The sequence below is a fragment of the Euphorbia lathyris genome, chromosome 7, assembly GCF_963576675.1.
Source record: "Euphorbia lathyris chromosome 7, ddEupLath1.1, whole genome shotgun sequence".
Taxonomy (NCBI): domain Eukaryota; kingdom Viridiplantae; phylum Streptophyta; class Magnoliopsida; order Malpighiales; family Euphorbiaceae; genus Euphorbia; species Euphorbia lathyris.
Window position 1 is genome coordinate 42,411,820 of NC_088916.1, and position 72,089 is coordinate 42,483,908.

Sequence of the window (72,089 nt, forward strand, 5' to 3'; positions counted from 1 at the left end):
GGACAATGAGAGTTCTTGGATCATTTGCCCAAGTATCAAAAGAAAAATACAAGAGAGAAAATTCTGAAAGCACTCAAATACAAAAAGATCTTACACCAACTTTTCTATTCTCTGTGTAAATGCTAGATTGATTGTTTTGTAATCATCTAAGGTGTTCTTTAGTTGAAAAAATAACAAGTGTGTGATCAATAGGAATATTGAGAGTGTTGAGCTGAGTACTTGGTTGTAAGTATTCAGTGGTAGAAAAATCTAAGTGCTGGGTTGTAGTACTTAGTAGGAGCTGAGTAGACGAATAGAGGACGTACTCTTGCATACTCACTGCCTTGTAAAGGGTGTGTGCTCTACCTTGAAAGAGCTTAGTATTGGATTGAAAATCCCAGGAGGAACTGGGGACTGGACGTAGGCAGAGAGGTCGAACCAGGATAAGTCGTGCTAAGTAACTTCTAAACTCTCTCTCTCTCTCTCTCAATATATATATATATGTGCATGTGTTGCTTGTTGTATTTACTCAGCTTATAAATTGTTAAAACTGAAACTGAGTAAATCTGAGTGCTAAGTTGGAAGCTGACCTTTCAAGTGTCAATTCCCAACTCTCAAGTCAAGCAGTCTTAGTCAGCATAGAACTAAAACTGTCTGGCTAATCAAACACCCGTGCTGACCAACACGCTGAGTTATCAAACTCTTAAAATAACATTAAGTCAGCATAATTAAAAGCAAAAAAGTTACATTAGTTCCTAACCCCCCCCCTTGGAACTAATTACTAGGGACCAACAAGTGGTATCAGAGCCTAAGCTCACTACTCAAAGATCTAACAATCTTGAGCTGATCCCGAAAAATGGGTGAGAATAGCACTCGTTTCCTCCCAGGAAACCAAACAACACAGATACTCCCTGAGGGATTAACAATCACTAGACCTCCCCTATTCTTTGGATCTAATTATACATTCTGGAAGAATAGGATGAAGAACTTTATTCAAGCCACAAACATGAGTGCATGGCTTGTAATAGTTCAAGGTCCACATATACCTTATAAAACTGTTGATAATGAGAAAGTTATCAAGAGTGAAACTGAGTGGACATAGGATGACCTCAGAAAATTACAAAATAATGCTTCGGCTATCAATATGCTTCACTGTGCTCTAGATGCTGCAGAATACAATAAGATTTCAGGTTGTGAGTCAGCACAGGAGATCTGGAAAAAGCTGGAAGTAACTTATGAAGGCACCAGCAAGGTCAAGGAATCCAAAGTGAACCAACACATGCGATTGTATGAGCTGTTCGAGATGACTAACAATGAGGACATCTCAGCAATGAATGCCAGGTTCACCAACATAATAAATGAGCTTAAAAGACTCGGTAAGAATTTCACTGAAGAAGAACAAGTGAAGAAGATCTTACGAAGTCTTCCCAAAAGCTGGCAAGCCAAGAAGACAGCTGTAGAGGAAGCTCAGGACCTGACCACGTACAAATATGATGAGCTGATCGGTTCCTTGCTGACCCATGAAATCTCCATGAAAAACTTTGAAGCTAAAGAAAAATCTGAGGATAAGAAACAGAAATCACTAGTGATGAAAGCTGACTCCACAGAAGGTGAGTCAACTGATGATGAGGAAATGGCCATGTTTACTAGAAAAATAAAAAAGCTGTTCAGAAGAAATGAAAGAAATAGTAAGCGGCCATACAAGAGAGGAGACAAATATAAAGCTGAGTCCAGTGACACCAGACACAAAAAGGACAGCTCCAAGCCTGTCACATGTTATGAATGCCATCAAACTGGGCATATTAAGTCAAGCTGTCCTAATCTGAAGAAAGATAAGAATGGAAGCAAAAAGGCAATGGTGGCCACGTGGAGTGACAGTGATGAGTCAACATCATCTGAAGCTGAGCAAAATGAAACAGCCAACATATGTTTCATGCAGATGATGGAGCTGACCAATCTCAATCTGAGCAAGCCGACCTCTCTGAAGATTCTGAGCAGGAGGAAAACAACAATGAGGTAACATCCTTACTTTTGCTTAGAAACAAAATGGTAAATGCCCTGAGTGACTTATATACACTAACTAAGAAGTGTAACAAAAGGATTAAGGCACTCAGCAGGCGCTGTGATGAGATTGAGGAGGTCAAGCTGAGTGACCTCCGATATCTCCTCCAGGACAACTCAGATTTACATACGAACATGCAAATCTTACATAAGTTTGTCACGGAGGTTCAAACTGAGTCAAAGAAACTTAGAAAGGATGTCACAACTTTACAGAACCAAATAAAAGGTTCAACTAAGAATAAACCCCATGCTGAGTACTCAGGTACTGGTCAGCATAAACAGTTTACTCAATGTAGCTGTTGTGGGAAGAAAGGACACACAAAAGCTGTGTGCTGGCATAACAAACAGACTGTCCAATGTGACTTCTGTGGTAAGAAAGGTCATACTACCAAGGTATGCTGGCATGCTCAGCACAACAATGCTGACCACACTCAATATCACCCTCAAAGGGTAACTATGTGTGGCTTTTGTGGTAAAAGTGGCCATACTACAAAAGTATGTCGTCACAAGTTAAAATATGACTTTGCACCTGTTTACACTAACAAGAAAGGACCCAAAAAGAATTGGGTACCTAAAAACGAATAGTTTAAAATGCAGGTCAGCTTGACATGCGTGGAGAAATCAAAACTCTGGTATATAGACAGTGCATGCTCAAGACACATGACAGGTGATAAAACTCAGTTCATCACATTAGAGCTTAAACGAGGAGGTAGTGTAAGCTTTGGAGACAACAAGAAGGGCAAGATAGTTGGCTCAGGAACTATCGGAGGTAACCCTAAAATTGAGTCAGTCTCCTTAGTTAAAGGTCTCAAATATAATCTTCTAAGCGTAGCTCAGCTTTGCAAGAGTGGAAGGAAGGTTATATTTGATGATACTAAGTGTCAGATACTCGAGGGAAAAACAAATGATTTGATTTTAACAGCCCCTCGTGTAGAAAATGTTTACATGTTGAGTTTGGAAAAACAATTTTCAAAAAGTACATGCTTAGTGTCAAAAGAGGACAACTCCTGGCTATGGCATAGGAGACTTGGGCATGTCAGCATGGACCTCCTTGCCAAACTAGCTAGAAAGCAATTAGTTGAGGGATTACCCAAATTAAAGTATGAAAAAGATCAACTTTGTAATGCTTGTCAGCAAGGTAAACAAATTAAAAAGTCATTTCATAGCAAAAAGGTTGTCTCAACCAAAAGACCATTGGAATTACTACATTTGGATCTTTTCGGACCTATCCAGCCACTCAGCTTGGGAGGTAAGAAATTTTCCTTAGTTATTGTAGATGATTTCTCGAGGTATACTTGGGTCATCTTGCTGAGTAGCAAAGATGAGACATTTGAGATGTTTACCACATTAGTCAAAAGGCTTGAAAATGACAAAGACCTAAGAGTAGCTCACATTAGAAGTGATAATGGTGGAGAATTCAAAAACCAATTGTTTGATGAATTCTGTGAAACTAATGGTATTGACCACAATTTCTCTGCCCCTAGAACTCCTCAACAGAATGGAGTTGTTGAAAGGAAGAATAGGACAATAGTAGAAATTGATAGGACAATGCTGAGTGAAAATAGGCTTCCAAAGTATTTTTGGGGAGAAGCTGTCAATACAGCATGTTATATATTGAATAGGGCATTGGTAAGACCTATATTAAAGAAAACCCCTTATGAACTTTGGAAAGGACGAAAGCCCAATATTGGATACTTTCGTGCCTTTGGGTGTAAATGCTTTATACTCAACACTAAGGATAATCTGGCAAAGTTTGATGCCAAAGCTGACGAAGCGATCTTTTTGGGATACTCAACAAACAGTAAAGCATATAGAATTTATAATAAAACGACTCAGGTAGTAGAAGAGTCAGTCCATGTAGATTTCGATGAAACTGACCCTGCAGGAAGAACAACTCAACACACAGAGGAAGAACCCAACTCAGCTCCTGCTGACCAGAATGGACATGCTGAGTCACCAGTACAAGAACTGACCAAAGGTAAAATCGAAACTGAAATTACCTTTGCTGACCAATCTGTCCCTGCAGAGATTGTAGAAACACATGTTCCAAACAACTTAACATTACCCAAGGAGATAAAAATTCCAAGAGGACATTCAGAAGAGTCCATCCTTGATGATGCAAACAACAAAGTAATGACTAGAGATCAGCTTAGGAAGTTTCTTAGCAACGTCGCTTTCGTATCAGTCCATGAACCAAAGAACTTTGCTGATGCTGAGCATGATGAGTATTGGATCAACGCTATGCAAGAAGAGCTTGACCAATTCACAAGAAATGAGGTATGGGATTTAGTACCTAAACCTAGGAATCAGAAATCCATAGGAACTAAGTGGGTTTTTAGAAACAAACTAGATGAGCATGGAAATGTAATCAGGAACAAAGCTCGACTTGTAGCCCAAGGCTATAGGCAGCAAGAGGGCATTGATTATGGTGAAACCTTTGCACCAGTTGCTAGGCTAGAAGCTATACGTATATTGTGTGCATATGCTAGTTTCATGAACTTTAAATTGTATCAAATGGATGTTAAAAGTGCATTTCTTAATGGTTTTATAAACGAAGAGGTATATGTTAATCAACCTCTTGGTTTTGAAGATCCAAAGTTTCCAAACCACGTTTATAAACTCAAGAAGGCCTTATATGGCCTGAAGCAAGCTCCAAGAGCTTGGTATGAAAGGTTGACCAACTTCCTGCTGACCAGGAATTATGTCAGAGGAAAAGCTGACACAACCTTGTTTATTAAGAAAAAGGGTAAACATACCCTACTTGCACAAATCTATGTAGATGATATAATATTTGGTGCTACTGACGAATCTTTGTGTCAAGAGTTTAGCAAACATATGCAGACTGAGTTCGAAATGTCTATAATGGGAGAACTCATCTTCTTCCTTGGACTTCAGATCAAGCAAGGTAAGAACGACATCTTCATTAGTCAGTCCAAGTACACCAAGGAGATGTTAAAGAAATTTGATATGGAAGATTGTAAGCCCCCTATGGGTACTGATACTGTCCTATGCAAAGATGAGAAAAGTAAATCAATAGATAGTAAACTCTATCGAGGTATGATAGGCTCCTTACTTTATCTCACTGCTAGTAGACCTGATATACAGTACTCAGTATGTTATTGTGCAAGATATCAAGCTGACCCAAGGGAATCTCACTTAATTGCTGTAAAAAGAATTTTTAGATATTTGTAGAGCTCAGTTGATGCAGGTTTGTGGTATCCAGCCTCAAATGACTCCACACTCATAGGATACACTGATGCTGACTATGGATAGGATAAGCTAGAACGTAAGAGTACTTCAGGAGGATGCCATTTCCTTGGAAGCTGTCTAGTATCCTGGTTCAGCAAGAAGCAGTCATCAGTTGCTCTGTCTACAACTGAAGCTGAGTACGTTGCTGCTGGAAGCTTCGTAGCTCAAGTCCTATAGATAAAGCAACAGCTTGAGGATTATGGAGTAAGAGCTGAGACAATAGAGATCAAATGTGACAACAAAAGTGCCATTGATCTATCCAAGAATCCTATTCAACACAGCAGGATGAAGCATGTCAGCATAAGGCATCACTTCATCAGAGATCACGTACTGAAGGGTGAGATCAAGCTGACTTATGTACCAACAAATGAACAGCTTGCAGATATCTTCACCAAGCCTTTGGCTCGTGAACAATTTAACATACTAAGGGAAGCTATCGGTATGTCTAATCCTCTTCAATAATTCTAAGTATTTGAATAAATGTTGAGTGATTGTCATGCTGACTGATATCAGTCTAGTAACTACTGCACAATGAGCTTAATAGTCTATGCTGAGTAGATACAAATGCTGAGTAAATATTCTGTGCTGAGTAGATAGACATATTGAGTAATCACCTTATGCTGAGTAAATGTACATGTTGTGTGATGAACGTATGTTGAGTTACTAGAGATAGGAAATCCATCTACGTAGAATTAAATACTCAGTATCATAAACGACTCATATTCTGGCAAACTGAGTAAATGCCCACTTGCACCGATAAACAATGACACGTGTAACAAATCATACCTAGGAAAACGCAAGTAATAATGAATACCCATACGCCGAACCTGTCATAGATGGCAGAATCTTTGTCGATTAAAGTCCCAAGATGAAAACGGCTAGTTCATTAATGACTCAAAACTCTATAAGTAGTGGAAGGATTCCCACTCATTACTCTTTACGCTTACGATCTTCTGAAATCTAATTCTCCTCTCTCCCTAAATCTTAAAAACCTTCCTCGGTAACAATGGCTTCCGGCAAGAACGAAATCCCTAACCTCACCACTCAGCCTGGCCAAACCTCTGGCAAACCCACTCAAGCTGACCCCGCTGGTTCTTCGAGGCAAATCGAAAGGAGTATGATCAAGGTCCATAAAAAGGTCAATAACTTAGAAGTATTGAAATGTAGATGGTTCTCTCCAGGTTTTGTCACTTCAGAGAAACCGTTCTGCGACTGGATCGAGAAGAACAAATGGACCGGTCTCTTCTCACTCGCCGGAAAAACGTACCCCAGGCTGGTTAGAGAATTTTACTCTAACATGCTCGTTGATAAGGATGATGCTGACTACTTGGAGACTATAGTCAAAGGTCAGAAAATCACCATAACCCCTGCCTATCTAGCTACTTTGCTTGATTTACCAGACGAAGGAATAGAATTTAGGACAACAAAAGAGAAAGTACCAAAGGAAAAACTTGACAAAATCAAGGGGTTCTGCAAACCCAAAGATCATAAAGGGGAAATACCCAGCACGTGTATGGGGCAAGACCTGAAGATGGCTCACTACATGCTGACCAACTTCATCTTCCCCAAACTCAACTCAGCCTCATCTGCCTCCAATTTTGAACAGTGCTTCATATGGCACATGTTGACCTACACTCCACTCAACATGCCCGTCTTTCTGGTTGGGGATCTTCGACGCAGTGGAAAGAAGCTCAGGCTGGGTTCTCTGATCACTAAGATCATTGAGGACAAACAGATTGAGACAATCAATGAAATTGACACTTTGGGAAGTGAGATCACAGCAGCTCTGCTGGTTGGACTGTTGTACAATCAACCGTTGAAGGGATATGAAGAAGTTGTTGATGATGAAGCTGAGATAGAAATTGAGCCTGAAAATGAGCCTGAGAAAGCAGTGGAGGCTCCTGCTGAGTCCCTTAAGGACAAGAAGAAGAGAAAAGCGCTGGCAACATGCGCGAAAGATATTGACTCAGTGCCCAGGAAGAAGCGGGCTATGAGCAGAGCTAAGAATGTTGATACCGACCAAGCTAAGGAGAAAGCTGAGTCGGCAGAGAAGAGAAAGAGGCTAGAAGAGCCCGAGGATGAAGAAGAGGGAACTCTAGAATCCCCCTTGATGAAAAGGAAGAAGGTTAATTCCTTAAAGACAGTTGAAGCTGATCCCCTAGATTGGGTTGTATCGTCCAAAGGTCATGGAACTGACCTAGCAAAGGAAGCTGAGAAAGAAGCTGAGCAACAAGCTGAGAAAACAAATGTTGAAGTAGAAAGGGAAGCTGACAAAGAAACTCATGTTGAGGAAAATGTCCATACTGAGCAGGAAGAACATGCTGATGTTGAGCAACCTTAGGATGATGTTGAGCAAAGAGTTGAGGAAGAAGAAAACGTTACTGTTGAGGAGCAGCATGAGCATCCAACCATGGTAGAGGAGACAGTTGATACTGATGAGGAAAACATTGATGCTGACCCTTCTCCTCCCAAGGAACAAAGGTTCAAGCGGCTTAAGAAGAAAGCCCATAAAACTTAAGTTATTGATCTTCTTGCAGATTCTCCTCTTCCAAAACAATTCACTGGCATGTCTGAGCTATAGTTCGCATATTTTGCAAACGACCCTAAGTCTCCTTCAAAGGAAAAACAAGCCTCTGTTACTCAGGATGAGGAACAAGCCAAAACCCTTGAAGATCCAAATCCAACTGTTCAAGAAGGAACAAATACTGCTTCAACTTCACCCACTCAGGATGAGCAGGTCAACATGACTAACCAAACTCCACCTCCAACTCAGCATGTTGACAACTCAGCTCCTGAAGGTAATCTGCATCAAAGTCCAGTCACCAATCAAGGTGATCAATCTGGCAAAGAGCAAACTCCTCCACCATCAAGCTCAATTCCAGCCTCTGAGACAAATGCTGGCAAGTTCCAATACTTGAATGCTACTGAGTCAGGAAGACGCATCATTGCCTCTGCTCAGTCCTTGCTTCAAGATTTGAACACCTCTTAAGCTGATGCTACTAGATCGTCTCATGCTGAGTCCTCGCACCTATCTGGCATCACTCAGCTTCTCAATGAACTGATAGGACTCGAGGATCTGGTAAGTATTATAACAACTGTTCAAACTCAGCAACCAAACCAAGATCAGATAGCAAAGCTGACTGAACTAGTTCTCTCCATGGTAAACCATCTGAACTCAATTGAAGGCAAAATCCAACAACCATCAGAAGTTAATCCAAGGTATGCCACTTCCACTGAACTTCAAGGCCATTTTGCTAAGTTAACTACAGAACTGACCAAATCAAGTGCACCTGGCAATGCTGAGTTTGCCACCTTTGTTGAACTTCAAGAATGCTTTACCAAGCTTAATGCTGAGCTGACCAGTACGCGTGACTTAGTATCTTCCTCTTCTCAGTGTACAATTGACCAACTGAGTGAAGCAGTCATCCTACTCAACATCAACAAAGCACAGATGGATGTTGATCCAGTCTCCAACAGTGAACTCTTGAGCTTTTCCCAAGCAATAATGAAGGCAATGCGCATCAACAATGCCCAGCGCATATTTTATGACTCTGCCTTGCTCAAGATGTACCACCAATCTTTTGGCCAGCTCACCAGCTCACTCACCTGGCTTAGCAAATCTCATGAATGCCTGCTCAGCATGATTAGCAGTTCTCTTCGGGTTCCTCGCCATGTCCAAGATGACAGTGTTCCTATAATTGATGGCTTGCGAGAAAGTACTAAGAGGCTCCAGCGTTACTCAACTCACCTCTCCTCTCACGCTCGCACTGACACATTCATTTATAAACCCGATGATGGCAAAACGGGGGAGAACAGCCAAGAGGGAACTCAGAGACAAGGAGGAACTCAGCTTGTAGGTAATGCCTCAGGAAGTAAAGACAGAGGCAAAGGAATAGCTCACGCTGACCACCAAGCTCAAAAGAAGAAGAACTAGATATAGTCTAGTAAATGTTTAGAACTTAGCATAGAAACTTTCAAATATGTGTTTACTTTATTTTTTTATTTAATCTATGCCAAGTACTATTTTCTAAATATAGTCGATAAAATTGAACAAACAAATTAAGAAGTAAAACATACTCAGTATACATTAACACTAAAATACTTAGGTAATAAACTGAGTAACAACATACTTCTAATATTTTTGAAAGCTGACTTAAATTCAAAAAGTTCAGATCTGGAAAAATCCAACATTAAACTAAGTCAGTATACACAAATGTCTTAAAGATAATTCAATTAAATCTTGGAAGGTTTAGAATTAAGTTAAGACAATAAGTGCAACCCTTACGGGGGAGTCATTTCAAAAATATATCAATCATGGGGTAACTTATAACTGAGTTCCATAATTATGTATTTTGCCAACATCAAAATGTGGAAGTTTGTTGAAACACCTTTCCACAAGATTTTGATTTGACAAAATCATCCATGATTAAGAGGCAATTAAATTTAAATGCTTTGATTTAATTGTACTAATGTGTTTGTTCAATATTGAGTGCAAAAATATATATATAAAGTAAGACAGGTCAAACGTCAGCATAAGCCAAAAGCTGAGTGGAACGGAACTCAACATGAAAGGATAGAAGCTGAGTGAAGTAGAACTCAGCATCAGAAGCTTCTTTCAAAATTGCCAGAATGAAGCTGACTAAATTAGAAGACTCCTTCAGAATTGAATAAACAAGAACGGAGCTGACTAAGAAGGAACTCAGCATAGAAGTTGAACATTCGAAGATAACGGATGAAGCTGAGTAACAGTCAGGACAGCATGAAAGATCCGTTCACTAAAGGACAAAGTCTGCCAATCTTCTGCACCAATAATTGAAGCCTGGAAAGCACACAGAAGACTAATTCCAAGAATCATGGGTCTGTGGATTATTGGTAAAAGACAACTGGCACAAAAAGACAAGTCTGATGCAAGAAGACAAAACCTGACGCCTGAAGAAAATAGAAGAGGTGAATGGCGGAACAGTTTGAAGCTGACCAGAAGCTGTCTCCTAAAAGAGCCGTTTTGGACATAACGGCTAAACCAATTCAAAATGATCCAATCTTCAGAAATTCATCTATAAAAGGACAATGAGAGTTCTTGGATCATTTGCCCAAGTATCAAAAGAAAAATACAAGAGAGAAAATTCTGAAAGCACTCAAATACAAAAAGATCTTACACCAACTTTTCTATTCTCTGTGTAAATGCTAGATTGATTGTTTTGTAATCATCTAAGGTGTTCTTTAGTTGAAAAAAGAACAAGTGTGTGATCAATAGGAATATTGAGAGTGTTGAGCTGAGTACTTGGTTGTAAGTATTCAGTGGTAGAAAAATCTAAGTGCTGGGTTGTAGTACTTAGTAGGAGCTGAGTAGACGAATAGAGGACGTACTCTTGCATACTCACTGCCTTGTAAAGGCTTTGTGCTCTACCTTGAAAGAGCTCAGTATTAGATTGAAAATCCCAGGAGGAATTGGGGACTGGACGTAGGCAGAGAGGCCGAACCAGGATAAGTCGTGCTGAGTAACTTCTAAACTCTCTCTCTCAATATATATATATATATATATATGTGCATGTGTTGCTTGTTGTATTTACTCAGCTTATAAATTGTTAAAACAGAAACTGGGTAAATCTGAGTGCTAAGTTGGAAGCTGACCTTTCAAGTGTCAATTCCCAACTCTCAAGTCAAGCAGTCTTAGTCAGCATAGAACTAAAACTGTCTGGCTAATCAAACACCCGTGCTGACCAACACGCTGAGTTATCAAACTCTTAAAATAACATTAAGTCAGCATAATTAAAAGCAAAAAAGTTACATTAGTTCCTAACCTCCCCTTGGAACTAATTACTAGGGACCAACAATTTACACCAACCCAACCCAGCCCAGTTCGGACGGACGGACGGCGGCGGCGCGCGTGTGGTGGTCAACCAAGGAGGTAGGTCCTCACCCTTTCACAAAAGTGGGTACCCCTTGGGGCACACCCTAAGCATGTGAGGACCTCCTTAATAAGTATCTCCACCAAGTGCTTTGAAAGCAATGTGGGATACTTTTCCGGGTAAATTACCTACATGGTGTACAACCTTTACCCATAATCACACTTTGGTGTATAACCAAAATTTTGTCACACTAAACTGTACAACATTTTAGTGACCTTCCACTAAAGTGTACATCAGGTAATTGTGACCGGTCAACCCAAAGTCAACGCGCCACCTCAGTAATTTAACTTTTCTAAAAATAAAAATTAATCCAATTAATATAAAATTACTTTTATACCCTTTATAACATCATCTTCTTCAACCTCCATCCTTATTTTTTTTCTACTCCATTTTAAAAAATTATTTCTCTCTCAAACTCTCATCTCTCTCTTATTTTCTCTCTCCTCCATTTTCTTTTTACAAGCATCACTTTTTTCTCTTTCTCTAACTCTTCCATCTCTCTCTAATTCTCCATTTCTCTCCCTTTAAATGTTCAACACAACTCATTTGATCATCATAAAATAATTAATCGGATACCACTTTAACAACTATAAGATTTTCTCTCAAGATCCATTTCTTTCTGACTTTAGTTTTATCTCATCAGATTATCCAAAATCCAAAAAACAAAGTTCAGCTTTATTGATTGCATCTTGTTTTCACATCAGAATGGAATATTTCATTCAAGTAGGGTTGATAAAGTTGCCCGACCCAATTAACCTTTCTCTTCTAGCAATTTCTATCATAGGAGTACAATCAACAGTACTTCCATTCGAATGCCTTGCATCATTTTATTTCTTGCAGATAGGGAAAGTTGAATTTTGGCTTTTCCAAATTAATTGGATTGGTTTGAATCTACAGGCAATACGTTCAGATTTTATAGGCCGACTCTAGAATTTCTAAATTCCAATTATACTGTATGGAGTGATCACTACGATTAGGTGTGTCGGCAGCCCATGAAATACGAGCTGGAGAAGACGGTTTAGAAGCGAAGTGAGACTGATTTTGAAGCCGAAAGCACCATTGGGGGTGAGCTGGAGAAGACGGTTTAGAAGCTAAGTGAGACACTGATCTTGAAGCCGAAGGCACCATTGGGAGTGAACTGATACTCTCAGCGGTCTCTGTGGTGGAATATTGAAAGATCGATGGTTTGGACTGAAATTTAGTCGGTTTGGTAGGAAGATGGAAAGGGGATCTAAATAACGAGAGGTAGTTGGAGGGTTTGCACCAGTGGACAAATGGAAGAAGAGATGGTTTTAGAAACAGGAGAGAGAAAAGGGAAAAGGGTCAAACTATTAAAATTGAGGAGAGGGGAAATAAGAGAGAGATGAGAGTTAGAGAGAGAGAATGGGAGAGATGAGAGTTAGAGAGAGAAATTATTTTTGAAAATAGAGTAAAAGAAAATAAGGATGGAGATGCTATAAAGGGTATAAAAGTAATTTTATATTTATTGGATTAATTTTTTTATTTTTAGAAAAGTTAAATTGCTGAGGTGGCACATTGACTTCGGGTTGACCGGTCACAATTTACCTGTTGTACACTTTAGTGGGAGGTCATTAAAAGGTTATACAGTTTAGTGTGACAAAATTTTGGTTGTACATCAAAATGTGATTATGGGTAAATGTTGTACACCATGTATGTAATTTACCCGATACTTTCCATCTTGAAAACTTAAAGACATTGGCTCATTTCATAAATTATAATTGGGCCAAGCCCAACAATCCCCCACTAGAATTTTTGAAAACGTTTTACTGAGCAGTTACATAAGGTCAGACATAAACAGAGGTATCTTTCGATTTGAACCTTTGCGTAGTAAGTATAGTTCAGATTTTACTAGAGTGACTCGTAGTCTTGAACTCTATCTCTGACATTATATCACGCCATAACCTTTTCAGAGTGTAGTTCTAGTAGCCCGTGCGTTTGTGGCCATGCACGTCTATTCCGGTTTAATGAATGCTCTAGAGTTTTTCCCTATACTCATAGGAAGCGGACTCACTTCCACATTCATATAGGTGAGTCTATCAAAAGTACTCCTATAGCTATGTACTTCACTCCAAATGGAGTATAGACTTCATTAAGAGTTTCTATTATCTCAACCTCACATCGCTTCAGGATATTCATGCTTCAAATTGCATGATCTGACACATATTACATCACAACTTGTTATTACCCATTGAACCTATTTCTTGGGATCTCCATTCTATAGGTTGGGTTACCATTTTGTGTAACTCATCACTGTAGGGGCATAAATCCCATACTCTTTGCCGTATTCTGGACTTTCTCTCTAGCTAATCCTTTCGTCAAAGGATCAACTAAATTCTCTTCTGAGCGTATGTGATCCACTCTAACAGCTCCTTTAGTGAGTAGCTCTCTCACAGTGCGGTGCTTACGACGTATTTGTCATTTCTTATCGTTATAATAATGATTCTGAATCTTAGCAATAGACGCGGTACTATCGTAATGGATCAATACAGCTGGAATCGATTTTTCCCATAAGGGAATCTCAGCTAACAGACTTCTCAACCAACCTGCTTCTTCACTAGCCACAGCTAGTGCAATCAGTTCTGATTCCATGGTTGATTGAGCTAGGATAGTCTGTTTCTTAGACTTCCATAAAACGACACCACCAGCTATATTGAAAATATAGCCACTAGTAGCCTTGGAATCATCTGATAAGGTATTTCAGTCAGCATCACTATATCCTTCAAGGACTACTGGAAACCTTTGATAATGTAATCCAAGTTTCATGGTTCTTTTAAGGTATCTCATGACCCTTTCTATAGCACTCCAATGCTCCACACTAGGTATACTAGTAAATCTGCATAGCAATCCTACGACATACGCGATGTCGGGTCTAGTACAATTAGTGGCATAACGAAGGCTGCCAATTATGCTAGCATACTCTGATTGTCTTACACTGTCTCTAGTGTTCTTAAAAAGTTTTATATTGGGGTCATAAGGTGTACATGTGATGCCTGCCGTCTAGTGTAGTGTTTTCTATGACAAAATATATATGATAAGTGCGTTACGACTATGGATGTGATATTTCTAAATGCTCTATCTTTACTAGACGTCACTACTTAGGGGCAAGTGTACCCCGTCGTATCAAGTAATAATCTGGTTAAGACCGGGTATCAAATCCACGGGATTTATAACTGCAAGTATTAAACGACTCGGTTTTATACGTTATTTAAGCGGTGAATACTTTGAGGTTGATATGGGGACCAACTACAAACTACTCCTAACTACGGGTGAGGCGAATTTATATAGCGAAACTCTATGAAATGATGTGGATGCGATAAGATACAAATATGACAAATAATGACTTCTAATGTTTATACGGTTGATGGTTTGTTCGTGCAATGATGACTACGTGTAGTGTGACCGACCCGTGAAGTATTTAGACTACGTGGTTCCTAGTTAAGGCGTGTCTAATGCTCGGGATCAGAAATTAGGGCCCGTAAGTTCGGTGGCTTATCAATTCCTACGGTTTTCGGTTTGTCACTTCCGGTAAGGCAACACCTATATGAATCCCTAAAGATAGCCCGAATGGCGTCGGAAATCGCGTTCTCCTACACAATAATCAATTATGTATATCACAACAAGTAACAAACATCAACACCTATATAGAAAAGAAGATTATGAATCATAAATTATAAATATGGAGAATGTAAATATGAATTACAACCAAGCCTAGTACATAGGATGAGTGCAAGCTAATTAGCAAGTGTAAAGGGAAGAATCCACCCTCGGAACTAGCTAACCGGACTCAAAGCCGTCTCTTAGGACTTGGATGGTGGAGCTTTCGAGCTTGGTGCACGGAGATGGAGCGGAACTTTGATGGAATGCCGAAATCAACGAACAAGCTCTTAAGGTGGAAGAGTTTGACTATATAAAGCCTAAAAACAAAATCTAAAACTACAAATGACAAGAATTTAATCTCAAGAAAGTGTCTAAGATCTCTAAGGTATGCAAGATGAGTGCTAGTCACTCTTATTTATACATCAAGCTAGGGGTAAGATTGTAATTCCACAAGGTGCAAGCATGGAGGAACATGATTTTGTGCAGAAATCCCATAATACGCCTCGCGTAGAGTGTGGAACGCCCCGCGTGTTTGCCCATTCCGTCAAAAATCTCCTGCATGTGGACCAATTCCAGATCTTGTTGTCTCAAACACGCCCCGTGTAGACTGGGATGCGCCTCGCGTGTTTAAGTCTCTGAGTTTTTAATGTTTGAATTGGGTCTTTTACGTCGTGCGTAGCTGAAGCACGCCCCACGTAAATGTGTCTCTGAGCTTTTTGCATTGAAGAACTTCCTTACACGCCCCGCGTGTAAGGTGGTACATCCCGCGTATGGATATTTTACTCAGGGAGACCTTGCAGTATGACTTTCAGGATTAGGTTAATCATTTCTGACATATGTTCCACGCCCCGCGTATGGTGGTACACGCCTCGCGTATTGATGACTAGATCCCACATGGTGCCTGCGGATAAGTCAATTATTTCTGATCCAGTGTTTCACGCCTCGCATGAGGAGTGATGCGCCCCGCGTGTTTGGGTGGATTTTCACTTCTTGCTCGTACCTGAAATACAATTCTCGGGAGCCGAGTTAGCTTGACATTTTATTTATTAATATTAATCAAAAATACGGAAAGTTAACCGAAAGTACGGAATTTATTTTTGTTTTGTTATTTTATTAAAACATTCTATTTTTGTAATTAAACTTATTTATTTCTTCTAAAATTAACCCGTAAATCACGCTAAAAGATAGGGATAAAATACCCCTATCAAACCTCCTCGGACTTTAAAGTTTTACTTGTCCTCAAGTAAAAGAAATCGAAAGACAAGGGATTGAGATTATTAAGAAACAAACCGTCGGGTGGTTTTACCAAGTGCGTGATTTCAAAGTTAAAGTTTTATGCAAAGTTTTCGGTAAATACTTACGCAAACAATCGAGTGACCAAAACTTAATTGAAACCTCCATGATCAAAATTAATAGGCAATATTAACGGGGGTCGATTATCTTTTGAGAACCCGATAGTACCTCACCAAGGGATTTCACTCTTACGTTCAAACTTTGGTGGGTCGGTGTTTTAGCACTCTTCTTTGCACTTACCCGAGATCACTTTGAGTTTGCATTTTCATCCGGGTTTTTCCTCCTATGTTATGGTTTAGACAATATTAAAAAAGAACCCGGAGGGGGTTGTAATGTGGGTGGCTTTTTAGTGGTTAATTTTTGAAAACTCGAATTTAAATACCATTTTGATGATTGCACCGTATTTTATTTTGGCCTTGGCGAGTTCATAGGATATAACTCGAAATTGCTCGTGTGGAGCTTGAGAATGTCGTTTTGCTCTTTATTGTCTTTTTTTTCTTTTTGTTTTGAGAGCGGCACAAAAACGATTTCGAAAGTTTAAGGTGCTTATTTATCAAGGTCTTGGCTTATTTCGGGTGCGAATTGATTTTGTTGGTATTTAAACAAGAGGAAAAAGAGGGTTAATTGTTAAAAGGGTATTAACAAGAAAAGTCGGTTAGTAGGCTCAAGGGGGTTTCCTAGAGGTTGATAAAAACGAGAAAAATAAATTAAGAAAGGAATTAGACTAAGTGGGCTCGTTTTATCATCTATTGTCATTTTAACCAAAATAGGTGTACTTAACCCGATATTAGGTGCAAACTCTATGAGTCGAGTGAAGTCAAAGCTCTCGAAAAATTGTGAAAGAATTAGAGTTCTCGTACAAACTCGTTTAGGCTCAAAATTACCTCACATAAGATTCGGGTTTAAATTGTATACTATCGAGTCTTCGCTAAACTCTCAAACATCCCGTTTTTATTGCCTTTTTAAATTTCATTATGGAGATGACATGTGGGTTAGGGCTCAATGCTTTTGTTTAGTATAAACCTAGGCTTTGCATAAATTCTAGAACTTCAAAATTAAGACTAAAATTTCTCACTAAAACCGATCCTTTGTGTTCCGTCTTTTTATTTTAAGGACAAATAACAGAACTTTTAATTTATTCCGAGGGAGGTAGTGTGTCGGAAAAATTTTCAGAATCGATAAATTAGTTCAATTATTTTGTTGTTTATTTGATTTTTATTTATTTTTGTTTTTGTTAGTGCAAAACAAACTGAAAGTGTGGGGTTGTACGGCCCTCCACGTTATTAAAATGACGTCTATTCCAAGGACATCGCAAAAGAAGAGAAAAACAAAAACAAAAATATACATGAAATTAAAAATTAGACCCTTTTAAAGGTTTGGTCCTACGCGAGGCATGCCCCTGGAGGCGCCCCGCGTAGGAGGTACGTTTTGATCGCTTTTTGGGTAGAGACTCAAATACGTGGGGCGCAGGAAGTGGGCCGCCCCGCGTGTTTGAGTTTATAGGCTTTTTATGCCGGAAAATGGTGATCACGTGGGGCGTAAAAGGGAGTACGCCCTGCATGAAAGGTGCATTTTAGGCCGATTTTGAGAAAAATAAACACGAAACATAAACGGAAACCAATATATTAACTAAACAAAGGAAGTACATTAAAAACATAAAGAGAGAACGAAAATAACAATGAAACAAAGAAAATACAAAACAAAGGAAAACGAAACACATGAAAACTATGGTTGAGGCGGAGGAGGGTTTTCGTGGATGTTGAAGTGGGTATAGAAGGTGTTGGTGAAGGCTTCGAAGGTGGCCCTATCCACTTGCCTTTGGGCCTCGGAGGCGTCGAGGCGAGCGTCGAGGGAATCGAAGGGGGAGTCAAAGTGGGCCCGATCACGACGTTGGTTGCCCTCCAAAATATCCAACTGGGCATAAAGAGCGTTGAAGTCGTGGAGGGGTGGAGGACTGAAATTGAGGCCCATGCTTGAGTCCGAATCACCTTCTTCATTGGAGTGGGCCGCCCCCAAAGTTTCACCCGGGCCGGAGGTCGGACGCTTAAGAGACTTAAAGGCGTTCTTCTCCACGGGCCGAGGCAAAAGGCTGGGGAGACGATCAAGGGCAGCCTCGCCAAGAGTGGTGAGGGAAAAGATGGTGACGAGGTGGCCAAACCCGAGCTTGGCCCACTTCCGGATGGGCGTGGAGCGGAGGTGGACGGCCACATGGTAGGAGAGGTCATATATGAGCCCGTTGGCACAATAGTAGAGGGCCAACAGTTCGTGTTTATTGACCTTGGTGGACTTCGACTTCCCCGAGAAGTAGAATGAGATGAAGCGGTGGAGAAGTTAGAGGATAGGGTCGCGGATGCAAGCCAGACGGAGGTTGGAGATGTCGTAATCTTCGAACCCGGTGATGGAGGTCCAAAAGTCATGGGCGGAGACACCATCGGGCCAGTGGGCGATGCCCGCCTCCGCTTGGTGAGTGAAATGGTTTTGGAGCCATTGAGTATCAATGGAGAAAGGGCGGTTATGAAGGCGGATATTAAAGAGGGCGGCTCCAGGGACCCCATTGGAGGTGAGGGTGGTGAAGAACTCCACCACTAGTGACGGGTACACCCGCCGGTGCGTAGAATAGAGCTCGTACCAACCAAGGGCGCTGAGGCGAGCTTCGAAGGGAGCACCGAGATCATAATGATCAAGCACGCTATTCGAGATGTACGGGAGCTCTTTGACTGTGGATGCGCAAAGAGTTTCATAATTGTGGGCCTCCTCCTCGGTTAGGAGATGAAAAGGAGCCCGATATTGGCGGGTGAGTGGTGGAGTTCCCTCCCGTTCGGGTGATGGTGGTCGTTCATTTTGGTTATGGGCGGAACGGGAGGAACGGGCCCGAGTGGACCGTGGGGGATGCATGTCAGCGGTTTGTTTGCACCTAACCAAGGTGGTAGTGGGTGATTTAGAAAGAGTAGAAGAGGAGTTGGGGAAGTAGGAGTAAGTTGTGGGGGAGAGAAAGAAGGAGAAGGGGGAGTATTTATAGGAGAGGGATGGGAATCCAAGTAAAACTCGGATTCCCAGGGGGTACGCGAGGCATGAAGGGGCCACGCCACGCGTATCCCACCTCCTGACCGTTATTTGCAAAAGGGGTAAGGTACGTGGGGCGTGAAAGGGAGCACACCTCGCGTATTACACCTCCTGCCCCTTTTTGATGAAAAAAAAGGGGAAGGACGCGGGGCGTAAATGGGGGTACGCCCCGCGTAAAAGGCAGAAGTTGAAGAATTTTTTCGGTTTTAGTGGTTTTAGTGGTTTTTGAATTTTTATGGTTTTCAATTAATGTTTTTATGATTTGTTAATTCTTTTTAATGTTTTTGTGTTTTTAAGTTGTAATTAAGAAGGTAGTTAAGATAGAATTTATTATGGAGGGAAGTTGAAGAGATTAAAATTTGAAAAGGTGGGATGTGATTGGAGAGAGGAAGAGGTGGAGTGGAGAAGTGGGAAAGATTTTTGGGGATGGAGAGAGTGATGGGAAAGGTTGGGGAAGGAGAAAGCTGCCATGGGGAGTTCTGATTCACAACTCTCCGAGGACACGTCCCGCGTGTCCCCCCCCCTCCCACGTGGCATTTATTTGAAAGGGGGTTAATGGTCACAGGTTACGCGAGGCGTGGTAGGAGAGGCGCCCCGCGTAACGTGTCTTTTATTGAGGGAAATGGGTCAGAAACGCAAATGCGCGGGGTGTACTGGGTTGTACGTCCCGCGTGTTTAGGAATTTTTGGATTATCAATGAGATTTGTTTTTCTTTTAATTTATGAAAAATGATAAAAATAAAAATAAAAATAAAAATAAGAATGAAAATAAAAGCAAAAATAAAAATAGAAATAAAAGTAAAAATAAAAATTTAAAATTTTAAAAATAACAATGACTCAAAGGGAAAAACCAAAACTAAAAAAAAAAGGTAAATAAATAAAAAACAAGTCTATGATACATATAAACAAGAGGTTCGAGAAATTCAAACCAATGCTACATTTAGAGTCGAAGTAGCTCGACTTTCTCGTGCGGCGGCTCAATGCAAGCTGTCCGAGTTGGAGCTTGACGGGTCCGAACTTCCACTATTCATTAGTGTTATCGCCTGCCCGGACTCCCTATTCTTGCCCCGCGGGTTCTGCTCGGTGTTCGCCGGGAGGGTTCCTAGCGGCCTTTCTTGTTGCTGACGATTCAGATGGGCTACTTGGCGGCTAAGGTCCCTGCAAAACACCTCGCTATTGGAAAGACGGGTTAATATATCCTTCAACAAAGATGTGACCGATTGGCCATGTACATTGTCGGGAGGTGGAGCGTTCCGGTTACCGAGCATCGCTTGTGATTGCCCTAACCCATTTTCCCGAAATTCTTACTCAAAGCCGGATGGGGGCCTCAACACATTATTATTATTGCCATATGACAAGTTCAGGTGTTGGTACCGAGGCCGCCAACCGCTGTTATTATTATTGTGGTGGTGATAGGAGTTCGGATTAGGATTATACCTTGGGTTTCCTCCTACATAACTTACATTCTCGATGTCGCCGGTGAAAGGGCTGCCGGCTTGGCAATTGAGTCCGTCATGGTCTCCACCACAATGATTGCACATCAGGACCTGTGCACTTTTGTTGAGGCTCAACTGGGCTATTAACGCGTCAAGTTTCTTATTCATTTCCGTCATGGAGCTTCTCGGAGCCTCTTTCTCCACAGCGAACGTTTGGTGTCGCGACGGTCCGGCAAGCCGATCCTCTTGCCACTGCACGCTTTTTCTCACGAGCTCGTGAATGAGCTCGTAGGCCTCACTTGTTGACTTCCGAAATAGATCCCCACCTGCAGCGGAATCAACAGTCGCATGATTAGTGGGGTTAAACCGTGGTAAAAGGTGCTTACCAAGTCGTGCTTTGGGATGTCATGGTGGGGGCAGTTTCGGAGCAACTTTCGGAACCTAGCCCAAGCTGCATGAAGGGCCTCGCATTCCAGTTGCCTAAAAGACGTGATATCAGTCCGTAACTTGACCGTTTTGGACGGCAGGAAATAGTAGGAAAGGAAATCCTTCTCGAGCTCCTCCCATGATGTGATGGATCCCGCCTCCAACGAGTGTAGCCACTCCAACGTCTGTCCTGTTAAAGAAAAAGGAAACAACTTTAGTCTCACAGCATCAACGGGAACACCATTTTGTCGAGAGGTGTCGGCACACATAAGGAATTTATCGAGATGTTTGTTGGGGTTCTCATGGAGTTCCCCTCCGAATTGACCGCATTGTTGTATCAGCTGAATCATGTCGGTCTTTATCTCGTACGTGTTGACCGGTATCGTGGGGGCGACAATTCCGTTACGGTTTTGGGGACGATGCGGAGCAAGGATCTCCATCATCGAACGTGTGTCGTTGCCCCCGCGGATGTTGTTCACATGCGGCCTTTGGTTTCCTTCGGGCTGGTTGACCTCGGTGTTGGGGTTTGCCATTTTCTCTCTCCGAATCCTACAAAGAGTACGTTCGATTTCGAGATCAATAGGAACAAGAGGACAACTTCGAGATCGGGTGTGCATAAAAAGAATGAAATAAAATACAATATCAACAAGAAAGAATGATGTTAGTAAAAGTATATATAAACAATTTATACAGAAAGAATGCTTAAACTAACAATAAAACGTTTTTGTCTATTATTGCAAGATATTATAAATCCCCGGCAACGGCGCCAAAAACTTGATGGGCGCGCGGACTAGGTTAGAACTTTTCTTTAACGACGAAATGTATATTATGATGAGTGCGTTACGACTATGGATGTGATCTTTCTAAATGCTCTATCTTTACTAGACGTCACTACTTAGGGGCAAGTGTACCCCGTCGTATCAAGTAATAATCCGATTAAGACCGGGTATCGAATCCACGGGATTTATAACTGCAAGTATTAAACGACTCGGTTTTATACGTTATTTAAGCGGTGAATACTTTGAGGTTGATATGGGGACCAACTACAAACTACTCCTAACTACGGGTGAGGCGAATTTATATAACGAAACTCTATGAAATGATGTGGATGCGATAAGATACAAATATGACAAATAATGACTTCTAATGTTTATACGGTTGATGGTTTGTTCGTGCAATGACGACTACGTGTAGTGTGACCGACCCGTGAAGTATTTAGACTACGTGGTTCCTAGTCAAGGCATGTCTAATGCTCGGGATCAGAAATTAGGGCCCGTAAGTTCCGTGGCTTGTCAATTCCTACGGTTTCCGATTTGTCACTTCCGGTAAGGCAACACCTATATGAATCCCTAAAGATGGCCCGAATGGCGTCGGAAATCGCGTTCTCCTACACAATAATCAATTATGTAAATCACACCAAGTAACAAACATCAACACATATATAGAGAAGAAGATTATGAATCATAAATTATAAATATGGAGAATGTAAATATGAATTACAACCAAGCCTAGTACATAGGATGAGTGCAAGCTAATTAGCAAGTGTAAAGGGAAGAATCCACCCTCGGAACTAGCTAACCGGACTCAAAGCCGTCTCTTAGGACTTGGATGGTGGAGCTTTCGAGCTTGGTGCACGGAGATGGAGCGGAACTTTGATGGAATGTCGGAATCAACGAACAAGCTCTCAAGGTGGAAGAGTTTGACTATATAAAGCCTAAAAATAAAATCTAAAACTACAAATGACAAGAATTTAATCTCAAGAAAGTGTCTAAGATCTCTAAGGTATGCAAGATGAGTGCTAGTCACTCTTATTTATACATCAAGCTAGGGGTAAGATTGTAATTCCACAAGGTGCAAGCATGGAGGAACATGATTTTGTGCAGAAATCCCATAATACGCCTCGCGTAGGGTGTGGAACGCCCCGCGTGTTTGCCCATTCCGTGAGAAATCTCCTGCATGTGGACCAATTCCAGATCTTGTTGTCTCAAACACGCCCCGCGTAGACTGGGATGCGCCTCACGTGTTTGAGTCTCTTAGTTTTTAATGTTTGAATTGGGTCTTTTACGCCGTGCGTAGCTGAAGCACGCCCCGCGTAAATGTGTCTCTGAGCTTTTTGCATTGAAGAACTTCCTTACACGCCCCGCGTGTAAGGTGGTACGTCCCGCGTATGGATAGTTGACTCAGGGAGACCGTGCAGTCTGACTTTCAGGATTAGGTTAATCACTTCTGACATATGTTCCACGCCCCGCGTATGGTGGTACACGCCTCGCGTATTGATGACTAGATCCCACGTGGTGCCTGCGGATAAGTCAATTATTTCTGATCCAGTGTTTCATGCCTCGTGTGAGGAGTGATGCGCCCCGCGTGTTTGGGTGGATTTTCACTTCTTGCTCATACCTGAAATACAATTCTCGGGAGCCGAGTTAGCTTGACATTTTATTTATTAATATTAATAAAAAATATGGAAAGTTAACCGAAAGTACGGAATTTATTTTTATTTCGTTATTTTATTAAAACATTCTATTTTTGTAATTAAACTTATTTATTTCTTCTAAAATTAACCCGTAAATCACGCTAAAAGATATGGGTAAAATACCCCTATCAACATTCAGGTTTACAATCAAAGTAGTTATATTTCTTTAGAATCTTCTCAATGTAGTGAGATTGATCTAAAAAAATTCCAGTTTCAGACCTAGTTATCTTTATGTCAAGAATGACATTCGATTCTCCTAGATCTTTCATGTCAAAGTTTTCACATAGCATTGACTTAACAGAATTCACAACATGAATATTAGATCCAAAAATAAGCAAGTCATCAACATATATAAGCATATAATGGTGCAAAGACCATTTTCATATTTGTAGTAGATACATTTATCACTTCCATTCACCTTAAAGCCATTTGAAATAATCAGGTTATCAAATTTTGCATGCTATTGCTTAGGTGCTTGTTTTAGCCCATATAAAGACTTATCTAACTTACATACCTTATAGGCTTGATAAAAAACTACAAAGCCCTCAGGTTGATCCATATAAACCTCTTCTTCTAATTCACCATTCAAAAACGCAGTTTTAACATCCATTTGGTGCACCACTAGATTGTGCATAGAAGCAATAGCAATCAAAACACGTATTGACGTAATCCTAGTGACAGGTGAATAAGTATCAAAGAAATCAACATTTTCTCTTTGTCTAAAGGCTTTAGCTACAAGGCGGGCCTTATACTTATCTACTGAACCATCATGTTTCAGTTTCTTTTTAAGGATCCATTTACAACCTATTGGTTTGCAACCTGGTGGCAAGTCTACTAAGTGCCAAGTTTGGTTTGACTCAAGTGAGTCCATTTCATTATTAATGGCTTCTTGCCATAGATCAACATCTAAGGAGGTTAAGGCTTCATGTATAGTAAGTGGATCCTCTTCTACTGTGAAAGCATAAAAGTCAGAACCAAAGTCTTTGGATACTCTAGGTCTCTTACTTCTCCTAGGTTCAGATTCCTCACTCTGATTTTGCACTATAGGTCTAACAGCATGTATGCTACTAGATGATGCACCCCCATTATTTCTCAATTTAAAAGGAAATCTATCTTCATAAAAGTCAGCATCATTTGACTCCAAGATGACTTTTGCATTCAAATCACAGAACCTATATGCTTTGTTATTCACAGCATATCCAATAAACACACATTCATAAGCCATACCAGCAAGTTTGACTCTCTTTGGGTCAGGAATCCTAACATAAGCCAAACAACCCCAAGTTCTAAAATATGATAGGCTAGTTATTTTATTTTTCAAGATCTCATAAGGAGAGATTTTGATTCTTGATTTAGGGACCCTATTTAGCACATAGCAAACAGTCAAAAGGATTTCTCACCACCAATGTGAGGCAGCACCTGAACTAAGCATAATAGCTACTACATATTCAGTAAGTGTCCTATTTTTCCTTTCAGCCTTTCCGTTCATTTTTGGTGAATAAGGTGTTGTGATTTCATGTATAATGCCATGTGATTTATAAAAATCAATAAACAGGCTAGAACCATATTTTGTGCCTCTATCACTATGAAGTCTCTTGACTTTCCTATTGTATTGATTTTCTATTTCAACTATGAACAACTTAAACATGTCAAATGCTTCACTTTTATTTTTCATCAAATAAACAAAAGTAAAGTCAAAACAGTCATCAATAAAGGTTATAAAATACCGTTTGTCATTTCTAGTCAATTTTCCATCTAATTCACATATATCAGAATGAATTAAATCTAGAGGTTCAGAATCCCTAACAACAGATTTATGAGGTGTTTTTGTGATTTTTGCCTGACTACAAAAATCACATTTAAGAAACTCATTTAAATTCAATTTTGGAATTAAACCTAAGTTACTCATGTTCTTAATGATACGCTTATTAACATGACAAAAACGAGCATGCCAAACATTAAAAGTACACAAGGAGTAAATAGAAGCATTCACTTTATTAATCTCAACATTCAACTTAAACATGCCTTCAGTTGCATAACCTTTTCCTACAAACACATTGTTCTTAGTCAAAGTAAATAAATCTGCTTCTATAGTCTGAGTGAAACCAGCCTTGTTGAGAAGATAGCCCAAAACCAAATTTTTCCTCATTTCTGGAGTGTGCATCACATCCTTCAAAGTTAAGGTTTTTCCAGATGTGAAGTTCAATTCCACATTACCAATTCCAGCAACAATAGTGGTATGGGAATCACCCAACAACACTTTCTTATCTTCGGTCACAACAGTGTATGTTTTGAACATACTTCTATCATAGCAAACATGGTGAGAAGCACCCGTGTCTACCCACCACCCATCTGATCCACCTATGAGGTTGATCTCAGAAAGCATAGCAACAAAATTATGTTGCTCTTTAGTCAAGTTAACACTAGGAGTAGTGTTTGGCCAGTTCCTGCACTTACGTGCCATATGACCTGGTTTCCCATAATTAAAGCATAGGAAAGCATCATCATTTCTGGGTGGCTGTTGCTGTGGCCTATTTTGGTTCCTTTGAAGGTTCCAATTTAAATTAACTCGGGTGTTGCGATTTTGGATTGGTTTGCGGTTCTGATTCTTAAAATTTTTTTGAGTAGGTTTCAGAACCGCAGTGGATCTTTTAGTGTTATTAGAAACAATAAGCACTTCTTCTTTTAAATCTTGTTTTCGAGCTTCCTCCTCAATTCGGAGGCGTATAATCAGACTTTCCATCGAAAATTCTTTTGTTTTGTGCCTCAAAACATTTTTAAAATCTTTCCACGAAGGAGGCAATTTTTCAATAATGACAGCAACTTGAAATTGATCATTTAGAGGCATACCTTCTGAAATGATTTCATGTGCTATTTTTTTGCAATTCATGAGATTGAATCTCCACTGATTTGTCATCCGTCATCTGAAATTTGAAGTAGCGGCTGACAGCATATTTTTTCGACCCAGCCTCCTCTGTGTCATATTTCCTCTGCAGAGCTTCCCAAATTTCTTTGGCAGTTTTTTCTTCAGTAGTGTAATAATCATACAGATCATTTGTTAACCCATTTAGAATATAGTTTTTGCACAGAAAATCTGTCTCTGTCCATTTTTCAGCAGCACGAATATCATCACGAACATTTGCCTCATCACCATCTTCAGGAACAATCGGTTTTTCAGAAGTCAGACCACAAGCTACCTTCTTTGTTGTGAGGTAGAACAACATCTTCTGTCTCCATCTTCGGAAGTGAGCTCCTTCAAACCGGAATGGTTTGTTGATTTCAGCAATCCCATTTGATTGTTCGGTAGCCATCTCAGTAGTAATCGAAACCGTCTTAAAATTGTTAGAACTGGAATATAAAAACAGTAGGAGACCGAACAAAAATTAAATGGGCAGAGTCGCGAACAATGTCGCTTTCTTTAAGACGTTCGCGGAACTGCTGGAAAATTGCAAGCAGTATGTAATTCGGTCGCCTCCAGGATAAAATAGCCCTCTGTAATATGATTTTGTATTGCAACCGTACAAAATCGTTTCTGTCTACACTCTCAATTTGCTCAGTTTTGAAATACAGAATGAATGAAAATAAATGTGTGGAAAACCAGTCTATCTCAACCTATTTATACTAAGAAAAAGAGTTGTTGAGCTCTGATTCAGTGGAGAAGAAGGTGGGAGGAAAATCAGGAAGGCGGAGGAGACTGGGTTTTAGAGAAGACACGTTCAGAAAAATAGACGTTATGAATAACGTTCACAAAGACTAAATTAGAGACTATTAAATTAAATAAAAAAAATAAAAACGAATTTAATAAAATAATAATAAAAATATTATTAATTTTTCAATAAAAAATTATACTCCTCCGGTTTCAAATAAGTATCGTTTTAGATAATTATTTTTGTTCTTTTTTAAGTATCGTTTTCGCTTTTCAATAAAATTTAGTATAGTTTTTTGGTCTAAGCATTTAACTTTTGTCTTGATTTATGTGTTTTTTAAGTTTTCAATGTTTTTTCTCCAACCATTATAGGAGAGAGAATTTTTATTTAGTTAATCCATGTAAATTTATTAATTTAAGTGCGCGTGTGTTGGTCAACCAAGGAGGTAGGTCCGCACCCTTTCACAAAAGTGGGTACCCCTTGGGGCACACCCCAAGCATTTGAGGACCTCCTTAATAAGTATCTCCACCAAGTGCTTTGAAAGCAATGTGGTATACTTTCCATCTTGAAAACTTAAAGACATGGGCTCATTTCATAAATTATAATTGGGCCAAGCCCAACACAATCCGACTAAATTTGAATTTTCTCACTAGGGCGATGCATCTTAATCTAATTTAAAGCTTCTTTGATACTCATTGCCACAGGTAGTTGAGGACTGAGGTTTCCTTGAAAAGCTCCCATCTTAGCTAGAATACATTCTCCAGAATGATTACTTGATGTTGCCATAGATGGAAAAGAACTTTTGATACAAGAATTGAAAACAAAAGAAGAAACTTGTCAAAAGACAAGACAAAACCAAACTTGTTAGAAGACATGACCCATATCTGTTGAACAACAGCAGAGATGAAAGAACTCCAAATTCCCCATTTAATCAACATTGTTTAACTCATCTTTTTTTTTGGCATTCCTCTGTTTTTCTCCCATCTTAATAGTGGTTTTTAGAGCTCTCAAAGTTTTTAGTTTATGAGTATGAACTGCCTACTTAAAAAAGTGATATCTTACATATATTTGCCAAAATATAGAATACATGTAAGTTATAACAATAATTATAACATATACAAAAAATAATACTCCCTCCGTCTCATTATATAAGTCGTTTTGGTTTTCCAAGAATTTTTAGCTTAGTTTTTTGATCCATGCATTAAATTTTTTGTCTTGATCTATTTGTTTTTTTTTTGACATTCCAATACTTATTTGTTTTTTGTTTGATAAGTTTTTTTCGTTAGATTTCATATATATTACCGGATCTCTTAATCCGTTTGATCTGTATCTGTTGTTCATCATCTTTTTGTTTGTAACTTTTTCTGGTTTAGCAAGAGCGAAAATGGTAGATCTTATCTGTAGAACACTAGATCTACGGGATTGTAAAAGAAAGAATTCAGATTCGAAAAATCCAAATGGGTTAAATGAAGAAGTCAGGACTACAGTTGCTTCTTTGCGAATTTGGAATGACGGACAATATATGTTCCATTTGTTGTTTGTGTTAACGGTACCTTTAATGGTGTTTTCTACTCTTTATAGTTTTTTTTTGTCATTATGGATTATATATTAGCAATAGCCTATATTTATATAATGTTTTTGATGGGCGTTTTATGCATACGTGCATGTGAAGGCAAGTGTACCTTAGTCGTGTATCAAGTAATAAAGTGAAAGTAGAGTATCGTTCCCACGAGGATGGTGATTATAAGTACTAATCTTTTTTCTCACTAACTATTATTTAAACAATCGAAAGGTAGAGTTTGGTGGGAACCAAGTTAAGACTTAATAAACAAGTGAAAAGAAAAGTTAGATAAAATTAGATAAGAGAATACTTATAATGAAAGAAACTAAGACGTCTAGCTTCACTTAACCTCTTTGCTTGGTAATAACACTAAACCTCTTTTTTAAGTTGTTTTATCCTTTTTAAGATGGCGATTTTTCTTATTAATTAATAGTTCTCGAGATTGGTTCTAAACTCTCGATTAATTACTTTCCCTTGGTCCGGCTCAAGTAATTAATCAAGAGAAGCATTAAGTTTTATTAATCTAAACCCACTATGCCATTTTCCCTTTCACATGACACAAGATACATGACAGACATTTGTTTTCGTGTCGTCTGAATATTTTTCATGACAGTATTTTAACTGTATGTCATCTTAAGGCGAAATAAAAAATGCGCTCGATTCTCAGATGACATTACGATTACGGAATCCTGTCATCCAAAGAAAACGCACATTTTCGTTAAATTTGATGTGCTCAACATATGACACTTCTAATAAATGAATGTCATTGTATGCCGAAAACAAAAAAGCGGCAAATGAAATTTCACTTACGCGGCCATACCAAATTTTAGGCGTCTATATCATTTGACTGAAATTTCAGTTGATATATAAACCCTCTCTCAATCCTAAACCCCAATTTAGGTTACGCAAGCTTCATCCCTCTCATCCCTCTCTATCTCCATGGTTGATTTGAACATGCAATCACTGGGTGAGCTGGAAACACGGTACTAGTAAGCCATATTTTCTTCGTTCCTAGATGTATCATTGTTCCTTACTCTTATTTTTTCCTCATCCGATTTACTTTTATGTATGTCGATTTCAGCAGCTGGTATAAGGATCTTGTGATTTTCAGACCTATCATTGAAAGGTTTAGATCTCTCACTTAGCTACACTGATTTTATTGTATTTAGATTTAGATTCACTGATGTAAAGCTTGGGTCTTTATCTTTTTTAATCTAGGGCAAGACAATGCCTGATACAGTAGATGGTATGAACTCATCTGATTCCTTTTTATTTGAACACTATTTGCAGGGATAGTAAGAATGCTTCAGTACATGGGAAGGCTGGCTGAAGAGATTGTCAATCGGTTCATGCCTTTAGCATATGGGAAGATTTCTTTAACTTACTGAATATATATTAATGTTATGTTGGTTTGAACTGATTGGTCATGCCTTTAGAAGTGATTGTGTATGTTTGATGTTGATAACATTGGGATATTATCCAAAGGATCAAAGGAGATATTCGCCTAGAACGGCCGCGTATTGATCGCCTGATACCGGAATGTTACGGCGTATCAAGCAAGGGGATCCGACAGGCGGATCACCAAGACCTCACCACAAGAGATCCGCGGGCGAACCTATGTGGCGAATCGCCATAACCTCTCAATCCGCCAGCGGAACAGCTGAGCCGATCCCGCAATAAAGACCATTAATAAGCTATTAATAAGCTAACGGGCATACTTAAAGGAAACCAGTAACCGCCATTAATGAAGAATTAATGGAGACTTTCTAGTTACTAATGGTTACAACTTCACTACTATATATAGCTTGCATCTCAAAGCTATCAAGGTACACATTCACACAATCCTAGAAACCCTACTTCGTCAATTCAGTTTACTCTTCCATACTTTATACTGACTTTGGCATCGGAGCTTCCCCACGTCGAACCCAACGACGCCCCCCACAGGGACGGAAGCTGACTTGTTGTTCCATGAAAATTTTGTGTGTACAAATAGAAGGGCTTATTCCTTTGATGTCCGTCAATGTCCATCCGAAAGCTTTCTTGTGATCTTTGAGCACATTAATCAATTTTTCTTCCATTTCACCTAGGGGTGTACAATGGATAATATTTTTGAATTTAGAACCCAACCCAACCCAATCCAACCCACTAAAACAAATACTTTATAGATTGGTTGTTAAAACCAACCCAACCCATCAAATATTCAAATTAAAAGAGTTGGGTTGGGTTGGGTTGAATGTTAATTCAAATAATTCAAAATGACAACTATATATAAAAAAAACTATAACTTTGAAAATATTAATTATTTTATGACTATTTTATGACAACTTATTCAATTATATATAAACTAATATATCAACTAAAAAAACAATAGTTGTAACTTAAAAAAAAACTTAACTAAAATATATTAAAATAATAACTCCAAATTTTTCAAAAAAAAACCTATAAATTTGTTCACTTGAATTTCAATTAACATACACGTAAAAACTATTAGTCCAAATAAAATAATGTTCTATCAATTTAAAATATAACAATATTATACTAAGATAACCTTCAATCAAATTAAAAAGTTTTCGATAGAACATCATCAAACAACAATGTAGTAACATCCAAATCATCTAACGCATCGGGGTGTGTTGCTATGCCTGCATCCGAGAAAGAAAGAAAATAAATAAATAAAAGAAATAAAAAGATAGATTATAAACAACCTACAAACTTTTAATATAGTATCGCAAGTATATTGAAGTATCAGATTTTAGGTACCATTGCCTCGATTAGATTGATTATTCTTGAATGGATGGTTTACATAACTCGGTAAATTTTGAAAAAAATACAAAAAATCAAATTTCATAAGATAAAAAAAAATTAAAAGTCAACGATAACTTTATTTATTTATGCAAAAGTACCTGTCTCGAGCTCCTCGTACATTTCCACCGTGTCCATAGCTTCTCGGAGGTCAATTGGAATAGGAGTGGATCTCAACCAATTTTGACAACAAACTAATGCTTCAACCATTAAAGGTGACAATGAACTCCTAAAAGGGTCTAATATTCGACCTCCTGTGCTAAATGCAGACTCAGATGCAACAGTAGATACGGGAATTGCTAAGACATCCTTGGCTATTTGAGAAAGCATTGGGTATTTGGAAGCATTATTTTTCCACCATCTTAAAACATCAAAATTTTCATCAATTTCCTCACAACTTTCTAATAAGTATCTAGCAACCTCTTACTTGGTTTCCAATTTTTATATCCCCTTTCTATGCCTAGAGTACTTTTGTTGAAAAGAAAGAACAATATTATCTTCCACGTCATCTACAATCAATTCATCAGAATTTTGACTGCTTGAATACACCCCAAAACACATAGACTCATAATGAGCATATAAACTATATAATGTTTCTTTCACTCCATCTCTCATCAGCCTACCTTTATATTCACCATAAACCTCATCGAAACAAAACCCCACATACCCCATCTTAAAGCGAGGGTCTAAAACAACTGCAGCAAATAATACAAAATTAAGATTTGCATCATTTTCCCAGTATTTGTCAAGCTTCTTCTTCATTTTTATAGCCATACAACTCAAGTAAGCATCACTACTTCTCATCAAAGTGTTTAATCTATCAACCAATGCCATAAGCTCATGAAAAAAAGCATTTGATGTGACATATACTGAACATGAAAACCTTAATGTCACAGTGTAAAAAAGTTTTAAAAACTTCACAAACACCCTAGCAATATCCCAATCTTCCTTCATAGGAGGACCAATGTTCTTAGACTTATCAAAATAAGAAACATAATTAGGATCCACTTCAAGCCTTCCAAAAGCTTTCTCAAATTTTTCAGCCACTTCCAACATTTTGTATTTAGAGTTCCATCTAGTCTCAACATCAAGACATACGAGACCCTTGTGTTCTATTTTGAGTTTCTCTACACATGCTTTGAATGATTGTGATCTAGCAGGAGAAGATCTCACATATCTAACCGCATTCCTAATTTTGACAATAGAATCATGAACATCTTTTAAAGCCTCCTTAACTACAAGGTTTAATATGTGAGCGCAACACCTTACATGCATAAACTCATGTCCTAAGATTGTATCTCTCCAATGCATAGTTTCTTTCTTCAAATATCTAATTGCTCCATCATTAGAACTTGCATTATCCACGGTAAGAGTGAAAATGTTATCCATTCCCCAATTTAGCAAGCAACTCTCAACCATCTTTCCAATTGTTTCCCCCTTATGATTAGGAACTAAACAAAAATTCAAAATCCTTTGCATGCAAGTTCCATTCTCTATTTATCCAATGAGCAGTTAAACACATATAATTCAGATTTTGAACTGATGTCCAAGTGTCAGTAGTAAGACATATACGATGAGATCTTAAGACACTTTTTAGTTTTATCTTCTCATTCTCATAGAGTTTCAAACAATCTCTACCCACAGTAACACGAGATGGAACTATGAATCTAGGTTCTAGATACCCTGAATATCTTATGAATCCCTCTCATTCTACAGTTTTAAAAGGCAACTCATCTATTATGATCATTTCCGCAAGCTTCTTCCTAGCTTCTTCTTGACTAAGGTAATCCTCTTCCCCATCCTCTTCCATCTGCCCACCTTTTTTCTTTCTCTTACAACTATTAGGATACTCCTTACATTGGTTATTCAAATGAGCCCATAGATTACTAGTACCATGAGTTCCATCAGATGTATAATTCTTATCACAATATTATATGCAAAATGCCCTTGATCTATCCCCAAATGATCCCATACAGGTGATTTTTTAAATCTCTTATTTTTATTCGTAGCCGTTGATGCAGTACTTTGATCATCCATCTCAAACCATCAATGTCAAATATCAGTTTTAAGTCCAACCTAACAAATTCCATATACATATTGAAAATTGGTCAAAAATTACCACTTTTTATATTCTTCCAAGATTGGAAATTATGGAATTCAATTATGCTCATTCACCAAATTACCAATATAGAGTAATATTTTTTTTATATAAGTTCAAATCTTGGAAATGAGAACAGAGATATTAGTAGAAAAGTTTTATAAACCTATCTCATTAAAATAGAAATAATTCAATGCTATGATTGAATTATATATTTATAATCTTACTCTTAACAATAAGTAAATATTGAGGGCAGATGTTAATTTATCAATTAGCTTCAACTATTATAGTTAATGTTAGGAGAATTACGTTTTTGTAGTACAAGAATAATGAGTTTGAGACAGTCCACAATGTTAATTTATCAATTAGCTTCAACTATTGGAATCCTATCATGCTAACCAAAAACAGATTCTTATTCTTTTTCATTTAGGGATAAGGATCAAATTTACCTAAGTTCATGAAATTCCAAAATGAGTTTGAGACAGTCCACAATGAGTTCATGAAAGTCTAATTTCCTATCATAAGACAATTCAGGTTTTTGGAAAAATTGAATCTAACAATATTACTTCATTAAGAGATAATCAATACAAACAATGAAATGTATCAGAAATTTTTAAAGTACAGACACTTGACAGCCAACCCAGAAATAAAGCAGAAGCCATGTACCTGATTCAATAAGAATGTCGGGATGAACAGGAAACTAAGAATTTGAGTCGAACATGGATTTGAGAACTGCAAATCGCGAATTAGAGAAAATGAACAGATGAAAACCGTTAAGAGGAGAAAAAGAAGGCCGTGATTTAAGAGGAGAAAATCGCAGACGCCATTTAATAGAAGCGTAAGAGGAGGACGACGATCTAAGAGGGAGAAAGGAAGAAGGGAAAGAACAAGATTTAGATTTAGGGATAAAATTTAAGAAAGTAATGGGTTAGAAAATTAATTTGAATTGGATGAATTAATTATTCTAATTTTATCCACTATTTCTAAATTCAGCCCAACCCAACCCAAACCCAATAAATAAATTAAAAATATAGTATATATTGGGCTGGATTGGGATGGGTTGGACTGGATTGATGGGTTGGTTATAATTTTGTACAACCCTAATTTCACCTGTCAAAAGAAGAAGAAATTACATCAGGTAAGTTTGAGTTTTCACTTAAAAATGCATATATCAAATGAGATGGTAAGGGTTTAAGGTCTAATTCGGGTGGCTCTTCCAATAATGATTTGGGTCTCGGTTTGACCTCTCGAACGAGTTTCTCATATTGATCACCGATCCACATGCAATCCTCGGGGTCATGATTCAAGTTGGCAATTGTTTCTTTTATTTCTTGATCTATCACGACCTCCTCTTGATTCAACCCGAGACCATTTAACACTACTTTTTCCAATGGGTCTTCAAACATGTTATCATGAAAAACATCCTTAACCACTTCATCTGTTATATCAAGAAAATTACAATGGTCAATATTTTCGGAAAGATATTTTAAAGAATTGAAAACATTGAAAATCACTTCCTCATCTTGTAACCGGAGAATTAATTTTCCTTGTTGCACATCTATAAGTGTTCTCCCGGTTGCTAGAAAAGGACGACTGTAGACACCGAGTCGGAGGATCTGTGACGAAAATCTGAAAACAAGACGGTTGAAACGATTGATTCCGAAAGTTTCGAAAAAAAATAAATAAGTTACGGTGGGTCACTGCTGTTGATCGAATGGCTCGCGAATGCTTAACGACATGGTGCGAGTGCTTAGCGGCAGCCGGCGCGCGTTCAACGACAGTCGGACGCCCGCTCGACGACGCAAAGCGCGCGCTCGACGTCCGTTGGACGCGCGCATCCAACCCCGGATAGCACGCGCTCGACGTCTGAGCAATGCACGAGCTTGGCGGCGCGAGGCGCGTGCTCGTCGGCCACGGGACGTGTGCGCCCGGCAGTGCGGAACACACGTTCGGTGGTCACGACGCGTAGACGCCCGACGGCGCAGAACGCAAGCTCGACGGCCGCGGGGCGTGCACGCCCGACGGTGCGAGACGCGCCCCGACGGCCGTTGGGCGGGCGCCCAACGACAGTTGGGCGCGCGCGCCCAACCTCGCGTTGGGCGCTCGCCCAACGCTGTTGGGCGACCGCCCAACAATTGTTGGGCGATCGCCCAACAATCGTTGGGCGGCCGCCCAACGCAAGGTTGGGCGGCCGCCCAACCCCCTTGGGCGACGCCCAATTCTCTTCGGGCGTCGCCCATTCCGTCGGGGATCCGTTTGCCTATAAAAGGCACGGATTCCCATGCATTTAGTGGAGGAGAATTTTGGAGCCTTTCTCACTCTAAACATTTTTAGAGAGAGAAAGTGATTTTTTTTGAGAAAAATATTTTTTTTCTCAAAAATTCTGAATTTTCCAAAGTTAAATTTTTACTAAAAAAACACAAAAAACCGGAAAATCACGACTCGTGGAATCAATCGGCTTCGACTGTCAGATACCGAACTTGAGGTATTATCCGAGGACTAAACTCGTTTTATTTTATTTAATTTATCCGAGGACTAGACTCGTTTTATTTTATTTAATTTATGTTATAATCTTATTTATTTTGTCATTTATTTATTTATCATGTTTTATTTAATTTTTCGTATTTATTTAATTCCCGTCTCGTGTTGAATAAAATTCGGTTTTGCTTTAAAATAAAAAACCTCGTTTTGATATCCCAATACGAACCGTGATCCGATAAAAAGGTAGTTCGGGTGTTAGAAACGTTGTAATTATAAGTTTTAATTTAAAAGAATTTCCGAATAATGTTTTAAAATAAAAACGTTGTTTTAGGAATTTCCGTCATTGACTATGATCCATTTTTGGTAGTTCGGAAATCCAAAACGATTGAATTAGACTTAATTTAAAGCTTTTGAATAAATCTGGGAACAATTGGAGTGCTGCTGTAATTTTCCGTTTCTGTCACTAATTGCTGTTTACCGACGGATTTTTCGTCGGTAAATCTGCCATAACGTAAAAAATGCCATTTCAGTCCATTTTTCTTAACTTTTAAGCTTTTAATCCTTAATATATATATGTATAGTTATGTAATATATATTTTCAAACCATTTTAGATATTTAGTGTATATAATTATTTAGGATGTTTGTATATCATTTTTTATTCAATTTTTTAAGCATAGGTATATGTATATATATATTCTCCTTTTTTTATTCATTTGAGTTATATTAGATTCTATTTTAAAAGGTTATTTATTTGGGCATTTTGGGAACTAATTAGTAAGTATTAGTATATGGATATATGTTATTTTTGGTATTTAAAACTATATTAGTTATGTATATATATAGTTTTGGGATATTTGGGTTATGTTATTGTTTATTATATGAAACTATTTTGGATAAATGTTATTTTCTTATCTAATGAGATTTATTTACTATTTCCACCTCTTTAAAGTATAAATGTATTATATTTAGTATTTTCATATATGTATTATATAGTTTCTTTTTATTAACTTTTATTTTCATATTCTCTTTTTGATTTGAATGTATATATATATGCTTAAATTATTTTCTTTATTCTTTTGGACCATTTATGGGTCCATGTTTCAAATGGGCTTTATTTGGAAGTGAATCTTGGTTTAAATGGGTTTATTATTGTAATTATAATAGGTAAAGAGTCCATTAAATAAAAGGAGAAAATAAATCACAAAAAGAGAGTTTTCAATTTAATTATTTAAACTAATGAATTTTTAGAGGTTCCTAATGTAAATAAATATAGTTGTTTTGTTAATATTTCAAATCGTTTTCAAAACACCAAGTTTTAAAACCTTAATCCGTTCCAAAGGCGGATTAAGTGAACCTTGTAATTAAAATCATTTTCATTGTGAATAATCGAATATTTTGAACCATTTTCTCAAAAGAATTTGTACAAAATAAAATGGACTTGTATGTTTAACCACGTTTTCTTACTAAAGGTTTTTATCTCAAACGTTTTCAAACACTTGAGTCGTTCCAACGGCGATTCGAGTAAACTTCGCCAATCGGGGTTTTAAAACGCACCTAAATCGTTCCAACGGCGATTAAGGTGCGAACCACGTAAATAAACTCGTTTTGGGGGGAAATAAGTTAGCATAGAATAAACACACAGCATGACATTTAAATAAAGTTGTAAATAAATCGCTTCTTTCTTCCCCCTTCTCTGTGTATGTATAATATAAATGGGTGATTCTTTACTAATGTGGCTTTTCAATAATATATGCTCAAAACGGTCTCCAAAAAGAGAAGGAAAAGGTTTCAAATGAATTTTAAACTTAAAGAAGTATACGATTAGTTCGTTATCGCCTAACATGCTGAGTAGGAGGCCGGTGGTTCATAACCGGGCGATGTCGGGGTGCCTAGTAGCCTTTCTCCGGAAAGGAGCTAGCCTTCTCGGCTTGTACCTAAGTTTCCCGAACCCACACCGGTCTCCCGCAAGGGATCGGTGTTCATTTTCCCATTCGTGGGTGGCGACTCTTCCATATCTCCGAGCTCTGGTCCTGCCGAGCAGCTTGATTCCACGATTGGTTGCTTTCGGCGCCAATCACCGCTTACGTCGCCATGAGGTGTCCACCCCCCGGTCCGCCCGGGAGATTAGGCCGCGGCACCTCGTCTAACAAGTGGCGACTCTGCTGGGGAAGCGAGAAATTTGATTCCGGAAGGCGTGTATTAAGCCCTTAACGGGGACGGATCGTTTTACTTCTTTTCGTATGCATTCATGTGCATTATTGCAAACCCTTTGGGTAATTTCCGCGAAACCTCTAGCGAGAGTCCATTCGTCGCTCGAAAGAGGCTAGTGTAAGTTCCCCCTTATAGTAAGGCGCCAAAGGGTCCCCATCCATTCGTTAAGAGCGAATTTGTGCGGTCCTGTGAGGTCCCGCGGTCAGCCGTGTCAGCATATAGTAGCCTTAGAAGTTTCCATAGGATCACCCGTTACTATTTTTGATGTGATAAATGAATCAGTTCGTGTTTTCAAACCGCCATGATACGTGTCTAATCCTAAAGTATGTAAAGAAAATGAGACGATGCGTTAATATATACTCATGAATCGACATACTAATTACCCTAAAACATCGAAACGATTTTAACTAAAGACGACTTAGTTATCTCGTATGAATGAACATGTGCGACCCGCCTTGTCCCTTTCGGTGTCCCGACGAAGGCACGTGTTCAGGAAATGCGTTATGACGTAAGCACGTATTAGTATGAATCGGTTCGGTGTTAAGGATAGTTACATTTCGATACAAAAGACTATATTAACAGTAGCCGTTATTCACATTCTTTAGATAAATTGGGATAAAACGAGATCACGATGAAACGAAAACGAAGAACATTTCTGTCTTGAACGACCCTGTCGTAACGTGAAAAGTTTCCCACAAGTAGCCCGTCCCTTCCGAATAAAAGACGAGCTTTTACGTTATGCCCCGTGTCGTTCTTAAGAGAAATGGACGTGTCCGCATAAGTGACTAAGAAAAGAAAAGCAAAAAATGAACTAAACGACCAAAATCATTCCGAATCTACGATATATGTCAATCCCAAGAGTAGTTAAAGAAAATAAACCAATGTCGTTGAATACGTGCCTCGAACGAGTGAATACCCCATTTAAAATCTCGAAGCCGAATTAAGCCAAACCGCATAATTGCGCCATATGGACGAGACTACGGGTTTTGACTAATGACTCGATCATTTCGACCATTACCAAAACTGCAAGAAATATGGCCCGATGTACGTGTTTGCTTAATTCGCGCCTAAAGGAAAGAAAACGGTGATATCCTCGCTTCGAACAAACACGTGATTCAACGAAACGTTGATTTTCTATAACCACACTAAGATGATATATCCCGTGGATTGGGAAGAACAATGAACTGTTGCTATACGAAAGGTTACCGTGCGCTCAAAATAAGACTCGTCGTCTTTTCACGTAGCTAAAATGAGCAAACGGATCCTCGACGCTAAGAACAAACGCGTTACGCGATGAGTCCGTTCCCTAAAATAAAATCCAAAAGTGATTCCATCACTAAATAAACACGGGGTTACATCTCTCGATAGATCCAAAAGATCCCGTGGTAATCCAAAAATCGAGACACGAACCCGTGCGAACAAAAGGGAACGAGTCATTGACAATAACGAACGATTGGACTAGAAGAATAACTCGTACCACGTCTAAAAACTGAGATGCGCTCAAAGGGAGTCAAAACCCGAACTAATGCATCTCGCGAAAGGACAAAAGACGAGTTATTCCGAAAGGACAATCCAACTTGGTCGATTTCTTAGTCACTGAACGCTGATGCGTCAAAAACGAACTGTGTTGTACGGTGAATGATTTACTTTTCCGCAATAATCGACGGCATCACGCGTCCCCTGGACCGCAATGTGAGCCCAAAACCAAAATCCTAGGAAAGAGACCTGGACCAACGAGTGTGTGGAGGAATAAGGGTGGAAGAGAGATGTTGTGATACGTGTAATTAGACTAACGTTTGTTCTTCTTATCTTATAATCGTAAATAAATAAACGCACACACCACGAATCATGCATATAAAATCATGCATACATACTAATGGACGACCGTCCGCGCAGACTTCATCATTAAGCGGTTGTGGTTTCGCGAGAGTAATCGACTAGCCAGGCAGTCTGATCAGCTACGGGTTGACAGTTCCGAATCAGCAGTTGTGACGTCCGAATCATCGTTGTCCGAATCAGCTCAGTATTCGGTCAGTATGTCTAAGCCAGATGAGAGAATATCAAGGTTAGAAAGAGTGGTGAACAACCTCAACGATCAGTTAACCTCAATTTTAGTCCAGCTGGACGAGCTTGCAATTAAGAGTAACAAGAGTAGCAGTAAACTAGCTGAGAACATTGTGAGCACGGGTCCCCGTTTTGGAAATAACTATCAGGATTGCGTAACAAGCAATTTGGGGAAGAGAAAGAAAAGGGAAGAGGAACGGAAGCAGCACATCACTCGGGAAGTGCATGATCTACGTGGGGTAAACTCCGGAGGTCAAGACTTTTATAATCTGAAAAACTATTCATCGGCAACGGCTTTGCCTTTGAAGTTCCGACTTCCCAACATGAAGAAGTTTGATGGAACTAGGGATCCTACCGCCCATGTGAACCAATATGTGGCAGCAATGGAGCACACAATTCTGACTGAGGAACAGATCTTGGGGCTGTTCAGTGCTTATCTGGAGGGGGGTGCCCTCGTGTGGTTTCACGCGTTGCCGCTGGTGACAAAGAGGGATTGGAAGGAGTTAGTAAAGTCATTCATCGCCCAATATAGCTTCAACACTATGTTTGAGGTCACTTTGAGGGAGCTAGAGAGCACCAAGCAGCAGGCTGGGGAGTCTTTGTCCGACTTTGTGAGTAGGTGGAGAGCTAAGGCGACAATTATGGAACAGAAGCCGTCGGAGCAGGACCAGATCCGAGCGGTAATCGGTAATACTTTGCCGTATATTAGGAATGAGCTACGGTGTATGCCTTTCACCGATTTTAATCAGATGTATGGCTATGCTTTAACAGTTGAAGGGGATGGAGAGCCGAAAAGAGCCTATGTTAAACGGACGAAGTTGGGGTATAGTGCCGGAGGGCCAAGTTCTAATGTAGAACCTGCCGCGGTAAAGGTGATTGAACTCAACGCTATCGGGAAAAGGCATTTCGCCCAATTTGATCTGACCTCTGCGAAATTTTTCGAACGGTTGCAGAAAAAGGGGTTGTTGAAAGCCCTCACTCATTATAACAAGGCACCGCCCGCTCCGTAGATACAAGCTAGGGGATACTGCGAGTTCCACGGTATTTATGGGCACACTATTGAGAACTGCGAGAGACTGAAACACGAGATTCAGGATTTGATTGAGGAAAAGAAGATAGCTGATCCTTCGTCAGCGAACCCTTCCACTAGGCGTAATCCATTGCGTAACCATAGGGTGAGCATGATCGGGTCTGGGCTCGGAGCAAGTTTATTCATGGAATCCTTCAAGGAAGATAAGGAGGAGCTGTTGGACTCCGATGAGAAAAGGAAGGTGGGAAATGGTTTATACGTGTCTGTTTTGGAAGAGGAGCCAACGGAAGGAGTGATGGATGATAGAATTGAAATTGAGGAGACCGAGGAAGTCTCATCTCGGAGGATCATGCCTGTGTTGAAATTGTTTAGTGGGGCAGAAGACCCCGAAGCTCATTTGTATGGATACGTGTGTGCTATGTTTGGAGAGCCATACAAAGTGGAAGAAGTCGCTCCATGGTTCCATCTTTCGCTGGTGGGCGAACTTTTGAAGTGTTTTCAATCGCTACCTGACGCGACTAAGCACGATTGGTCACTGATGTCAAGCTTGTTTTTGATGAAGTATCGAAGAGACAAAATACGGGCAGGGGAATATAGCGCGATACAAATTGGGCCTATCAAACGTCTGTTTCCAATTGTCAACAAGTATAATGAAGGGAAGGACCCCATGGAGCACTTACATTTTTATCTGTCGGCTATGGGTCCTCTAGGTTTCAAAGAGGAGGAGATCACGAGCTTGTTTTGCAACTCATTGGCAGGAGATTCACTAGTGTGGTACATGTCTCTTCCAATGCACGTTAAAGCAGATTGGGCAAAAATGACTAAGAGATTCATCAAGAAATACGTCGCACGGGAATGTCCAGAGGAAATGCCTGCATTACCTGAAGAGGAGACACCTGAAGCAGTAACAGCCATGTCTAAGTATAAGGGAGATGAGAACCCCATTGATCACATAAACCGTTTCCGTGCCTACATGTTTGACGCCGGACTCTACCAAAGTGAGTTAGTCCAGCATTTTCCAAAGACACTCATAGGAGAAGCTTTGATGTGGCACCGAATGCTCGCGACAAAGACAAAAGGGGACTGGGGATCCCTTATGGAGGCCTTTGTGCAGAGGTATGAGAGGTACATTCCGTGGATAGGGTCGTTGGAAGATTTAGAAAGGATCAGGCAATTCCCCGAGGAACCATTTGTGGATTATGCTAGAAGATGGAGGTTCAAGTATGCCTCGTGTCGGGTCACCTTGAGTGATCAGGAGCAACTCATGTGCATCCGGAAGGGTGCTATTCCACGTGTGGCTAGAAGAATGAATGGAGTGTTCCTCAAGGACTATGAAGAACTGATAGGCTGGGCTCGGTATGGATCGTCGGACCCTTCCTACATAAATCCAAATGTCCCTCACATAATGGATCTGATGGTCGTGGACGTTTGGGGAAGTTCCTCCGACGAGGAAGGTATCAATCAGAGGGTTCCGATCAACATCTGGGATGAGTCTGATGATGAGTCGGAAGTGGTTGTTAGCGCCGAAGGAAAGATTCTGCCAGGATTTGAGATCTTTGATGATGTTGCCGACTGGGGCAGTGGAAAAGCGAGCTGCTTTGTCGAGGAGATTATGATGTTAGACTTGAATGCCGAGGAGCAAGTCATCACCGTTAAAGCAACTGCAGGAGTGGGAGATGAGCCTAGTACCTCCAAAATTCATGAGAAGTCCGAAGACCCTGATGATGAAAATTGTATTACTGCTTTGTTTGAATCAGATGATGTGATCACCCATGCTATCAATGAAATGAATTCTGATTTTGCTTACTTGCTTGATGTTGATCATGATCATTCCATGCATTCTCATTCATATAACATGCCTACATTTGAAATCAATGCAATAGAAATGTCAACTTTCAATCTTGGTACGGATGAAAATCCTAAACTTATACAAATTGCTCAAGAATTAACTATTGAAGAGAGAAAAGAATTTGAGAGAATAATTAAAAAATACGAAATTGTATTCGCTTGGACATACGAAGACATGCCTGGAATTGATCAATCTATCGTAACTCACCGCATTCCAACTTATCCCGAAGCAAAGCCCGTAAAGCAGAAGCTCCGACGTATGAGACCCGAATGGGCAGATAAGATCAGGGAGGAGGTGAAGAAGCAGTTAGAAGCAGGATTCATCGAAGTGATCGACTATCCCCCTTGGGTCGCAAATGTGGTGCCAATCGTAAAAAAGGACGGCAAAGTAAGGATGTGCGTTGATTACAGAGATCTTAACAAGGCATGCCCCAAGGATGAGTTCGCATTGCCTCATATCGACGTATTGATCGACAGTGCAGCGTCAAGCGTCTTACACACGAATGTGGATGGTTTCATGGGCTACATGCAAGTTCAGATGGCCGAAAAGCACAAAGCAAAAACCTCGTTCACAACCGAGTGGGGGACATACTGTTACAGAGTAATGCCGTTTGGTTTGAAAAATGCCGGGGCAACTTATCAGCGAATGGCCACAGCACTGTTCCATGATATGATACACAAGGAGGTAGAAGTCTACGTGGACGATATGATGGTCAAATCAGAGACAAGAGAAGGGCATTTTGCTGCGCTCGAGAAGTTTTTGGCCCGAATTGCAGAATTCAAGCTAAGGTTAAACCCGAAGAAGTGCTTTTTCGGCGTTTCGTCGGGGAAAATCTTAGGCTATGTAATCGGAAATAAGGGAATCGAGGTGGATCCTGATAAAGTGAAGGCTATACGAGAAATGCCGGCACCAAAGAATGAGAAAGAAGTGAGAGGGTTTCTGGGGCAGGTTCAGTATATCAGCCGGTTCATAGCAAGACTCACTGCAATCTGCGAGCCGATCTTTAAGTTGCTACGGAAAGATCAACCCACGATTTGGAATGATAAGTGTCAGCAGGCCTTAGAGAAGGTCCGAGATTACTTGTCTAATCCGCCGATTCTGAGACCGCCTAAACTGGGAAAGCCGCTTCTCCTCTATGTAGCAATTGAGGAGCGATCTATTGGGGCAATGTTGGCTCAAGAGGGAGACACCGGTGTTGAGCACGCGGTGTATTATCTGAGTAAGAAGTTCCTGGAGTACGAGCTTAAGTATAACATGATCGAAAAGACGTGCGTGGCAGTAGTATGGCTAACAAGAAACTACGGCACTATTTTCAATCTTACAAAGTGATCATTATTTCTCGGATGGACCCCGTGAAGTATCTGTACCGAACTCCGTCTTTGACAGGGAAACTAGCCCGATGGTTACTACTTTTATCCGAGTTTGACATTGAATATGTAACGAAGAAGGTTATCAAAGGGAGGGCCGTGGCAGAGTTTCTGGCCAAACAACCTCTGAATGCAGAAGAGGAAGAGATAAATTATGATTTCCCCGATGAGCACTTAAACGCAATTGAAGTTATACCATGGAAAATGTTCTTCGACGGAGCAGTTAATTCGAATGGAGCCGGAGTTGGAGTACTACTTATTTTACCAGAAGGAGAAAGGATCCCGATGGCCAAGAAGTTATCCTTCCCTCTCACCAATAATATGGCCGAGTATGAAGCGTGCATTTATGGTTTAGAGTCATTAGCGGCACTGGGAGCGTCATATGTCGAAATTTGGGGTGACTCAAAGTTGATCATCGAACAGGCACAAGGAAACTGGGAGGTAAGAGAAGAAAGACTACGTCCGTACCTCGATCAGCTAGAAAGGTTGGCACAAAGATTCAAAGAATGCCGTTTCTATCATATTCCTCGAGCACAGAACCAGGCGGCGGATGCCTTCGCCACTTTGGTGTCAGTTTGGGACAAGCCCCGGAACCTTGCCTCGAAACCATTGGTATTGAGGAGATCTCACAAACCATGCTACGAGGACGTAATGTTGTTAGAGGCAGATGAAAAACCGTGGTATTTCGATATCGTGAACTTCATGAAAAATGGAACATATCTGGCAGAGTCAGAACCTAGGGATCAAGCTGTGATTAGAAGGCTAGCTCGTCAGTTCGTCATCCACAACGATTTGCTTTACAAAAGGCACATTGACGGATTACAATTAAGATGCTTGGATGCGGGAGAAGCCCGCGAGGCAATAGAATCAGTACATTCAGGAATTTGTGGAGCCCATATGGGGGGAGCAGTACTAGCTAAGAAAATTATTAGGCAAGGCTTCTATTGGCTCACCATGGAAAAATATTGTAACGAGTATGCAAAGAAATGCCATGATTGTCAAATCCACGGCGATTGCAGTCATCTTCCGACCATGGAACTACATATGCTAGCACCTATTTGGCCATTCGCTGCTTGGGGCATTGACATCATCGGCGAAGTAAGGCCTAACGCTTCAAATGGACATAAGTTTATTGCCGTCGCCATCGATTATTTCACCAAGTGGGTAGAAGCAGAGTCGTTTAGCAAACTGGGATCCAAGCAGATGAGAAAGTTCATTGAAAAACACTTGATCACCAGGTTTGGAGTGCCTCATCACATGATTACGGATAACGGGGTCCAGTTTCAGGGGGAAGTAAGGAATCTTTTCCGAGAATATGGCATTGAACATCACAGGTCTTCTCCGTACCGTCCACAGGCTAATGGAGCAGTAGAAGCAGCTAATAAGAACCTTAAGAGGATTCTCGTAAAAACGGTGGAATCGCATCGGAATTGGCATGAGCACCTCCCACTCGTGTTGTGGGCATAACGACAATTAGAACCCCAACTGGGGCAATGCCATTCTCTTTGGTGTATGGAACAGAAGCAGTCTTGCCGATTGAGATCGAAAAGCGATCATTGAGAATCGCAGTGGAGGCAGAAATTCCCGAGGCGGAATGGGTGAAGAGGCGATGTGATCAGTTGGCTTTAGTTGACAAAAAAAGGATGGAAGCGATTTACCATGTACAGTTATACCAGAGAAGAATGGCTCGGGCTTTCAATAAAAAAGTCAAGACCAGCCCTATCAAAGAAGGAGATTTAGTGCTGAAACAGATCCGTGTGACGCACACCGACCCAAGGGGGAAGTTTAGGCCTAACTGGGAAGGGCCATTCGTCGTGAAGAAGATACTAAGCAAAGGAGCGGTGAAGTTAACTACAATGGACGGCATGGAATTCTCCGAACCTACCAACTTGGATAGGCTTAAGAAATACTTTTCGTAAAAAAAAAAAAAAAAAAGAGAAAAAGAAAGAAAAATTCCCGATAGGTTGAAAACCCGCAAAGGGCGACCTATGCAACAATAAGGGAAATCCCAATGGGTGAAAACCCGAAAGGGCACTCATTTAAAAATTCCGGGATAGTAAAAGGAGAGGAGAAAAATCGCCGGGATCCGAAAACCGAAAGGCGGGTCCTGGTAACAATAGTTATGACTTGAACAATTACAAAAATAATGTATAAGAGACTAAGTATTTCTGTTGTTTGTAAATAAATAAAGGCATGAATATATTTGACGAGAATGATTGGAATCATCATAATCTACTGAATGCATGGTAATATGAATCACGAGTTATACATTTCCTACCCTACTTTTCACAAAAAGCCTACCTACTATCCACCCCACTCCCTATACATCAGCTATACAGCGGGGAAACTCCAATAAAAGCTACAAAGCAATAATGAAAGCTACGAAGCAATACATAACGAGCCTAATACAGAGGGAAATCCCAATAGTCCTCAAAATCCCTCAAGTGTGATGCCCGCTCCGCAGATAGTGCCTCCTCGGCAGCTCGCGCTCGCTCATCAGCAACTCGTGCTCTCTCATCAGTGACCCGTGCTCTCTCCTCGGCAGCGAGGCGTCCGATCGACTCATCGCGCGCCCTCTCCTCGACGGCAAGGCGACCCTCAGTCTCCCATCGCATCATCCCTGACCAGTGGTCATTTCTCTCCTGATACACCTGACCGACCCGGGCGTCGGCCTCCCGCACCAACTCGCTCTGCCTCCGCTCGTGGGCATGCAGATCGCTCTAAAGCAAAAGAAAGGAAAAACAGATAAAAATAAGAAGCAGCGTAGGCACGAACATAAATCATACATACATGCATACATTCCACTACACTAAAGTAAAATAATGATACATACCAGGTGATCGGTGCAGCGCAAGCTGAGGCGGTCTCGGAGATAACCAGACAGCCCCACGTAATCCGTGCAAGTCTCCCTCATAGTCAGCGAAGCGTCTGAGGGATCAAATGGGACCCTCGAGGTGAAGATAGGAGGAGCTGTCTCAAATCCCGCATAAGCTGCCCCGGACTCGTCATAACAAATTGTGGCAAAATCTCGCCCGTAGTCTGGTAGGGGCACACCTAGGGATGACCTCTCCGGTCGGGCAGCGCTGGAGGACTCGTCGACATAGTAGGGCTGCTCGCACACAGGTGTCTGAGCTCGAGTGCCGTCAAAGAGATCGGATAAATGGGCACTCCTCCAGGATCCCTCCTGCAAAAAAAAAACACACAATAAAAACCTCTAAACGTCTCATGAATGAAATGGTAAAATGAGAAGGGGGCGGAACCACTTACCGGGACCTCCTCCTGACCAAAGACTGCCGCAATAGCCTCCCTCGAAAATACATCTGCCACCGGATCCACCTCCATCACTGCCGCCGGGCCATCCCTCGCGCTCAGCAGAGTAGATAAGTAAAGCTCGCGGCCCCCGGAGTGAACCCACACCGCTCTACCAACGAACCGACGAGATAAGTCCCGACGAACGACCGATAGGGGCATGGTCCGCACCGCAAACATAGAGACGGGGATCTCACCCGGTGTCCAATGTGCGTCACTAACTTCGGTGATGCCTCGGTCCCCCAAATACCACGCCCGCACGCAGGGGCCGGTGAGCACACACTGCTGCTCCTGGATCATAGATACATACGTATAATCGGGACCGAAGTCGAGGTCGTCCCACCTGAACTTAATCTAAAAATGCACAAAGAGAAAGTTAGAAAGACTCAAACAAAAATCTCGCACGACTAGGCAAAATCTACCTGTCTGAGGGTCAGCGAGTCGATCCAATTAGGAGCCGCGGCACCACCCGACTCCTCTCGGCGCTCAAGTCAAAATCTCTCCATCGGGTCATGAAAGGCGGCCTCGGTACTCTCGGTCGAGGTCGAGACCGGCTGGGAAGAATATGCCTCTCATACGCCCACACCTGCGGTAAAAACAAGGATTAGGAGTGTGAAAGACGCGAAGAAGATAAGACGGGCAAGTCAAAAAGGCGTCGCGTACTAGCAAAGCGAAGGTGTAACCACCGAAATCCTTGCGCTTCCGGCAAGTCAGATCCAAAAACTTGTAGAGAAAGGCTAAGCCTGCCCCCGCCCAATCATAGGAAGCCACTGCATCCAGATCGCTGAGTGCCTGAATGAGACCCGCGTGTACCTTCCCGCCCTTTGTGCGGAAAACCGTCTCACTCAGAGTATATACCAAGAAGCTACGAACCGCCAAGTCGGTATCGTCGGTCTCACAAAAATCTCGCCGACTCAAAAGGCTCGCGGTGGAAATAAACTTCGCCGGAGTAGATTTGGCGCATGGGCGAACCCCCGATCCAATCAAGGCAGCGAGCCTAGCAAGGTCGACCCGTGGTCGCATCATATCGAAATAAAAGGGAACGGGAGTGCTGCTCCCTCGCAACCCTGTCAGCAGTGAAAAATCTCTAGGCGAGATGGTCATCTCCCCGAAAGAAAGGTGGAAAGTGTGGGTCGAGTCAACCCACCGCTCACATAAGGCGCGTAAGCCAAAGCGGTCGCATACCCCGTTGGCGCGGGGCAACGCTGCAATAAAAGGCTCGAAGCCCAACTCGCGCACGCGGGCTCTCGCCGCGGCACCCAGCCTAGCATACCACGAGTGAATCTCGGCGGTGGTCCCAGAAATCTCAATAAACTAGAAAGAACAAGACGAGAAAATTTGAATACAGTTCCTAAAGCATGTAATTAATGAGGACGCGTTAAGACTAGGCATTCTTTCATTATCTAACCTAGAGACATCCGGTCAGCTAGGACCAACTTTCTGTAAAAATCTCTCCTTTAGGGTCGTCCATGTAAGGTTTAGTCAATTCTTTAACCCACTCTCGTCTGCATAGACGAGGGGCATAGATTAGGTTTACACTCACATGCATTAGTTAAGTTTGCACTATTCACATTTTTTTTACTATTCACGTGCATTAGTTAAGTTTTTACTATTCACATTTTTACTATCCACGTGCATTAGTTAAGTTTTTACTATTCACGTGTACTATTCACGTTTTCACTATTCACGTGCACTTGTTAGACGAGGTGCCGCGGCCTAATCTCCCGGGCGGACCGGGGGGTGGACAACCTCATGGCGACGTAAGCGGTGATTGGCGCCGAAAGCAACCAATCGTGGAATCAAGCTGCTCGGCAAGACCGGAGCTCGGAGATATGGAAGAGTCGCCACCCACGAATGGGAAAATGAACACCGATCCCTTACGGGAGACCTGTGTGGGTTCGGGAAACTTAGGTACGAGCCGAGAAGGCTAGCTCCTTTCCGGAGAAAGGCTACTAGGCACCCCGACATCGCCCGGTTATGAACCACCGGCCTCCTACTCAGCATGTTAGGCGATAACGGACTAATCGTATACTTCTTTAAGTTTAAAATTCATTTGAAACCTTTTTCTTTCTCTCTTTTTTGAAACCGTTTTGAGCATATATTATTGAAAAGCCATATTAGTAAAGAATCACCCCTTTTATGTTATACATACACAGAGAGGGGGGAGAAAGAAGTGATTTATTTACAACCGTATTTAAAAGTCATGTCGTGTGTTTATTCTACACTAACTTGTTCCCCCAAAACGAGTTTATTTACATGGCTCGCACCTTAATCGCCGTTGGAACGATTTAGGTGCGTTTTAAAACCCCGTTTGATGAAGTTTACCCGAATCGCCGTTGGAACGACTCGAGGGTTTGAAAACATTGAGATAAAAACCTTTGATGAGAAAACGTGGTTAAACATACAAGTCAATTTTATTTTGTACAAATCATTTAAGAAAACGATTCAAAACTCTATTATTTACAATGAAAACGATTTTAATTACAAGGCTCGCTTAATTCGTCGTTTGGAACGGACTAAGGTTTTAAAGCGTGATGTTTTAAGAAACGATTTGAAATGTCAAAAAAACACTATTTATTTACATTAAGAATCTCTAAAAAACCTTTTAGTTTAAATAATTAAATTGAAAACTCTTTTTGTGATTTATTTTCCCCCTTTTTCCTTAATGGATTCTCTACTTATTACAATTACAATAATAAACCCCTTTAAACTAATATTCACACTCAAATACTACTTATTTGGAACATGGACCCATGAATGGGCCAAAAGAATAAAGAAAATAATTTAGACATATATATATATACATTTAAATCAAAAAAGAAGATATGAAAGTAAGAGTTAACACAAAAGGAACTATATGTATATAAAAATAATAGGTACAATATATCTATGCTTTAAAAATGTGAAAATAGTAAGTAAATCCAAAAATAATTTTATTCAATAATCACTAAAATAACCCAAATGTTCCAAAACTATACATATACATAACTAATATAGTTTTAAATACCAAAATACCATATACTAATATATATTAATTATTTCTCAAAATACCAAATAACTAACATTTAAAACATAACCCAAATTGATAAAAAAAAAGAATACATATATATACTTATACTTATATAGTAAAATGGAATAAAAAACGGTATACTAATATTCTAAAATAATTATATATGTTAAAGATCTAAAATAATTTGAAAAACATATATTACATAACTATACATATATATACTAAGGATTAAAAGCTTAAAAGTTGAGAAAAATGGACTGAAATGGCATTTTTTACGTTTTGGCAGATTTACCGATGAAAAATCCGTCGGTAAACAGCATTTAGTGACAGAATCGGTAAATTACAGCAGCACTCCTAAATGTTTCCAGATTTATTCAAAAACTTTAAATTAAATCTAATTCAATCGTTTTGGATTTCCGAACTACAAAAAATGGGTCATAGTCGAAAACGGAAATTCCTAAAACGATGTTTTTATTTTAAAACGTAATTTGAAAATTTCTTTTAAATTAAAAACTTATAATTACAACGTTTTCGATACCCGAACTACCTTTTTATCGGATCACGGTTCGTATTGGGATATCACAACGAGGTTTTTTATTTTAAAACAAAATCGAATTTTATTCAACACGAAATGAAAATTAAATAAATACGCTAATTAAATAAAGTGTGCCAAAATAAATAAATAACTAAATGAATAGAAACTAGAACATAAAAAATAAATAGAAGAAGAGAATAAATTAAATAAAATAAAGAGTCTAGTCCTCGGATAATACCTTGAACTCGGTATCTGACCGTCGAAGCCGATTGATTCCACGAGCCGCGAGCTCCCGTTTTTTTATGAAAATTTAGTAAAAATCGAACTTAGGAAATTTAGAGATTTTCAATTTTTAGGGAAAAAAATGTTTTTTCCTAAAAAAATCAACTTCCTCTCTCTAGAAAAATATTCTAGTGTGAGAAGCTCTCCTTAAATTCCCCCCCTCCGTTTTTGCATGGGGATCCGTGCCTTTTATAGGCAAACAGGTCCCCGGACCAATGGGCGACGCCCAAAGGAAATTGGGCGTCGCCCATTGGGGTTGGGCGGCCGCCCAACCTTGTGTTGGGCTACCGTCCAACCTTGTTGGGCGGCCGCCCAACATTTGTTGGGCGATCGCCCAACGCAAGGTTGGGCGCCCGCGCCCGACCTTCGTCGGGCGTTCGCCCAACGGTCATCGGGCGTTCGTCCGACGTGGTTGGGCGCCAGCCCGACGACCCTCAGGGCGTGCCTCGCGCCGTCGGGCGTGCGCACCCCGCGGCCGCCGAGCGCGCGTTCCGCGCCGCCGGACGCTCACACGTCGCGGCCGCCGAACGCACGCTTCGCGCTACCGGACGCGTGCGCTCAGCGGCCCATGAGAGTGCGCACCGTGCCACCGGACCCGGGCATTGCTCGGACGTCGAGAGCGTGCCAATCGCGATGCGTCCGACGGACGCCGAGCGCACGTCCCGTGCCGCCGATTTTCCTTCGCTTATTATCCTTTATATATTTTTTCAAAACTTCCGAAATCAATCGCTTCAACCGTCTTATTTTCAGGTTTTTGTCACAGGTCCTCCGACTCGGTGTCTACAGTTGCCCCTACTTAAAGATTGGCTCGCATATTGCGGTGTCTCTCGCTATGAACCGACTGATATATTGAACCTGCCCCAAAAACCCTCTCACTTCCTTCTCATTTCTCGGCGCCGGCATCTCCTGTATTGCCTTCACTTTATCAGGATCCACCTCGATTCCCTTATTTCTGATTACATAGCCTAAGATTTTCCCCGACGAAACGCCGAAAAAGCACTTCTTCGGGTTTAACCTTAGCTTGAATTCTGCAATTCGGGCCAAAAACTTCTCGAGCGCGGCAAAATGCCCTTCTCTTGTCTCTGATTTGACCATCATATCGTCCACGTAGACTTCTACCTCCTTGTGTATCATATCATGGAACAGTGCTGTGGCCATTCGCTGGTAAGTTGCCCCGGCATTTTTCAAACCGAACGGCATTACTCTGTAACAGTATGTCCCCCACTCAGTTGTGAACGAGGTTTTTGCTTTGTGCTTTTCGGCCATCTGAACTTGCATGTAGCCCATGAAACCATCCACAATCGTGTGTAATATACTTGACGCTGCACTGTCGATCAATACGTCGATATGAGGCAATGCGAACTCATCCTTGGGGCATGCCTTGTTAAGATCTCTGTAATCGACGCACATCCTCACTTTGCCGTCCTTCTTCGCAATTGGTACCACATTTGCGACCCAAAGGGGATAGTCGATCACTTCGATGAATCCTGCTTCTAACTGCTTCTTCACCTCCTCCCTGATCTTATCTGCCCATTCGGGTCTCATACGTCGGAGCTTCTGCTTTACGGGCTTTGCTTCGGGGTAAGTTGGGATGCGGTGAGTTACGATAGATTGATCAATTCCCGGCATGTCTTCGTATGTCCAAGCGAATACAATTTCGTATTTTTTAATTATTCTCTCAAATTCTTTTCTCTCTTCAATAGTTAATTCTTGAGCAATTTGTATAAGTTTAGGATTTTCATCCGTACCAAGATTGAAAGTTGACATTTCTATCGTATTGATTTCAAATGTAGGCATGTTATATGAATGAGAATGCATGGAATGATCATGATCGACATCAAGCAAGTAAGCAAAATCAGAATTCATTTCATTGATAGCATGGGTGATTACATCATCTGATTCAAACAAAGCAGTAATACAATTTTCATCATCAGGGTTCTCGGGCTCCTCCTGAACCTTGGAGGTACTGGGCTCATCTCCTGCTCCTGTCGTTGCTTCAATGGTGATGACTTGCTCCTCGGCATTCAAATCCAGCATCATAATCTCCTCGACAAAGCAGCTCGCCTTTCCTTTGCCCCAGTCGGCAACATCATTGAAGATTTCGAACCCCGGCAGAATCTTTCCTTCTGTGCTAGTCCATGCCTCGGGGGTCCCTGAATACGCCTTTCCATGCCTCTCGTTCACGAAGTACTTCCTTAGGCCCACTTTTCCTTCACCACTCACGTTGGACGGACCTCCCTGCTCATATCCCAAACCCCTCCGGGTTTTCTGACTCTTGAAGTCCGGAAATTCTGGCAGCCCTTGATGGTGTGCTCCTAAGCCCATTCCTGGGATGAAACCTCCCTTCATCATCTTCACCACATCGGTGGTCATGCTGGACTCATAAATTCCGGAGACTTGGAATACGTAGAAAAGTTGAGGCTCAATTCCCAATGCTACCACCGAGCTCAATTTCTCAGCTCTGATTGTCACTATCTCCTCCCCGAAGGGGAATTTAATCATTTGGTGGAGCGTGGAGGGCACACCTCCCAACTTATGGAACCAAGGGCGTCCCAACAGTACCGTAAAGGTTATCGGGATATCTAGCACCGTGAACTCAGTTTCTTCTTCATGCGGCCCCACTTTCAACTTGGCCTTGAAGACTCCTTCAATGTGCCTACGGCTATCATCATAAGCCCTTATCACAGTTTCCGAGGCCGTTAGGTCCCCTCTTTCTACTCCCAACTTCGACAAGAGTTTCAAAGGACAAACATTAATGGCCGATCCATCATCGACCATCACGCAACTAGTCTTCTTTCCGTTAATTTCCGCTCGGATATACAAAGGCTTATTGTGAGCCTTCCCCTCTTCTGGGAGATCCTTGTCAGTAAATGTGATCTCAGTCTTCTTTCGGGCCATAATCGCCCGTACTAGCGCTGCCGGCTCAGTATCGGTGGAAATGACCAGATTCTGCAATTCTTTCATCAAGTTCTCACGATGCTACTTAGAATGGCATAGAACTTCCCAGACTGTAGACTTAGCTTGTGTCTTCTTCAATTGCTCAAGAACTTGGTCATCGGGCTTAGGAGCCGACCCTTCTCCAATCTCTGTTTCTATCATAGGTGCCTTCCTCTCGGCCACACGGCCTGATCTCGTCATTACCGCAATTTCCGGCTCATCATCCGATTCGTCCCAAATGTTAATAGGAACCCTCCGATTGGCATCTTCCTCGTCAGAAGAACTCTCCCAAATGTCCACAACCATTAAATCCATGACGTGAGGAACATTCGGATTCAAGTAAAAGGGATCCGCCAATCCATACAAGGCCCAACCTATCAACTCATCATAATCCCGGAGGGACACTCTGCTCATCCTTCTGGCGGCCAACGGAATAGCACCTCGTTGTATGCACATAAGCTGCACCTTATCGCTCATTGTTTCATGACACTGCTCATAACGGTGCCTCCACCTCCTAGCATAGTCCACAAATGGTTCCTCGGGGAACTGCCTGATCCTATCCAGATCCTCCAGGGATCCCGTCCATGGAACATACATCTCATATCTTGCCACAAAGGCACTCCTGAGCGGTACCCAATGACCCATTTCCTCCTCTGATAGGCCTTGATGCCACAATAAGGCTTCACCCATCAAGGTTTCCGGAAAATGTTCATGCAACTCACATTGCGGAAATCCGGCGTCATACATATGATTGCGGAATAACCTCGCGTGCTCCACAGGATCCTGGTATCCACCATACCTAGGCATTGCTAACACCGCATCAGGTGTTTGGTAAGACGGAGAATCAGGGGTTTGCTCTGCTAGCATCCATACTGTATACTCCTTGATAAATCTCTTCGTCATTGCTGCCCAATCGGTCTTGACATACATTGGCAATGACATGTACCACATTAACGGTTCACCCATCAACGAATTGCAAAACAAGCTAGTGATCTCTTCCTCTTTAAAACCCAAAGGCGCCATAGCCGACAAGTAGAAGTGAAGGTGCTCCATAGGGTCCTTGTTGCCATTATATTTGCTAACCCTCGGTAGCGGACGCTTGATAGGTCCAATCTGCATTGCGAAGCGCTCTGCGGCCCTGTCCTCGGCTCTTTGGTACTTTTCTAAGAATAAATCTGATAATTGATCCCAATCATGCTTGCAAGAGTCGGGTAATGAGTGGAACCATTCCAAAGGCTCGCCTATCAGCGAATGGTGAAACCACTGAGCAATCTCATCCACTCCGAAGGATTCGACAAACATATCGCGCATATATTCACGCAAGTGCACCTCGGGGTTTTCTCCACCACTAAACAGACCCAATTCTGGCACAATAGTCCGAGATGACCCTTCCCCGGTCTCTTCGGCACTATCTTTATCATACGGTGCTCCACCGTCCGACCCTTCATCCATTAGTTCATCCTCTTGTTCTTCACCAAGGAAGGACACATACAGACCATTTCCCACATTATTCTTCTCATCGGAGTCCAACAACTCCTCTACGTTCTCCTCGAAGGATTCCATCACTACACACTCTGTCAAGCCAACTCCGATCATGCTCACCCTATGATTAGGCAATGGATTACGCCTAGTGGAAGGGTTCGCTGACGAAGGATCAGCTATCTTTTTCTCCTCGATTAAATCCTGGATTTCGTGTTTCAGCCTCTCGCAATTCTCAATTGTATGCCCATAACTCCTATGGAATTCACAATACCCTTTAGCCTGTATCTGCGGAGTAGGTTGAGCTTTGTTATATGGGGTAAGGGCTTTCAACAATCCCTTTTTCTGCAGACGCTCAAAAACTTTTGCGTAGGTCTGATCGAACTTGGCGAACCGCCTCTTTTCAATAGCATTAAGATCAACCACTTTCACTGCTGCGGATTCCGTACTCGCACTAGGCCCTCCGGCACTATATCCAGACTTCGTCCACTTGGTATAAGCTTTCTTTGGCTCCCCATCCCCTTCAACATTCAAGGCACAACTATACATCTGATTGAAATCAGTAAATGGCATATACCGCAACTCATTCTTGATATACGGCAACGTGTTGCCAACCACCATTCGGATCTGATCCTGCTCGAGCGGCTTTTGTTTCATCACTACGGCCTTAGCCCTCCATCTTTTCACAAAATCGGAAAAGGATTCTCCACCCTGTTGCTTAGTGCTCTCTAACTCTTTCAAAGTGACCTCAAGCATGGTGTTAAAGCTATACTGAGCGATGAATGACTTCGCTAATTCCTTCCAATCCCTCTTTGTCACCATCGGCAATGCATGGAACCATGTGAGGGCAGCCCCCTCTAGGTAGGTGTTAAACAGCCCTAGGACTTGATCCTCAGTCAGGATTGTGTGCTTCATCACAGCAACATACTGATTCATGTGAGCGGTGGGATCTCCCGTTCCATCGAACTTTTTCATGTCAGGGAGCCGGAATTTCAAAGGCAAAGCTGTTGCCGACAAACAATTCTTCAAGTTATAGAAGTCTTGACTTTCGGAACTTCCTCCATGCAAGTCCTGCACTTCCTGTGTGATGTGTTGCTTCCACTCCTCTTCCTTAGCTTTCTCTTTCTCTAACTGTTTTCGGATATAATCCTGATAATCCTCCTCATTCCCAAAGCGAGGGCCATCGTTCACCTCATTCTCAGCACGCTTACTACCACTCTTGTTGTCCTTCAGTGCTAACTCAGCTAGCTGGGCCAAGATCGCGGCCAGCTGATCATTGATATTGTTCACAGAATTTTCCAATTCAGCCACTTTCTCGTCGGTCGCAGACATACTGACGGAAGACTGAGTATACCCAGACGAAGATGATTCAGAAGCCACAACTACTGATTCTGAACTGTCTACTCGTAGCTGATCAAACTGTCTGACAAGCCGATTACTCTCGCGGAACCACAACCGCTTAATGATTCGTGGTGTGTGCGTTTATTTATTTATGATTATAAGATAAGAAAAACAAACGTTAGTTCTATTTACACGTATCACAACATCTCTCTTCCACCCTTATTCCTCCACACACTCGTTGGTCCAGGTCTCTTTCCTAGGATTTTGGTTTTTGGCTCACATTGCGGTCCAGGGGACGCGTGATGCCGTCGATTATTGCGGAAAAGTAAATCACCCACCAGACAATACAGTTCGTTTTGACGTATCAACGTTCAGTGACTAAGATATCGACCAAGCGGATTGTCCTTTCAGAATAACTCGTCTTTTGTCCTTTCGCGAGACGCATTAATCCGGGTTTTGACTCCCTTTGAGCGCATCTCGATTTTTAAACGTGGTACGAGTTATTCTTCTATTCCAATCGTTTGTTATTGCAAAATGACTCGTTCCCTTTTTATTCACGTGGATTCGTGTCTCGATTTTTGGATTACAACGGGATCTTTTTGGATCTATCGAGAGACGTAACCATGCATTTATTTAGTGATGGAATCACTTTTGGATTTTATTTTAGGGAACAGACTCATCGCGTAACGCGTTTGTTCTTAGCGTCGAGGATCCGTTTGCTCATTTTAGCTACGTGAAAAGACGGCGAGTCTTATTTTGAGCGCACGGTAACCTTTCGGCTAGCAATAGTTCGTTGTTCTTCCCAATCCTACTGGATATATCATCTTAGTGTGGTTATAGAAAACCAACCTTTCGTTAAATCGCGTGTTTGTTCGAAGCAAGGATATCACCGTTTTCTTTCCTTTAGGCGCGAATTTAAGCAAACATGTATATCGGGCCATATTTCTTGCAGTTTTGGTAATGGTCGAAATGATCGAGTCGTTAGTCAAAACCCGCAGTCTCGTCCATATGGCGCAATTATATGGTTTGGCTTAATTCGGCTTCAAAGTTTTAAACAGGGTATACACTCGTTCGAGTTACGTATTCAACGTCATTGGTTTATTTTCTTTAACTACTCTTGAGATTGACATATATCATAGACTCGGAATGATTTTGGTCGATTAGTTCATTTTTCTTTTCTTTTATTTTCTTAGTCACCTTTGCGGACACATCCATTTCTCTTAAGAACGACACGAGGCATAACGTAAAAGCTCGTCTTTTATTCGGAAGGGACGGGCTACTTGTGCGAAACTTTTCACGTTACGACAGGGTCGTTCAAGACAGAAATGTTCTTCGTTTTCGTTTCGTCGTGATCTCGTTTTATCCCAATTTATCTAAAGAATGTGAATAACGGCTACTGTTAATATAGTCTTTTGTATCGAAATGTAACTATCCTTAACACCGAACCGATTCATACTAATACGTGCTTACGTCATAACGCATTTCCTGAACACGTGCCTTCGTCGGGACACCAAAAGGGACAAGGCGGGTCGCACATGTTCATTCATACGAGATAACTAAGTCGTCTTTAGTTCAAATCGTGAAGGATCCGTGCCTTTTATAGGCAAACAGGTCCCCGGACCAATGGGAAAAAAATGTCTAGTCCTCGGATAATACCTTGAACTCGGTATCTGACCGTCGAAGCCGATTGATTCCACGAGCCGCGAGCTCCCGTTTTTTTATGAAAATTTAGTAAAAATCGAACTTAGGAAATTTAGAGATTTTCAATTTTTAGGGAAAAAAATGTTTTTTCCTAAAAAAATCAACTTCCTCTCTCTAGAAAAATATTATAGTGTGAGAAGCTCTCCTTAAATTCCCCCCCCTCCATTTTTGCATGGGGATCCGTGCCTTTTATAGGCAACCGGGTCCCCGGACCAATGGGCGACGCCCAAAGGAAATTGGGCGTCGCCCATTGGGGTTGGGCGGCCGCCCAACCTTGTGTTGGGCTACCGCCCAACCTTGTTGGGCGGCCGCCCAACAAGAGTTGGGCGGCCGCCCAATAATCATTGGGCGATCGCCCAACGGCGTTGGGCGAGCGCCCAACGTAAGGTTGGGCGCCCGCGCCCGACCTTCGTCGGGCGTTCGCCCGACGTGGTTGGACGCCCGCCCGACGACCCTCGGGGCGTGCCTCGCGTCGTCGGGCGTGCGCACCCCGCGGCCGCCGAGCGCGCGTTCCGCGCCGTCGGACGCTCACACGTCGCGGCCGCCGAACGCGCGCTTCGCGCTACCAGACGCATGCGCTCAGTGGCCCACGAGAGTGCGCACCGTGCCACCAGACCCGGGCATTGCTCGGACGTCGAGAGCGTGCCACTCGCGGTGCGTCCGACGGACGCCGAGCGCACGTCCCGTGCCGCCGATTTTCCTTCGCTTATTATCCTTTATATATTTTTTTTAAAACTTCCGGAATCAATCGCTTCAACCGTCTTGTTTTCAGGTTTTCGTCACAGGTCCTCCGACTCGGTGTCTACAGCACTATTCACGTGCATCAGTTAAGTTTTCACTATTCACGTGCATTAGTTAAGTTTTACTATTCACATGCATTAGTTAAGTTTTCACTATTCACGTGCATTAGTTAAGTTTTTACTATTCACGTTTTTACTATTCACGTGCACTATTCACGTTTTTACTATCCACGTTGTTTTTACTGTTAGCATGCATAAATTCGTAGTGTCGTTATTCACATGCATATAGCGCGCATTCTCACACAGAAATAAACAAGTGTTACTTGTAAGTGAAGAAATTCATGTTTTCTAGCTAAAGTCCTCTAAGGCAATCTAAAGGTTAGCATGCAAATCATGTTCGGATAGGAATGCTAAAGCCTAGAGTTTGAATCAAATAAAAGTGAGAAATTACTTACCTCGTTGCAGCGTGTCCGGCTCAGATGCGTTGTAGGGTCGTGGAAGGGATCCACTCTATCTAGGTTTACGTAAACCTCGTCCATGCCTCTCGTGCCATCCCATTCATCCAAATCCATCCCGAGGATAATCCAAATCAAAGTCTAGAGAGAGAAAGAAGAGAGAGAAGGTGTGGGGTTGAAATGAAACCCCACCACCTTATATAGGAAGAGGGAATGGCGTTCCCGTAAATAGTGAAAAAAAGTACGATGTGACATAAAGGTAAAAAGTAAATAATTAATTACTAGGCGCATAGACCTCCGATTCGCAGTCCGTTTCAGCCTGCATTTCTCCCAGACAGTAGCCGATATTGTCAAGATATGAACTCCAGATAACAGTCAATTTTTACAGAACAGTGACACCAGTCAAAATACAGACGACAGTCAACAGAAAAATAATCGTTAGTCTATATCATTCCAGACCAAAACACGTTTCCATTAAACCTCCGAGACACTAGCTCCAGACAATGGTGTTTTAAAAGAATTCAGAATCATTAGAAAGAACTTTTCTGCCCTTTAGCCATCTTACCTACGGTTCACGACCGAGATAGCTTTTTAGCCATCTTACCTACGGTTCACGACCGAGGTAGCTCTTTAGCCATCTTACCTACGGTTCACGACCGAGGTAGCTTTTTAGCCATCTTACCTACGGTTCACGACCGAGGTAGCTTTTTAGCCATCTTACCTACGGTTCACGACCGAGATAGCTTGTTAGCCATTCTTACCCATAGTCAACGTACGCTAGATTCCGAGAGAAAAACATCCACCGACGGCCGATTCAGAGGCGAGGTGGGAAAGAATCGACAAACAACACCGGAACGCGCAGCGTGAAGGTCAGGTATGCTCCCTCCTACTCTTTACGTGTCTTTTACTGTTATATGTTTTACATTGCATGTGTTATGTTAGCAAAAAACGTTTTCAAAACACACACATCACTGTCAAAATAGAAAAGTAGGGGCAACTGTAGACACCGAGTCGGAGGACCTGTGACGAAAACCTGAAAACAAGACGGTTGAAGCGATTGATTCCGAAAGTTTCGAAAAAAATAAATAAGTTACGGTGGGTCACTGCTGTTGATCGAATGGCTCGCGAATGCTTAACGACATGGTGCGAGTGCTTAGCGGCAGCCGGCGCACGTTCAACGACAGTCGGACGCCCGCTCGACGTCCGTTGGACGCGCGCATCCAACCCCGGATAGCACGCGCTCGACGTCTGAGCAATGCACGAGCTTGGCGGCGCGAGGCGCGTGCTCGTCGGCCACGGGACGTGTGCGCCCGGCAGTGCGAAACACACGTTCGGTGGTCACGACGCGTGGACGCCCGACGGCGCAGAACGCAAGCTCGACGGCCGCGGGACGTGCACGCCCGACGGTGCGAGACGCGCCCCGGCGGCCGTTGGGCGGGTGCCCAACCGCGTCGGGCGGTCGCCCAACGCTGTTGGGCGACCGCCCAACATGCCTTGGGCGGCCGCCCAACCCCCTTGGGCGACGCCCAATTCTCTTCGGGCGTCGTCCATTCCGTCGGGGATCCGTTTGCCTATAAAAGGCACGGATCCCCATGCATTTAGTGGAGGAGAATTTTGGAGCCTTTCTCACTCTAAAATTTTTAGAGAGAGAAAGTGATTTTTTTTGAGAAAAATATTTTTTTCTCAAAAATTCCGAATTTCTCAAAGTTAAATTTTTACTAAAAAACACAAAAAACCGGAAAATCACGACTCGTGGAATCAATCGGCTTCGACTGTCAGATACCGAACTTGAGGTATTATCCGACGACTAGACTCGTTTTATTTTATTTATTTCTTTTCCTTTATTTATTTTTATGTTATAATCTTATTTATTTTGTCATTTATTTATTTATCACGTTTTATTTAATTTTTCGTATTTATTTAATTCCCGTCTCGTGTTGAATAAAATTCGGTTTTGCTTTAAAATAAAAAACCTCGTTTTGATATCCCAATACGAACCGTGATCCGATAAAAAGGTAGTTCGGGTGTTAGAAACGTTGTAATTATAAGTTTTAATTTAAAAGAATTTCCGAATAATGTTTTAAAATAAAAACGTTGTTTTCGGAATTTCCGTCATTGACTATGATCCATTTTTGGTAGTTCGGAAATCCAAAACGATTGAATTAGACTTAATTTAAAGCTTTTGAATAAATCTGGAAACAATTGGAGTGCTGCTGTAATTTTCCGTTTCTGTCACTAATTGCTGTTTACCGACGGATTTTTCGTCGGTAAATCTGCCAAAACGTAAAAAATGCCATTTCAGTCCATTTTTCTTAACTTTTAATCTTTTAATCCTTAATATATATATGTATAGTTATGTAATATATATTTTCAAACCATTTTAGATATTTAGTGTATATAATTATTAGGATGTTTGTATATCATTTTTTATTCAATTTTTTAAGCATAGGTATATGTATATATATATTCTCCTTTTTTATTCATTTGAGTTATATTAGATTCTATTTTAAAAGGTTATTTATTTGGGCATTTTGGAAACTAATTAGTAAGTATTAGTATATGGATATATGTTATTTTTGGTATTTAAAACTATATTAGTTATGTATATATATAGTTTTGGGATATTTGGGTTATGTTATTGTTTATTATATGAAACTATTTTGGATAAATGTTATTTTCTTATCTAATGAGATTTATTTACTATTTCCACCTCTTTAAAGTATAAATGTATTATATTTAGTATTTTCATATATGTATTATATAGTTTCTTTTTATTAACTTTTATTTTCATATTCTCTTTTTGATTTGAATGTATATATATATGCTTAAATTATTTTCTTTATTTTTTTGGACCATTTATGGGTCCATGTTTCAAATTGGCTTTATTTGGGAGTGAATCTTGGTTTAAATGGGTTTATTATTGTAATTATAATAGGTAAAGAGTCCATTAAATAAAAGGAGAAAATAAATCACAAAAAGAGAGTTTTCAATTTAATTATTTAAACTAATGAATTTTTAGAGGTTCCTAATGTAAATAAATATAGTTGTTTTGTTAATATTTCAAATCGTTTTCAAAACACCACGTTTTAAAACCTTAATCCGTTCCAAAGGCGGATTAAGTGAACCTTGTAATTAAAATCATTTTCATTGTGAATAATCGAATATTTTGAACCATTTTCTCAAAAGAATTTGTACAAAATAAAATGGACTTGTATGTTTAACCACGTTTTCTTACTAAAGGTTTTTATCTCAAACGTTTTCAAACACTTGAGTCGTTCCAACGGCGATTCGAGTAAACTTCACCAATCGGGGTTTTAAAACGCACCTAAATCGTTCCAACGGCGATTAAGGTGCGAACCACGTAAATAAACTCGTTTTGGGGGGAAATAAGTTAGCATAGAATAAACACACAGCATGACATTTAAATAAAGTTGTAAATAAATCGCTTCTTTCTTCCCCCTTCTCTGTGTATGTATAATATAAATGAGTGATTCTTTACTAATGTGGCTTTTCAATAATATATGCTCAAAACGGTCTCCAAAAAGAGAAGGAAAAGGTTTCAAATGAATTTTAAACTTAAAGAAGTATACAATTAGTCCGTTATCGCCTAACATGCTGAGTAGGAGGCCGGTGGTTCATAACCGGGCGATGTCGGGGTGCCTAGTAGCCTTTCTCCGGAAAGGAGCTAGCCTTCTCGGCTCGTACCTAAGTTTCCCGAACACACACCGGTCTCCCGCAAGGGATCGGTGTTCATTTTCCCATTCGTGGGTGGCGACTCTTCCATATCTCCGAGCTCCGGTCCTGCCGAGCAGCTTGATTCCACGATTGGTTGCTTTCGGCGCCAATCACCTCTTACATCGCCATGAGGTGTCCACCCCCCGGTCCGCCCGGGAGATTAGGCCGCGGCACCTCGTCTAACAACGACCCAAAATTATCGGGACTCGATCATCCTCCTCCATATCAAGAACAATAAAATCAGCCGGAAAGATGACTATATACACTTTAACCAACACGTCTTCTACAAACCCTTTAGGGTATGCTAGAGAACGGTCGGCTAATTGTAAGGAAACCTTATTGGGGTTCGGCTCTCCTAAACCCAATTTTCGAAAGATACTTAATGGCATGAGATTTATGCTTGCTCCAAGATCACATAGAGCTCTTTCGAAATACATATCACCGATAGTACACGGGATAGAGAAACTTCTCGGATCCTTCAATTTGGGTGATAATTTATTGAGTAGGATAGCCGAACATCCTTCCGTTAATTTCACTGTTTCATTATCCTCCAATTTTCTCTTTTTGGAAAGTATATCTTTTAAAAATTTAGCATACATGGGCATATTTTCCAAGGCTTCCGCGAACGGAATATTTATATGTAATTTCTTGAAAATGTCGAGAAATTTGGAGAATTGCCTTTCTTGTTTCTCCTTGTTCAACCTTTGGGGAAATGGAATTTTTGTTTTGTAAGGTTGAACAAGTGGATCCGCAAAAAGCTTAGAAGGAGATGAATCTTGAGGTTGAGAAGTACTTACCCTATCCGTGGTATCTTTTACCTGTTTGCTCGGAGCCGATTGTAACTCTTTGTTGTTTCTCAATGTGATGGCTTTCACATGCTCCTTTGGGTTTGTTTCCGTGTTGCTTGGAAGGGATCCCATAGGACGTCCGGACATGGCTTTTGCTAATTGGCTTATGCTCGTTTCAAGGCCTTTTGTAAACGTCTCTTGATTTCTCTTCCACTCCTCCATACCTGCAAGACGAGATTCCATTTTTGCAAGAATTGTTATAATAGCCGAAGCTTCATCACCATTATTTCTCTTTTCATTAGGATTAAATTCGGGTGGAGGTCTTTGCGGATTTTGCACATTTTGATTATTAGTCCATGAGAAATTAGGGTGATTTCTCCAACCATTATTCTATGTGTTGGAATAAGGATTAGGTTGCTTAAAATTACCCACAAAGTTTGCACTAGCGGTATCCCCAAGGAATGGGTTTGCCGCTTGACAATCCTCACTCTTATGTCCATTTAAACCACATAAATCACACAAATTATTTTGGTTCAAATTAGCCATTAATAGATCCATTTTTTTTAATTTAACTCATCAATGCCGGATCTTGATGAAGAATCAACCAAATATGTTCCCGCTCTTGTTTCGAGGTTTTTCTCCGCTTGCCAATGAGAGCACCTTTCCGCCAATTCTTGGATTAAATCATAAGCCTCTGTTTGAGTTTTTTTAAGGATGTTTCCACCTGCGGCGGAATCAATTGTGGCACAGCTAGCGGAAGATAGACCATTATAGAAAATACTAGCCTGTTGCCACTTCTCAAATCCATGATGTGGGCATTTCTTCAATAGTCGACGGAATCGCTCTCACGCATCATATAGTGTCTCTCTCTCAGTTTGGCGAAAAGAACTTATCTCGTTTTTGTACATCACCGTTTTAGATGGAGGGAAGTACTTAGCTAAGAATTTCTTAACTAACTCATCCCATGTCCCAATGGATCCGGCCTCGAAAGAATCCAACCAGTCAGCTGCATCATCCCTTAAAGAAAAAGAAAACAATTTTAGTTTAATAGCTTCTGGTGGTACCCCATTTTGCTTAAGCATAGAACAATGTTTAAAAAATTTATTTAAATGGGAGTTTGGATCTTCTCTCGGATCTCCGCCAAATTGACCGGAGTTTTGTATAGGTTGGATCATTGCCGGCTTGATCTCAAAGTTATTTGCTCCAATGGTAGGTTCCACGATACTTGAATTCATGTCCAAACGGTTCGGAGTGAGTAGATCCATGATGGAACGTTCCTCTTGCGCCATGTTTGCTCTTCGATTAGCCAAGTTCCTGTGGAAAGTACGCTCAATTTCAGGATCAGGTAATAATAAAGGCAAACTTATACTTCTTGTGTTCATAAAACAAAAAAATAAAACGTCTAAATTAATAGAATTTCGACTAAATTAATATTATAATTCTACTATCCCCGACAACGGCGCCAAAAACTTGATGGGCATTTTATGTATGCGTGCATGTGAAGGCAAGTGTACCTTAGTCGTGTATCAAGTAATAAAGTGAAAGTAGAGTATCGTTCCCACGAGGATGGTGATTATAAGTACTAATCTTTTTGCTCACTAACTATTATTTAAACAATCGAGAGGTAGAGTTTGGTGGGCACCAAGTTAAGACTTAATAAACAAGTGAAATGAAAATTAGATAAAATTAGATAAGAGAATAATTATAATGAAAGAAACTAAGGCTTCTAGCTTCATTTAACCTCTTTGCTTGGTAATAACACTTAACCTCTTTTTTAAGTTGTTTTATCCTTTTTAAGATGGCGGTTTTTCTTATTAACTAATAGTTCTCGAGATTGGTTCTAAACTCTCGATTAATTACTTTCCCTTGGTCTGGCTCAAGTAATTAATCAAGAGAAGCATTAAGTTTTATTAATCTAAACCTTTTTAACCTACTTTACCTTGGTCCGGCTAAAGTGATTACTTAAGATTCAAGAAAAACCGCTCGAGTAATTAGTTCTAAACTTTTGATTAATTACTTTCCCTTGGTCCGGCTCAAGTAATTAATCCAAAGAAGCATTAAGTTTTCTTAGTTCCAAACCTTCGATTTATTACTTTCCCTTGGTCCGGCTCAAGTAATAAATCTAAGATTTGCAATAAGATTCATGAAAAAAAACCTTGGAAAACCAATAAGCCACACTAAATGGTCATTAGGTCCAACTTATGAATTTTGATTAATCAATTTAATCACGGTTTATCTAAACGATTAATTATATTCAAGTAGAGAGTTGGCCCATCTCCTACAAGCATTAAGAATCATAAGTTAGTTCTTAAAAATGATAAACACAACTTAAATAGGTTAAACGTAATTACCACATAATTAAGGTTAAGATCCGCTTTTAGCCTTAGTTAAGGAGGTTTTAGCCCATGGTTAGATTAAAACACACCTTAAAAAGATAGATAATGGAGTTCATAGTAATAAAAGAGATTAAAGTTTAGAAGAAACCGTAATGACGATTGTCGAATGAACTTCTTCGATAACTTAAAACTTACTTTTATTGAATGAACTCTTGCACAAGCAATAATTTGAGCGCAATAACAACAATTACAACAACACAAACAACTGATTTTTGAAGAGAAAAATCAGCAAAATAACATTATAGAGGGAGAAATTAAGCCTAAGCTTGGTGTATCTTCAAATGGCACTCAAGGCCTCCTTTTATAGTAAAATGGCACAAATAATTCCAAAGACCAAGTCATCCTTATGGCCTCCCACTCCCTTATGATGGAAAATAGGCTAACGTATGGCAGCGGAAATATAAAAATTTTAACCTTTTTCCATTAACCCAAGATCCGTTAATCGTTATTTCATATAAAGAGGGATAGAAGGAAATACCTTTTGACGAACTATCTACCGTTGCAAGCGAAGTGCTCTCAACTCTTACTCCGAGTTCACGAGCACAAAACAAAACACAACCCAAATCAAGTCAGTGATCAACCGTGAAAACAATCTGTTGGGGTTTAGTGTCCTATAGACAATTGTTGCAGGATACAAACTTAATGTAAATGAATTGTTCTTTATGTCATTTGTTTTAATGAGATATATGTTTTATAACTATATAAAGGCAATCCCTTTTAAGCACTAAATAAAGTCTAATAAAAGGAAATCTGTAAGTTTGTTTAAAGTGATTATAAAGTGTTCATACAAGCATGAAGTGAGACAAAACTTTATAATAAACTAATAAACTTAAAACCACCCCAAGTCAAGTGATATGTTTAGGATTGATATATCACTGTTGAGACTTGTATGTAACAATGTCTTCTGTCCGACAGAAAGCTAATCTCACAAGCTTCATATATATAGATATCTAGACAGTTACATAGATCCGATGAAACGTCGTTCATTAGGATTGGGGATCCGATTTGAGATAACAGGATGGGTAGATTCTTCCTTGTCACCTGTTCATCTCATTGGTATTAATAGGTATAACTAATCCTCAGACTCAAAGGAATGTTAGTTGGTCATCCTGAATTACTGAATGTGAGACTTTGATCCTGTGGTCCCACGATCCTTAACAGAGATGACTCTGGGGTGTGAACTGCAAAGGTTGGGTGTCACAGGAGGTAATGTCAGGGTAGTTATACATTGGATTGAGCATTTATCACTCCCGATTAATGGGAGATACATCTAAGGATCACTTGTGGAAGACTCGACTCTAAATCCTTGCAAGGTGATAGCTTAAGAGTAGAAATACAGATTTCACTTAACCTATCTATTTGAGTTGACTCGGCCTGTACAAGTAAAATGAACGTCTCGCTATATGTGACTTGACATCACCCATAGTCATAAGATTCAGTTCAAGGATGTAGTTGATAAAGGATCGAATTATACTATAACTAGTACGGAAGGGTTAACGACAGAATCAACCTGTCTTCTTAACGGACTCTAGGGGAATGATTACAGACTTGCCAATAACATACTCAGTACATCATTCCGTTATGCAATAATTAAATATAATTCTTGAAGAAATTAATTTAATAGTTGCATACGGCCAGAAGTAGTAAGAACCTAATGGATCACACATAAGACTTGGAACCAAAAGAGAGATGGATGTCATTAATAGATGGAAGCCCAAATGAGCCCAGTAAGGCCCATTTATATAGAGGGGGCCGAAATTTATATATAGTAAATAAGGAATTATTTTAATTCCATTAATCCTAATTTGATTAGGTTTGTGAATTAAATTAATTAAGAGATAATTAAGTTAGGAGTTTTAATTAGATTAATATACTCATATTATTATCCAATTAGGTTATTTATTATTATCCTAAATGTATTTGATATATTATAAGATAATAATTAGGAATCCTATTCCGAATGGAATTCCTATTAAGTAACCTATTCCTATCTAACTAGGGTTTAGATACAAGTGACTATATATACCCCTCCTTATGAGAATTTCGACTAAGGCTAATCCCCTCCCCTTATTGTGATTTTCGAAGCCTACATTAAGAGAGAAAAAGTGAATTCGCATCCCCTAGTTCGTGGACAAGAATTCATACGACTTCTGTCAATTGATTAATCTCATTCATCTCCTTTTCTCTTTGATCTTGTGTTGGTTAATTAGAGGCAATCTAATTTGGTTGCATCTCATAAGGGTTGATTCCATCTTAACCTCACCGTGTTATACTTTGTGGTTGGAATCTCGGAGAAGAATTGTGGGCGCTTCTTTAACAACGGTAGATTGTTCATCGAAAGGTATTCCTTCTTATCCCTCTTTATATGAAATAACGATTAACGGATCCTATGGTTAAAAGGAAATAGGCTAAAATTTTTATATTTCCGCTACTATACCTTAGCCTTAAATTTCCAACAGTGGTATCAGAGCCATCGTTAAATCCGTTATTTCATATATGAAAATTTAGAAGGTTTTCAATAGGATTGAATAAATATTTATGGTTAGGATTAATTAACACATTATTTGATTAATTAATTCTAAAGATAAATAAATTTTTGTTAATTGTTAATTAAAATTGATTATGCGTATATTCCTAATTATTTCGGTTGATAATCATTATAACAAAATCTATTTGTTTTATAGTTAGGTTAATAAAATTAGTTTTATTAATTCTAAAAGATAAAACGGAAATCTATTGTAGTTTTTCCTATTTCTGAAAATCGTTTTAAAAACTGATATATATATATATATTTATATTTTATAAAAAAACAAAATATACGACAGCGGCTCGGGTCGGCCTCACGGTGCGACCAGCCGCTGTTGCGCGGCTGCTGCCTCGCGGCACCAGCCGCGTGTGCAGCCGCGGGGCTGCTGCCAAACGGCAGCAGCCCAGTTTCGGGCCCTAGCCCGAATCCACTTGATTTTAATTGTTAAAATCGGCTTGTAAATAATTTATATATATTTATATATATATATATATATGTTTCGGAAATCAATAGTTTTCTGTTTTGATTATCGAATGAAAAATTCGTTTAAAAGTTTGTTTTTACCAAGTTGTAAATCAAAGCGTTAAATGAATTGAAATCAAAATAATTGGGACATGCATAATCGACGTTTTATATGGTTATATTAATCTAAGGGTTAATATAAAGATACGAAACGATAAGATGTAAAATTGGATGAGAGTTAATTTGACGAGTTAATGTGATTAACCTAAATATTACATAAGACGGTTATGTAATCAACCAATTAAATTTATTTAATTGAGTCTTTGCATGTTTGGAGTTATGGACATATTTGGACCCTCTTTTAGTCTTTTGGTATTTTTGAAATAGGGCCTGCGCGTCCTGCCTTTCTACTATCTATTGTAATTTCTCCTCTCATCTGATTCCCTTCAATTCAATTGAAGTTTTCTTATAGTAGTATAGAAATTAATATGTAATTTCAAGGCGCCATGGAGAAGATGGAGGACCTAAAGAGAAATATGTAATAGTTAGTATTTCCTTAGGTTTGGCCTTTTATTCCGTCTCTGGCTCGATGGAATAATTTAGATGATATGTCCATAACGCCAATGTATGTATGTATGTGTGTCTGATGTATGCTAAAGCAAATCAAGACTAAGTTAGATTATGAGACTTAAATAAAAATCCCTCATTAAAAAGTTAAGTAAATAAGCAAGTTATTAAAATCGGTTGCCCCTCCCTAATATTATAATTCAGCCGGCAGTACTGGGGGCCTTTGGGTTATTGGCTAAAGTCAAGCTCGGGGTCTTATGGTAACACCTGGATTATCGAAAATCGTTCTTTCATGAATATGGGGTAGTACTTAAATTAGATTATGATAATTGGATGGGCAAACTCATGTTGTCATAAACTAATGGGCAAAATGGTTGGGATTAATATGAATGACATATTAGTTACTAATGTGGCTAGTAACCCAATAACCTAGGAATCACATTCGAGATGTGATTGATTGCATGAATCTACCTAACAAATAGGACTAGCTTGTTGGCTAAAGTCAAGGCGAAATCTCAGGAGTTAGGATCCTAGCTCACTAAAGGATTTGTGAAATTCTTCGAATTAATATGGAGGGTTATTAATTTGGCAAAATAGTGGGAGCAATCTGAAATAAATTAAAAGGCCTATAATTTTAGATTGTTATACTTTAAAGCAAATGAGTGACATACGTTTACTCTTTCTCGCTCTCAGGTTTTGTTTAAACATACGCTCTTAAAATCATGACTAACACCAATCTGCGTTACATCCTTACCGATAACAAATTGAATGGTTCAAACTTCACCGACTGGTTTCGTAACCTCAAAATTGTTTTGAAGTTCGAAAGGAAAGGGTATGTACTTGATACACCGATACCCCCTTACCCAATGGATGATGCTCCCTACCAAGAGGTTTATGCTTACTTGAAGCATAAAGCTGATGACGATCAAGTAGGGGACATCATACTTGCATCATTGACACCGGAGGTTAAAAGGCAACTACATTCAGATATGGATGCCTCTTCCATGGTCAAGCACCTTAAAGAGCTATTTGTGATAGAAACTCGGTGCGAGCGCTTCGAAATAACCAAGGAGTTATATAAAAGCAAGATGCAGGAGGGCACATCTGTGATGGTACATTGTGCCAAGATGATCAGCCTCATAACCAAGTTTTCTAGTATTGGAGATGCGATGGACCATGAACTAAGTGAAAACTTACTTCTACAGTCC

The 72,089-nt window shown here is 40.4% G+C and overlaps 1 protein-coding gene across 2 annotated transcripts; it reads right to left on the reverse strand.

The window, feature by feature from the left end:
• Positions 1–31,094: 31,094 nt before the first annotated feature.
• LOC136234858 (zinc finger BED domain-containing protein RICESLEEPER 2-like) lies at positions 31,095–34,534 on the reverse strand. 2 transcript variants are annotated; one of them, XM_066024347.1, is made up of 3 exons: positions 34,281–34,534; positions 31,618–33,592; positions 31,095–31,356 (listed from the first exon to the last, which is right to left on the reverse strand). In XM_066024347.1, exon 2 carries the CDS (start codon positions 32,993–32,995, stop codon positions 31,958–31,960), a length of 1,038 nt encoding a protein of 345 aa, XP_065880419.1. In that variant the 5' UTR covers positions 32,996–33,592; positions 34,281–34,534; the 3' UTR covers positions 31,095–31,356; positions 31,618–31,957. The 2 variants fall into 2 exon arrangements, with proteins under 2 accessions (XP_065880419.1, XP_065880418.1); XM_066024346.1 differs by having other exon boundaries at positions 31,618–34,534.
• Positions 34,535–72,089: the final 37,555 nt, after the last annotated feature.

Excerpts from the sequence above, each read along its gene's own strand:
- LOC136234858 (XM_066024347.1), bottom strand. The coding sequence starts at position 32,995 with ATGCAAAGGATTTTGAATTTTTGTTTAGTTCCTAATCATAAGGGGGAA.